This window comes from Dipodomys merriami, unplaced genomic scaffold (assembly GCF_024711535.1).
Source record: "Dipodomys merriami isolate MVZ:Mamm:240054 unplaced genomic scaffold, mDipMer1.0.p SCAF_27, whole genome shotgun sequence".
In the NCBI taxonomy this organism is placed as follows: domain Eukaryota; kingdom Metazoa; phylum Chordata; class Mammalia; order Rodentia; family Heteromyidae; genus Dipodomys; species Dipodomys merriami.
The window spans coordinates 15,422,749-15,483,696 of record NW_027204159.1 but is presented as its reverse complement, the minus strand read 5'-3'; the positions used below and the strand labels follow the sequence as shown (position 1 = coordinate 15,483,696).

General features: G+C 37.9%; 1 protein-coding gene and 1 pseudogene across 6 annotated transcripts; one reads left to right on the top strand and one right to left on the bottom strand.

The window, feature by feature from the left end:
• Positions 1–1,300: 1,300 nt before the first annotated feature.
• Fbxo38 (F-box protein 38) lies at positions 1,301–51,719 on the bottom strand. Of its 6 annotated transcripts, none has more exons than XM_070036342.1 (22): positions 51,637–51,719; positions 44,293–44,477; positions 42,694–42,827; positions 41,047–41,210; positions 40,668–40,833; positions 37,057–37,194; positions 35,751–35,888; positions 32,961–33,054; positions 30,780–30,910; positions 26,871–27,041; positions 25,106–25,248; positions 24,090–24,303; positions 21,697–21,816; positions 20,238–20,417; positions 18,106–18,840; positions 12,016–12,116; positions 11,464–11,566; positions 8,401–8,567; positions 7,051–7,196; positions 6,376–6,479; positions 5,994–6,107; positions 1,301–2,136 (listed from the first exon to the last, which is right to left on the bottom strand). In XM_070036342.1, the coding sequence occupies exons 2-22, from the start codon at positions 44,418–44,420 to the stop codon at positions 1,958–1,960; spliced, it is 3,570 nt and encodes a 1,189-aa protein (XP_069892443.1). In that variant the 5' UTR covers positions 44,421–44,477; positions 51,637–51,719; the 3' UTR covers positions 1,301–1,957. The 6 variants fall into 6 exon arrangements, with proteins under 6 accessions (XP_069892443.1, XP_069892446.1, XP_069892447.1 ...); XM_070036345.1 differs by having other exon boundaries at positions 18,232–18,840; XM_070036346.1 differs by having other exon boundaries at positions 18,331–18,840.
• Positions 51,720–53,717: 1,998 nt separating this feature from the next.
• On the top strand, positions 53,718–58,103 carry LOC138837288 (protein archease pseudogene; annotated as a pseudogene).
• Positions 58,104–60,948: the final 2,845 nt, after the last annotated feature.

Here is a 60,948-nt window from a genome sequence, read left to right as displayed (position 1 = left end):
TTTTTCTTTAACTGCCTGGGTAAAAAAAAAATTCGAGTAGTATTTTGTGCTGTGAAATGATGTGGAATTCAAATTTCTGTCCATAATAAAGTTATACTGTAACAGAACTGTCTGCTCATCTATATTGCTGAAGGCTTTTACAATGTAAGGAGTTATGTCCCAGGTAATTGTGGCTTTTTGAACCTAGAACATTTACTCCCTATATAGTTAACTATAGTTTGCTGCCCTCTGCTGCTGGGCAGTCACTATCAGTCATTCCTATATAGTTATCAAATGCCTTCACTAGTGGGCACCTTCTGAGCTGTTTTCAGTTGCCCAGTCTTGGCATCTTTACAACGATTTTTAGCTCACACTGTTATATTTTTTAGGGTTTGGCTTAGTTTGGTTTAGAGGGTACACCAAAAAGAATAGGGGCCTCTTGTGGCTCATCTGAGTATTATTTAGATGACTTCATTGTTACAGTTACAGTGAAACAAGGTACAAATGGGTTTTTACTGAAGGCTGGGGATTTGTTTGGAAACAGACTAAGTAATTCTGTAATTTCAATACAAGGCAGAAATAACAATAATTTTAATACAAATAGAGGAATATTCTCCTCACTAAAAGAAAGGTTGGGTAATGACAATACAATAAATAGATGAAAAGAATTATTTTAAAGCCTTGAGAAGCCTTTGCAGATACTGAATCATGTACAATTGTTACATGTTAGAAAACCTTGCTGGCACCCTCATTAATGAGAAAAATTTCAGTAACTACAGAGGAAGTGCAATGGAATTAAGGCACCTGCATTCTTGTTCTACCCAGAATATACTAGGTCCTAAGGAAGGTGAGTAGTATTTCTTGGAACATCAGTGAATCCCCAGAAACTGAAGAGGTTCGGCAAATTGTGGAGGCCCTTTATACCGTACACATACCATAATTCCTTCTGTCCTTATGTTAACAAGTTTTACAAAGACCTCCAGCTTATAAGATTTGCTAAGGTCATGTAGCTAGACATTCAGTGGCGATCCTGAGAATGCTGGAGTTGCTCTACAACACTGGACTACGAGTTCCATCATTTCAGGACATGGCAGCTTCTCCTGAGAAAGAACAGCCACCTCCTGATGGCCAGATAGTTTGGTAAATTCCACCTATTCTAATGTTCTGCTACATAGAGTTCTATTAAATATCTAGCCACTAGAGAATTTTTAGAGATTTGAAATAACAGAATTTGTTTAGACAAATGCACATTCTGTGCAGTACTTTCTTTAAAACAAAGGATTCAAGTCCAAGGCAAGAGAAGTTTTTAATAAACTTTTATTTTTATATTTAAGATAAAGCATATACACAATTGAATATGGAAATAAATAACTAGAAATGCTTTGGAAACTCTTCCATTTCCCCTTCAGTTTTTTAAGGTCATGAATCCTTTTATTTAAAATATGGCCACTATAACACTAAGAAAACAAAGGAACCACATCTTTGTACAGAAACATATAGCCTTCTCTGACTATGGAATTTAGTTGATATTTTAGTAACAAAAAAGCACTCGAGACACAAATACTCTTCAACGGATTTACTCAAACAGCATTGCTCGAGAAGAAAAAGGCACAGATTGAAGGGGAGGGTGGTGATTATTAAGAATAGAGGAAACGGCTCAGTCAAAACTGACACTGAACTAAGTCGTGAAAGATAAACAAAATGAACTCTTTCAAATATTTGCCTTCATTAAAAGGAAATTTTAAATTAAATTGTATAAACATATGATATAAAGTTGGTACTTTGGAAAGTGTGTTTGTATATTTCCTGTATGTACAAATCTTTGAATAGAATTTCACTGTTTCTCATACAAATCCTACATAATATACCAAACTGAGCCAGGGCCTCCCTTACCAACTCCAAGCCCCAAGTCCCTGTGAAGTATTCTCCAACTGGATGGCTCCAGTTGCTTCCTGATGGAATTGCTAGGAAGGAGGAATCAAATGTAGTCATCTTCAACTGGCTCTCCATTGACATCACAATAGTGGATAAATATTGCCACCACACGCTGAAATACGCCCTTCTTCATCTGACGCATCTCTGAGATCTCCTCTCCTATTGTTTCCATACAAATGTCTGCAGACAGCTGTCCTTTCCTTCTAGGAGCATAGATAGTACCTTGGGAAGAGAAAGAAAATGAGAGAGATGCATATGGTAGTCAGAATCACTCAGCAAGTAAATCTGTTAAGATAGTCCATGAATATTCCAACATCTATAGCTGATATATGAATACCTGTAGCATACGTCCCTAATTGGTTTTATGAGAAGTCTAATGACTAAGACAGCAGACATGATTAGAGACCCACTAAAAAAAAAGAAAAAAAACTGTATTAAAAGCTATCTCTGAAATCCATGGAACATTCCTCAATATAACAAAGGAGGAGGCAACAATGCTTGATAAGGAATGTACTTATGGGGCTGGGAAGGTGGCTCAGTGGTAGAGCGCTTGCCTTGCATGCGTGAGGCCCTGGGTTCAATTCCTCAGCGCCACATAAGCAAAAAGAAAAAAGTCGGAAGTGGCACTGTGGCTCAGGTGGTAGAGCGCTAGCCTTGAGCCGAAGAGCTGAGGGACAGTGCCCAGGCCCAGAGTTCAGGCCCCACGACCGGACCTCCCCCCCCCAAAAAAGAAAAAAAAATGTACTTATTACCTTGCTCATGTAATTGTAACCCCTCTGTACAGTATTTTCACAATTAAAAAAAAAAACAAAAATAAATAAAGGCTGTGTATGACAAACCTAAAGCTAGCATTATACTTAATTGTGAAAAGCTAAAGCCATGTCCTCTGAACTCAGGAATGAGACATAATGTCCACCCTCTCCACTTCTGTTCAATTTAGTATTAGAATGCCTAGCTATAGCAATAAGACAAGATGAAAACATAAAGGGAATACAAATAGGGAAAGATGAACTCTCCTTCACTGCAGATGACATGATCTTGTATTTAAAGAATCCTATGGACTACCACTCCCAAATTACTTTGGCTGATTCAAAACTTCGGCAAAGTAGCAGGGTATAAAATTAACCCTCAAAAAAATCAATGGCTTTTCTGTATGCCAACAATGAGAAGAGCATGGCTGAAAACAGGAAAGCAACTCCTTCTGTAATAGCCCCACAAAAAATAAAATACCTAGGAATTAACTTAAGAAGTGAAGGACCTCTATGATGAAAACTTCAAAAACCTGAAAAAGGAAATTAAAGCAGAATTTAGGAAGTGGAAAACCTCCCATGATCCAGGATCGGGAGGATTAACATTGTGAAAATGGCAATACTTTCAAAGATTATCTACAATTTCAATGCAATACGTATCAATATTCCAACCTCATTCTTCAAGGAAAAAGAAGAAGCAACCCCAAAACTCATATGGAACAAGAAAAGACTCCGAATAGCAAAAACGATCCTTAACAGAAAGAATAGTGCTGGAGGAATATCAATACCAAATTTCAAACTCTAGTACAAAGCCATAGTAATCTAAACATCTTGGTACTGGAACAAGAACAGACCTGAGGACCAATGGAATAGAACTGAAGACCCAGAAATGAACCCAGACCTATAGCCACCTAATCTTTGATAAGGGAGCTAAAAAAAATAGAAGAAAGACAGCCTCTTCAGTAAATGGTGCTGGCAAAACTGGTTAATCACCTGTAGGAAACTAAAGCTAGATCCTTATATATCACCCTGCACCAGAATCAACTCTAAATGGATAAAAGACCTCGAAGTAAAAGCAGACACCCTGAAAACATTACAGGAGGGAATAGGAGAAACTCCAGGGCTCCTTGGCACGGCTGAAAGTTTCTGAATAAAAGAGCAGAAACACAACAAATCAAAGAAATGTTGGACAAATGGTATTGCATGAAACTGCAGAGCTTCTGCATAGTAAAGGACATAGCTAGCACAGAAAGCCCACAGACTGGGAGAAGATCTTCACCAGCCATACAATGGACATATCTAAAACATACTTAGAACTCAAAAATTAATCCCCCAACAATAAATCCTCAAAGAAATAACTGTCCGATAAATAAGTGGGCTAAAGACTTAAATGCTCAACTTCTCTAGCCATACAAGACATGCAAATAAAAACAACATTGAGATTCCACCTCACCCCAGTTAGAATGGCCATAATCAAGAAATCTAATAACAGATGCTGGAAGGGATGTGGCCCAAAGGGAATCCTACTGCATTGTTGGTGGGATTGTAAAGTTGCTCTCCCACTCTGGAAAGCAGTACTACACATAGAGACTCCACAGAGAGCTCCCCTATGAACCAGAAATCCCACTTTTGGGCATTTACCCAAACGACCACAAACAAGGCCATACTAAAGCTACCAGCACAAGTGTGTAGCTACCAGCACAAGTGTGTTTGTTGCAGCATTACTTAGCATAGATATGCAACCCAGATGCCCTGTGAGATACACACACACACACACACACACATGCAACCCAGATGCCCTGTGAGATACACACACACACACACACACACACACACACACACACACACACACACACACACACACACACACACACACACACACACACACACACACACACACACACACACACACACACACACACACACACACACACACACACACACACACACACACACACACACACACACACCTCCATCAGAAAGTATGACCCTGCCCCATTTGTTAGGAAAATGGAAAGACTTGGAAAAAATTACCATAAGTGAAGTAAGCCAGGCCCATGGTTTCCCTTATTTGCAACAACTAGTATATGTCTAGGAGAAGCAGGAGAGGTCAAAAGCTATGTACATATGACCAGATAAGATGATGTTAAGTGAAAGGAACCCCAAGATAGGGACACAGTGGTTTTATCTTTCTTGCTATTGTTTTTAACATTTATAATATACTATGTAATTTTTTTCTTAATTGTAAAGATACTGTACCGAGGGGTATGTTACATTTTTTGTTTCTTTGGTATGTTCTTCCTCACAGTATAACCCCCGTTTTCACTGTATTTGATTCCGGTGCCCTGAATCTTATATATACATTTTCCTAATTTGGGGAGAGGAAGGGAAATAACAAAATAGTGAAATAAGGATACAGGTTGACCCATTGTAACAATGAGATATACAAGACCTATGTTGAAAATGAACTTTACAACTTCAGTGGGAGTGGGAATGAGGGTGAAGGATGGGGATGTGGAAGTGGGGGGAAAGGGGGGATTGGGGAGGGAAGGATGTCAGGGGAAAAACAAAGGTGGAGGTAACAATGCTCGGTAGGAAATGTACTCATTACCTTATTCATGTAACTGCAACCCCTCTGGTACAGTATTTTTATAATAAAAACCATATTAACATATTTTTTTAAAGCTTCCTCCAACTAGGTATGGTAGGACATGACTGTAATCCCAGTTATAAGGGAGACAGGGACATTATGGTCTGAGACTACACTGGGAAAAAAAAAAGCATGAGACCCTGTCTGAGAACAAAGAAAAAAATGACATGGAGGCATGGCATAAGTGGTACAGTGTAACTGCCTTACAAGTACAAGGCCCACAAAAAGCTTCCCCCAAATTCCTGTACCTATACCATGACAAGCTCCCACATGCTACAGAAGTGGTTCATAAGTTGCAGAAATGCAACAATTCCGAAATATTATTTTTAGTCAATTTTTCAATGAAGTAACAAGGTTAAAATAAGTAGACAGCTGGGAGTGTAGTTCCCTAAGGCCCTGGGTTCAATGTCCAGCACTAAAAAATAAATGAATTACTTTTCTACAGAAAATCTGATAGAAAATCTGTTTGAAGGAATTCTCCTCATTGTGTATCTCCAGTTAAGTCCACTGAGACTCTACTGTAAAGTTCATAGCTGCTTTTCTCAGGGTAGTGTATGTGTATGTGTAAGATATTTACATGAAAAATCATTTCAAAGCTGTAGTGCTCTCACACAGAATGTTACTAATGAAGTAGAATATACTCAAATTAGAGAATACAAGTCAAGTCAGATCAGAATTACTTTCTTCATCATCTTCAAAATCGTATCGGGCGAAACTATTGGGCTCTGCTGCTCGAAGTGACCTCAGCCAAGGGAAGTCAGAAATCATGGAATACGGAGCTCCATCCACAACACCTACAATAAGAAGACAGATGTAAAAGTGCTGCCATGTGGGAGTGCTAAATGCACCAAATTAGAGTATATTCTTAGTGGAATGTAAAATGCAAAACAGATTGAGCCAGGTTCCAATCCGTTTACTCTTAAATATAGTACTCATTTAGGTAAACAATACTTATCTGGTCCTTGCTTCTTAAAGGAATTCAAATCATTCATTGTAAGACCACCATTCTATCTTCCCTAAGACATGTTCTTACATCAGTTCTCATCAATGGCAAATACTTACCCTCTAATGTATAGATTTCTCTTCCCCAGGGGTATTTCGGGTACTTTTTTAAGTCTTCTTCAGTTCGAGTGGCTTCAGGGAAGAACTCATACTTAATAAGTTCTCTGGAAGCAATGAGAAAAATTAAATAAGAATTATAAAGCTAAAAATGTTAGGCATAAAGTAGAATGCAACTGTAACACAAGTACTTAAGGCCATGATTCTACCAAGCATCTTGGAAAAAACACTGACTCACTAATACCTCTCATTTTCTTAAAGTAGAGACTATAGGTCTAGCCAAGTTCAAGATGACATTCTTGAATTTCTCCAACATCACAACAGGGGAAGAAAGCAAGCCACCCGAGGCAAATTTCATAAACAGAGAGTACTTAATACAGCATTTATCTAACAAATATATTAAAAAAGGTCCAACTTTGGGACAATGTAAAATATTCTAGTTTTAAGATCTTCAATTTGACCTATTTTCCATGTCTTACAACTAAGGACACAGTCAAATCTGCATGTAACTGGTTCTTGTAGCTTTTCTAAGCTTGGAAATAAAAAGCCACATATATTAACGCATAATCATATATACATGACACATTAGCCTGAAAAACTCAGAATTATTTCAAATAATTCACATCTCTACTAGGAGGCATGCCTGAAGAAGCCTTTCAGGGCCATGGAATTACTTACTGATTGATGTTTGCTATGGTGTCCATCCAGCTGCGAATGCGCACCTTGTTCCGCACATTGGGAGGATTACTGAATTCATGGATGATACAGATGTGATAGGGGTAGGGACCACTAAACAGCTTCTGCTCTAATGTTAGTGTGTCCACCTGCAGAAGTAGTAATACTAGTAGTTGTAGTAATATTTGGACAGAGAAACAGTTTTGAAAATGAAGCTTGCAGTGCAAATTCTCTGGCCAGCTGACACAGTGATTTATTTCTGGTATTTAAATACTCCATTAAGCCAGAAAATCCTGAGTCAGGTAATGGATCTCCGGGAACTCAAAATGCACTTCTGAGGATATTCTTTACTGTTTTCACTACTGACTGTATAACCTAACTAAATGTGAAGAACCCTATTCAAATAGACCATTCACTATGCCTAAGGTCAGTTCCTTGTAGCCTGTGTCCATAATGCTCTCTTCTCTTGGAATGTCTTCTTTCTTTCCAGCTATAAAACTCCACCTTTCCATCCCAGAGTAATATAAGTGTAACTCTGCTAACTGCTTTATAGGAAGGTAAAATTCTTGAGGGAAGGCTAACCTTTTAGCATTCTTCAGCTTGAAATAATATATATATATATGTATATATATATATATATAATATAGATATATTATACTATATATTTTTATTATTATTATTATTTTGCTAGTTCTGGGGCTTGAACTCTGGGCCTGGGTACTGTCCCTGTGTGCTTTTTGCTCAAGGCTAGCACTCTACCAACCACTTGAGAACCAGCATCACTTCTGGCTTTTGGTGGCTAGTTGAAGAGTGAGTCTCACGGGGACTTTCCTGCCCAGGCTGGCTTTGAACCATTATCCTCAGGTGTCAGCCTCCTGAATAGCTAGGATGACAGGTGTGAGCACTGGCACTTGGCAACATGCAGCAAATTTTAAATATGAAGACACTCAAGAATTTATTGAACTGACTCTTGGTGCTTGGCCCAGAGGTTAACACCAAGGGTTGTTTAGTATTTCATTTAAACTCATATCACACACAAGGTTATTCTTAGGAATAACTGCAGTTATCCTATTATGTCGTAGAAGGTGATCTGGCATATCACAGGTACTAGCTGAAATATCAATTACCCTGAGTATATATTCTTTTATTTTAGTTCTGTGCACAAAAAAATGTGAGGAATATGCTATATCAGAAAGAAAACTACAATCAGTTTGAAACCTGAGATAGAGATATTACCCATAGGTAACTTTTAATAAGAAAAAAAAAACTTTCTAAATAAAACTCACTGAATATAACTTACTAAAAACTTACAACCATCTAGTAGAGAAGAATTAATAATAGTAAGCATGTCACCTGCTGCATTGGGCGTAGGTATATGATACGGTTCCTCTCAGGAGGCATTCTTAGTATCTGGTCTAGAACCTGATCCATATTCAGTTTCTTGCACTGGGCATAATCAAATCGGTTTACAATTGGTGCATTTTCCACCTTTAAATGTTTCAGTACCCTGCACCTGGTAGCTGCAAAATAAGAACAATAACAAACTATACAATTTATACAAGTAAGAGAGTAACTCATAACCCATTTGGAAGCATTGCTGGAAGCCAGACATTTACTAACACAAGACATGGCAGTGGAAAACATCTCCAACAAAGGTCAAGTACTAGCACAGAGGATTTGAAGATGTGATTCTCTTAATTTCAAAATAATCTGGTAATCCTATGCTTGAGGGGTTATTGAACTGTCTTCTTTTTCTATAACTTTACTGTCAATGAAACCAAGTTTCAGAAAAATAACCTGCTCAAATGGTTAACTGTTTAGGAATCATTTATTGAATAGAGTAATTATTAAATATTAAATACCACAATGGTTAATAGCTAAATAACCTGATATATTTTCATGTATATAGTATATGTGAATTATTTTATAATACACATGAATTATACTATCAGAGTTGATTTTAATCTCTATCATAGATATAAAAACAGAATCCTGAAAAGAAAGAAGTAGAAATACTTCAATCTGAAGCTCTATAGTACAATATGGTAGCCATTAGCCACCTGAAGCTATTTAAACTTAAACAAACTAACATACAGTAAAATCACTAACTCCAGAGGCACTAGTCTTAGTTTGATTATTCAGAAGTCAAACATGGCTACTGATTACCATATTGAATAGCCTAGAAGCAGAACATTTCCATCACTGCAGAGAGTTCTACTGAAAAAACTGGCCTGAAGTATCACGAAGTAGTACCCTTGCTTAACATATCAAATAGGAGGTCATGGAAACAAGCAACTGTGTCTTTGTGCCTAATTATGTACAATTAAAATTAATGCATCTTAATGCATTACTTGCGATTAAGTTGTACATCTTAGTGTATTACTATGTCAATTTAAGAAATTTTTAATCTTTTAATTTTGTGTGCGTGCGTGCGTGCGTGCGTGCGTGTGTGTGTGTGTGTGTGTGTGTGTGTGTGTGTGAGATGGCTGGGCTTGAATCCAAAACCATATGCATGGTAGGAAGTACTCTACTACTGAACAGTTCCAGTGCTCCTCCCTTTTTCATATCACAACTTTCAACCTGCTCCAACTCAAGAAGCAAGGACTAAAGAAAAGCAATAATAGAGCCATAAAGCTGATTTGCTTCATTTTTTAAAAACATTTTTATGGCATCTTCTGTTAAAATGCTTGATAGAAATCTCATCATGTTCCAAAGCATTCTACCTTGTTTAAACACTGAACCAGTGTCCTCCATTTGATGTTTATTTTCTGCTATGTAGCATGGAAGAGGAATCAGAAGCAGGAAGGTTAAGAATTAGGGAAAGGACTAGATGGTAATAGGACTGAATCATTCTCAACTGTAAACCTAATCTGTTTTAAGTTAGCTCTAATCTCATTTAGTAATTTCATCTGCCACTAATTTAGTTAGCTGGTGTCTAGACACTAAGTTATTTATCTAAGGTCCTCTGTCTCATGAGAAGCTGAACTGAACAATATGGTTTAAAGGGCAGAAGGCTGAACCTGAGGTCATGTGATCCTTCACTGTTGGAACAGGTAAGGGGACATCAAAGGTGAAACTCAATGAGGTTCATCAAGAGAAACTTTTTCCTTCCCTTCAAAGAAAAAGGAAAGAGATGCCAAGGAACAATGTCTGAGGTTCTTTTAGATGCTCAAGAGCTTCAACTTGGGGTGCTAGGAAACTATCTACAAAGAGCAACTTTGCTCTAAGATCTCCGAGATTTTGGAAAACCTAAAATGTTCTTTTCTAGGAAGAAACTGCTATAGGAGACCGTGACTTACCAGATATTTTAAGAACAAAGACCTAAGTGGTTGGAATGGAGAAAAGTATTAACTCTAAAATGAACAGAGCTTCCAGAGTTTTAGAATTCAGGGAAGATGTATTAACCTGTTTCTAGTTTGACTGAAGTGTTTAGTTAAGTGTCTTTTAATGGGGTTTGTTTTGTTTACTATCAGAATCACAGGAGCCATAAAATGAAACAAAGCTCCTTAATAAGTTTTGATATACTGACAGGATACAAGTATCAGGCCCTTACTAAAGGTCAAATCCTGTACTCTGTGTATGTGTGTATGTATACACACAAAGACAGGGTTGTCAATCAGTACATTCAACTTTCACAAATGCTTTATAGATTAAGCAAAATTCTGCATATTTTACAAAGCAAAGCAAAAATTAAATGTAGAATATATAACTTGCCCAAGTAAAAGGAATGAATCTAATCTTGATAATTTTACAAAAAGCTCACACAAAACAGCATGCTCTATTTGAGACAGACATATACATGTTAGGGCATGAAAATTATCATAGAAAGACATACATTAAATGCATGACTGTACATAGTGGAATGGAAGGCAAGAAGACAGAAGTGGAACCGAAAAGTAGGCTTAGACTAATTATAATGTGTTATAAAGACATGACTGATCACCTCAATGAAATATACTCTCACTCCAAAACATTAATGTATAAAACATGTTCAAATCATATAGTGCAAATGGCTGAACCAGAAGCAGAGGAGAGAGGTATCTGGTTGTAGATAAACCTCATGCTGTTAAGTTACTATTCTACCAGATCAGGGAGCAATTAACTTTTGGAGAAGAGGCTCTTTACAAAATAACCAAATTTTAGCTCATGGGCCCCCGCCGTTATTATTTGAGAACTATGGAACAAAGACAAAACTAAAAAAAAATGTTCCAAATGGTAAAGAACAAAGGTAGGGGTGACACTGACCAAAAGGCATTATACTCATAACCTGACTTATGGAACTCTAACCCTTTGTAAAATACTTAATAACAACAATAATTTAAAAAATGTTCTGTAGTGTTGAGTGTTTGTAGGTTGGGTGTGCATATATGCATATGTAGCATTATACTCTTGTACAACACAGACTCAAATATGTACCATGGATGAACATCATCTTGGGACAGTCTTTCAACACAAGATCTGTGATTCCACAATTGGTCATAGTAACTCCAACAAGATTTTTTGATTTTAATACAAGAACCTACAAAGAGAAAAATTTAGAAGTTAACCATGAGTATTTTTTTTGGTTCTTTATGCAGCTTAATTGCTTTCACTGAAAAGCAACTTCCCAACTTTTCCTTTAGGATGAAGAAACTATACAAATATAAACACATGCTGGGTGTCAGTGGCTCATGTCTATAATCCTAGCTACTCAGGAGGCTGAGATCTGTGGATCTCAGTTCAAAGTCAGCCTGGGCAGGAAAGTACATAAGGCTCTTATCTCCCACAAACCACTAGAAAACCAGAAGTGGCACTGTGATTCAAGCAGTAGAGCTCTGGCCTTGAACTGAAGAGTGCAGGGACAGCGCCCAGGCCCAGAATTCAAGCCCCACGACTGACAAAAAAATAAATAAATAAATAAATAAACACCCCAGTTTCTTTGCATGCCTCCAGAACTGGACAAGATAAAAAACAAGGGTTTTTCTTTACCTGAACATGGTCATCTTCAATCACAGGATCACTGGTACTGGTGGACTTATCAGCTGTCCGCTTCCGTTTCATGGCATGACGTGGTTTTGTTTTGGCAACTTCTAGGGAAGGCAAAAATATTTTCAAAGTTTAGTTTTGAATTTTTTCTTTCAGTAGAGTATATTCAATCACATACTCAAACTCTATCAAGGCAATTCCCAATCTTAACTTGCTTCCCAATAGAAAAGAGTTACATCAGTACTTCAAACAGCTGCATCAAACCTCAGGGCTCTTTTCATACTTGAGTATTTCCAACAAACTAATCAATCAGTATTCTCTCTGACTTATCCTATCCTAAATACACTGATGAGTTGAACTTATGACCTGCCTGCTAAAAATTATTAAATGATTGTTGCCTCATAAATGTTTCAGTGCCTGGCATTATTTGGGATATGTTTTTGCTCTACCAGTTCTCAATTTTACTCCACACAAACCCTAGTCTTTACTATTGTTAATACACCAATAATCAGCCCAGTAACTTTTGCCAAGATCTCTTTCCTTACTTCACCTTTTGAAATATGAACCATCCCTACAGGGTCCAGTTCATCTGCCATGTGATTCTAAAAACTCATCCTGGACCTCCAAACCTTATATATCATTCTGTAGTTTCCTGCATACTTTTTTTTGTCTATACATTTAAACTAAGAGTTCTTTGAAAGCAACAACAGCCTTATTCTAATTTTGTTTCAATGTCAGCTAATAGCAATGAGCTAAAAGGTATTTACTGAATGATTTGACATTCAACACTTGCAAAATGAATGAATGCATCACAGGTACATAAGCAGAATAAAAAAAAATTCACTGAGCGCTTACTGTGTGTCCGGCACTGTTCTAAGGGCTTTTACTCATTCATTTAATCCTCTTAACAGCTCTCTCAGACAGATTTATTATTCTCTTCTTTTAGTATGTTAGAAAATAGAGACATGGAAAAGTAAAATAACTTGCCAAGAGGCTCAGTGAGAAGAACCAGGAGCCAAAACTAATGGCAATCTGCCATTAATCACTTGTCTAGAAAACCTACAATCACTTTCTGAAAGCCCCTAATTTACTGAAAAGTATTGTACTGAAATGTTGTAAGAGCAAACATACTGATTTTATTTAAAAACAAGGAATAAACTCTTATCTACATAATATGCTCTTAGTAAAGATATTAAAAGTTACTGTCCTCATCTTTGATACCTAATCATGTAATAGCAGCGTGTACATTCACACATAATGGTATATACACACACAAGCACACACACGATTGACTTTTGTAAGTTTTACCTTATACACACTATCTCCAATATTACTGCTAAAAAACCAACATTCAAGATCTCAAAGATAGAAAAATGAGGTGCAAAGCTACCAATTACAAAATGCAGAAAAAAAAATCTAAAGAGCTAGAGATCTATATGGGTTTTTAAAATAGAACACTTTTCTCCACCATTTGGAATCTATGTGAAAGCCTACTATGCAAAATAATCAAAGGATTAAGAAGGAGTTTTACTCATCAAACTTCCCCCAAGGACCCAGGAACCAAGTAAAATCCTGAGGTTTTGAAAATATGGGAGCTACAGACCCAAGTAATTGTCCCGCAATTGCCAAAATCAAATACACTTGACACCTCCTGTTTTCCTTCACATTACTACAAAAATAAAAACTCAAAATGTTTGTTTCTACTATCCAAGACAGTGTTCTAATAAGTGCTCCCTACTATTGTCTTTATGATATGATTTATCTTGCTGAATTTCTCTTCTCTTCCCTTTATTGATTAAAAAATATGGGATTTGAAGTTATGTTTCCTATTCATAAGGTTCAAGGTTATCATCCTTGCTCTCCACAGTGCCCAAACTGGCTTTTTATACTTTTTTAATAAAAAGTAATACTTTATTAGATGACTGTGAAAAACAAATGTGCACAATAATAATGGTGATGATGATGATGATGATGATGATGATGACGATGATGTTTGTTGTGTATTTTTACCTATTTTTATGCCTTCTCTGTTTGGGAAAAATTAGGGAAAGTTTCTAGTGAGTTCATACATCTTCTAGAATCAATATACTGCACTTCAATATACTGCACAATATACTACACTGGTTTGTACATTTACAAACTTCCCAACTATTAATTAAGCTCCATGTATAAAGGGTGCTAGAAGGTAGGAATATAATGGTGAACAAGCACTGTACTTCCTCTGGTATAGTTTACTGGAAAGGTAGTACATACAGAATTATAGCAGTGTGGTTCACACAGTATCAAAGATGCTATAAAAACAAGAAAAGCAGATCAGTCTAGCCTTTGGGGTGTCAGGATTTATGAGAACTCTAGTAGCCATAAGTACTATTCTTTGACAATCAATTAAGTATTTCTGTGATGATACTTTATGAATTATTTTATGAGAATAAAAAAAATTTCTAGTACTTGTTTCTACAATAGGAAATCACACACAAAAATAACATTAACTTTTAACATGGTTCTACCACTCAAGGCCATGTATTCAAAACTAAAATAATTCAAAGGCTATTTCTGAACTGATTTAAAAACTACAGAATAACCAGCCACCATAGCTATTGAGGAGGCTGAGATCTGAGGATTGCAGTTTGAAGCTAGACCAGGCAGACAAACTCTGTGAAACTCTTATTTACTAATAACTACCAGAAAACTGGGAAATGGCTCAAAATGGTATAGTGCCAACCTTGAGTGAAAAAGCTTAGGGACAGAGTTCAAGTCCCATGACTGACAAGAAAAACAAACAAACAGACTCTATAATAATAGATTATTAGTTAGATCTCTTTCATTGAAACGGTAAGAGTAGAATGGTTTTAATAGTTGACACAAAGAAGTTTGAATAATTTTTTTTTTTAGCATTTGTTTTTTTGTTTTTGGATCCGGTTGTGGGGCCTGAACTCTGGGTCTGGGAACTGTCTCTCAGCTCTTCAGCTCAAGGCTAGCGCTCTACCATTTGAGCCACAGCGCCACTTCTGGCTTTTTTCTTTTTTTGCTTATGTGGTGCTGAGGAATTGAACCCAGGGCCTCATGAATGCAAGGCAAGCACTCTACCACTGAGCCACCTTCCCAGGACTGAATAAAAATTTTAAGTCACTTAAATAATGTGTTCATCCCAAGAGACCTAGATTATATCAGTAGTAAATAATTATATCAGTAGTAGAAAATTGATATTGAAAGTAAACAACTTTTGTTCAGCAGGAAATAATTACCTACTAAAAGATAACGTAATCAATAGAAGTCTTCTAAAATTGAAAAATACAAAGTTAAAGAAGGCAGTAAAAGTAACAGTATAAAAGTACTACATAAATCAGATTTTTTTTCTTATTCCAGGGAATTATTTAATATAAGGAAAAAAATCTGGTAATAGAAGTGTTCAGAAAGGATCAACAGAAAATAAGCAAAAACTAAAAACAGCAAAATCACAACAGATAATATGAAAGGAGTTGAAGCAAAACCAAAAATACCACCACCATACCTTTACTACCACCATTATCATTATCACCATCACCACCACCACTAACAATAATAGTCTGTAAAAATTTACCAGTCGACATATGCCAAATAAAATGGGAGATATGATGTAGTTTCTAAATAGGATTAAAGACTATAAATGAAAATAATCTCTTTAGTTATCAATGGAATACAATTCTGAATTCTGAACTAAAGAAGTAAACAGATGAATAAAAGAAATGTGAACATTTATTAGTCAATTGCAAAGGTCTTTGATGTCATAACTCTTTTCTTAAAAGTTTTATCTCTACCGGTGCCAGTGGCTCACGCCTGTAATCCTAGTTACTCAGGAGGCTGAGATCTGAGGATTGGTTCAACGCCAGCCTGGGCAGGAAACTCTGTGAGACTATCTCCAATAAACCACTAGAAAACCAGAAGTGGTGCTATGGCTCAAGAGATAGAGCGCTCACCTTGAGCTGAAGAGTGCACAGACAGCGCCCAAGCCCAGAGTTCAAGCCCCAAGACCGACCAAAACAAAAAAGGTCTTATCTCTAATTAACAAGTAAAAAGATAAGGTGATGTTAGGGAAATGAACCCTAAGATATGTATTCAAATGTTTTTTTTTCTTTCATGCGATTGTTTCTAACACGTTTATAGGATTATTTCTTTGTTGCTTTGTATGTCCCTCCCCCACAGTATAGCCCCTGCTTTCACTGTATTTCATGTCGGTGTAGTTTGTGGAGGGGAAGGGGAAAAACAAATCGTTTAAATGGGGATACAGGTGGGTCCATTGCAGCAATAAGATGTGCAGGTTGTTGTGTCTAAGACGAACTTTACAACTTTGGTGCGGGGGGAGAGGGGGGGAGGATTGGGTGGCGGGGGTGGGAGGGGGGGAGGATGGGAGGGGTAAGAAAGGAGGAGGCTACAATGCTTGATAAGAAGTGTACTCATTGTCTTGTCCATGTAATTGTAACCCTTCTGTACAGTATTTTCAAAATTTAAAAAAAAAAAAAAAGTAAAAAGTGGGAAGTGGAGATGTGATTCAAGTGTTAAGAGTGCCAGCCTTGAGCAAAAAAAGCTAAGGGAGAAAGTGAAGCCCTGAGTTCTTACCCAGTATGGACATACATGTAAATACCCTCCCTCTTCCCCATGAAAATGAAAATAAAACATGTAGCTCTGATTTTACAAATACAAATCAAAAATAAAAACAAAGGTGAAAAGTCTCAGAATTACTTTTTAAAGGGTAGAGCTTTAGTTTGGGATAATGAAAAGGTTTGGACAGATGTTGGTGACAGATCACAGGCCCATACTTATGCCAGTGAATAGAACACTTAAAAATGGTAGTACAATGATATGAAATCTTCAAGCAAAGCTCACATATTCCTATGAGTTTCTATAATTTTAATACAATCAAGATCTCATACTTATGAAAGCTTACTGTGTGCAGTTTAGACATATAATTTATTGACTAGAATGTAAAAAAGCACTGACTCGCTGGGTGCCAGTGACTCACACCTACAATCCTAGCTACTAAGGAGGATGAGCTCAAAGGATTATGTTCAAGGCTGCCTGAATAGGGAAGTCTGTGAGTCTCTGATCTCCAATCTATAACCAAGAAGCCAAGTAGAACTGTGGCTAAGTGGCAGAGCATTGGCCTTTGAGCACAAACGTTCAAGGGACAGTTCCCAAAAAAGAAAAAAAGAAAAAAAGCACTAATTCTGCCTGTTTGGGGCTGTCTTAGGATTTTTAAAGGGGTCCTTGGGAGAATATTAAAATCTATTATTCACTGACAGATATTAGTAGTAACTTAAGAGACGGAAATTATTTAAAAACAAAGTCAAAATATAAACAGAGTGGTAATTAAGAAATTCTAATGACTTGGTTTACTCAATACAGATACTCAGGACATATGTATACATCCATATATATGTATGTTTGGAGTATAGATACATGTGTATTTGTGTGTGCAATATATATATATATATATATATATATATATATACACATACATATATATCTGTGTGTACATAAGTACATCTTCATCTAAATAACTTAGCAAAACTAATTACTTACCTGCTTATCTCCTAGTAAATCTAAATGGAAATTAGATTTCAGAAAAAAATACCACTAAATACTCCAGAGGCAGGTATTAAAGAAAAACCTGGAAGCTACACTTGAGAGTTCACTGTCCCAAGTACAGACCCTCAGGTTCTTACTTGCTTGCTAAGGTTTAACTTTTCCTATGACATCCCTAAATATGGGAGGCTTAGACATTAGATTCTGTTTCTTGGCCTAGCAAATATAAGATCCTGAATTCAATCCTCAGGATCATCAGTTAACACAAAAGAAAATTCTATTTAGGGTAAACATACACAGTTGTATTTTTACTTAAAAATGGAACATTCTTAGAGTTTGCTGTGTTGAATGTTTCACAAAGCATTTTATATCCCCACTCTGAACACTCTTGAAAATTAGTTCAAAATCTGTATGGACCAAAGAACCCCCACATTTACAAAAATCGTTTTTTTAAAGAAACTCATGGCACAAGCTCTCAAGTCTTTCTCCAGCCCTGCCCTGCAATGGCTAATTCTGGGAGCATTGTCATACCTGACTCAGATACCAGCGGTACATGGGACAGTCTGCTCCTGGCCCTGGTTAGGGGCCTCCGAGGGTAGTCTTCATTAGACTGCACGTCACAACTCTCAGGCTGGGAGCTCCCCCTCCTGTCCTCACCTGTAGCCCCAGAGCCACTCCCATTAGTCCTCTCATCATGTGCTGGGCCTGAAGACCCCCCTTGTGGCAGAGTCCTAAAGGAAAAGGCGGATCTCGTACCATCCGGGCCATTCACAACACAGGCTCGGCTGGTTGAAGGACGTTCCTCATCAGAACATCTGCTAGTTCTCCTTTGGGATTCCTGGGGCCTGTGACAGCAGCATCTGGGGCAGACAGAACTCTCTGCATCTCCCTCCTCCATGGCCTCAGAGTCCTCTGACCCACCGGGGGAGCAGACACACTGCCTGGACACATCCACTTCTGTAGGGCTAGGCTCGGAAGAGCCGCTGTTGGTCACCGTCCTTACAAAGTCGGGGCTCTGAGAAGCAGTGCTGTGTGAGCTGGAGTTTCCCACTGTGCTGGCGGTGGTGCTGCTGCAGCTGGGATAAACATCCTTGTTTTTTTTCTTTTCGGGAATATCCCTAGCTGCTTTCATATCGGCTTTGATCTGCTCACTGGTGACCTGACAGCCTTTCTCACAGCTGCTTTCCTCGAGGGGAAACTGCTTCGACTGGCCCATCTGATGGGAGTTGTACCTCTTTCGAAGTGGAGTCTTGCCTTTTCCACTTACTGCTTACAGAAAAAGAAGAACGGCCCGAGGAAAAGAAGAGATTTCAGTACAAATTCTGGACAAAAGGCAAGAGTAAATCTGGAACAGGAAACAATGTACACTAATTTTCCTAAAGTAAAACTTATCACATTTCTATGTTGCTACAAAAATTCCCTATGGCTCCTTAGTGCCTACCTGGATTATACTCACAGCTCAGCTGACAAAGCTCACCATGATCTAATTCCAACCTATCCTTCCCATTTTATCCTCTTCTACCTCCATTCTATGCTCCATCCCAATGGTTCTTTCAGTATACCTCTGCTTCATTACCTCAGTCTTTGTTCTCACAAATATCTTAGCCTGGGACCTCTGTGTCATCTCTTTTGCACGCTCATAAAGCCACTGTCGTATAAGCCCCACAGGACCAGTACAATCTGACTCTTGGATTAGAGTGAAGGTTCCATACAGAAAGACAGACCATGACTTGATTCGTCCTCGTGACCCCCACAGTGCCTAACACAGTAAGGCTCAATGAATATTAAAAAGAATGAACTTGTAAGCTTTCATCCAGTTGCTACATTTACAAACTGAACTTTCTAGGAAACTACATTTGAATGCCAAAAACACTTTGCAACCAAGTTAGTTTTCTGAATTTCTTAAAAGAAACAGCCTAAAAATCGGATAATCAGTTAATGGTTAGTAATATTATTCCAAATTCAAAATAACTGAGCTTTCCATTAACAAAAGTATATATATATTTCAGATAGTGTTAAATGTATACTGAACATTCAAACATTTTAAGGAATAAGGAGGGAAAATGAATGCACAAATTAGAAAAATATCCATCCTTTGTTACAAGCAAATGGTTCTGAGAATTGAGATGGAAGGCAAGTCAAGGAAGAAGTATATAAACCTAAGAGAATGATAGTTTCATAGTGAGGCAAATAGCTGAGGTTGTTGCCTAGATTTAAAGGGAGGCAAAGGGGTTCTACAAATATACTTTACAACTACCCTCAGGTACAAAACCATCACCAATGTCCACTAAGGATAACTGGACAGTAACAGCTGGAAACAGTTGCTTCTTCATTGCTCTGGATGACTCGGAATCACCCCTATGGGAGGCACCAGCCTCCTGCTGACCCCTGGTGCCTTATGCCACACATCCCTCCAGCCTCCACTGAAGTACTTGTAATTCTTACTCCTCCTCTTCCCTGCACACTCATTCACAGCTCTTTGTGCTACATTTGCCCACTATAGCACCACCCAGAGTCCCCTCTTTCTTGGACTACTGCCTTTCTTGCTTCCTATTGCATTTTGTAAGAACATGTACCACAAGCTGCAGTAGGTACACAGATCAAGTATGTCAGTTCTGATGGTGACTCTTACTAACAGTCTCAAGTAAGACATCATCTCTCACCTGACAGTTCCCTGGACTGTGCTGACTCTCCAGGTTTTTCTTCCCGCTCTGAGTAACGCCGAGTACCATTCTTAGGAATCCAAACTTCCTGGAGTTCTAAGCTGTCTTCCTCATCGTCACTCTCTGAATCATGAACAGTAATTGGAGTTGGTTTTACCACACGCTGAATACCACTGGGTCCTAAAATAAAAAAGACAGAACCAATGGTTTATCCACTGGAACCTTGCACAGAAAGTGTAATTTCCAGGTACTTGGGGTTACAGATGCTTTTTGTTTTGTAGTCCACTTGTTAATGGAATATATACTTGGATGAAATACTAAAAAGAAATTTTAACTATAAATCATTATGTCAACACAAAGTATGACAAGACTATCAATCAACTTTACACATGCTAATTAAAATACAAGATCACAAAGCCCAGTCTCCCAAGGATCCTCATTATTTCAAAAAGTTGAATAAATCACCTTGAAAACAAAATAAAGCATAATAATTTAAAAATCAAGCTATGTATTTTTTCCAACTTAGAAATACATGAGCCAAGGCAAAGCAAATGAAGACTACTTCCTCATAAGCATACAGGACTAGTGAGCCATTTTCTACAACTCTAACTTATTATTCATCTTACATTTTTGTTATTTGAGAATGTATATTTATACAAAATCATGCTTTCTCTGCTTAACAGTATAGCTTTTAAACCTTTAGCTCTTCTGATACAATTCTCTGACAAGTGACTAATATTAGCTCCATCAATAAAATTCAAGTTCCAAGGAACCTTGACTGTCTTTTTCCTGTTACACTGTATAATGCTTGGCAGAGTTGGCACTCAGTAAGATTTTTGATGAATAAGTGACTACATCTGTAAAACACTTAAAACAAGGGTAAAGATATTTTCAACTCAAACACAAGGCAGCACTCCAACAAGTTAGGTGCAAGAAAACTTGACTTCTTATCTCAATTAATCTGTTCCTTGATCACTAGTTCAATGATGTTGAGAGAATCATTCATGCTTTTGAAAAGTATTAGTTTTACCATATGTAAAGCAAAGGCTGCAACAGGTCATGGTGTAAGGGTCACTGACTCTATAGCCTGCCAAAAAGTATATTTTGGTCTGATTTCTAAACCAAGTCAACTGCTTCTCTTTCCCTCTGAAATGGAGGAAGGGTACAAGTAGAATATTTAGTGAGATCAGTTTATTTTCCCATCAACAATCTGAGTGTTTCCTTTTTCAACACACAAACAGAATGAGAGAGTGAGAAACAAGGTAGGGGAGGGAGAGAAGGGAAGAAAGAGAAACAGTCATAATATACAGGTACATGCAACAAGAATGAGGATCTATTATAAGCCTCCATGATAAGCAGCAAAAAAACATATCAGGAGTCACAAGATTAGAAAATCTCTGTTCTTCACTACAATCAAGCCTGTTTTCAGAATGATGAATGTGGGAAGTCACATGAATACCTGCTTGTTCCTCATCAACATCCACGGGCATAATGGCCTGGCTGTGGGCCGGGGTGTCACTTCCACTCTCGCCTATCACCTCTCCATCTTCTTGAACCATGTCTTCCATCTCATTCAATGCTTAAAAATAAATGGAGTCAATGTAAAAACCAAGGGAAGTAAAGCTGTTTAGTTCTCAAGGCTGCCATGATGGCTCAGAAAACTGTGGCAGCCTTGAGAACTGAACAGCTGATTACTAGGTCTAGTCTGAAAGAAGACTTATCTCTGTTTCAATGGCAATATTAACAACAACTTTGATTACAGTATAGGAGAAAAATCACAGACAAGACAGACTATTTGGTGGAAAAAGTAAATAACTATAAGATAAAAGCAGAGAAAAAAAGACACATTTAAGAAAAGTATCAGTTCGTCCTGGAAGATGTTATCAAGGATGGCTGTATGATTTGTCTCTCTCTAAGGTACATACTAAAAGATGGTGAAGGCCAGCTATTAGAAAATCAAGTTGCTTTTTAGATGAACTCTGAATCATGTGGTATCTGTCAGATGAGTCAGGCAATATTAGGCGTGGAAGCCTGAATTGCACAAATTTCTTCCTATTTTCTAGAAGCGAGGTTGTCAACTACTGGCTATTCTGTAGCACATTTTTAACTTTTTAGTATAGTTTAAATGCTTGATGTACCTCGATCTTCACAACTGCTCCTGGCTATCAAAATGAATATGTAATTTTTGTTCTCACATTATTTCAAAAAGTCCTGAGACAAACTTCAGACTGATAAACTGAGTAAATTCACTAACACATGGCTGTAGATGTTGCTTACAAAATTAAATCCAAACACTTGAAGTAAAACACTCAATCTAGTACCTTATTATTCAAGAACCTCTGACTGATGTTAAGAGTCAGGACATCAATATGAACACTTTACATTGAATCTGTGATTTCACAATGAAAGGCATTCTCCAAGCTAATGAGCACATGGTTATCTAGTGGAATTTATAATCTGCCAGGCCAAGTTAGTTTGTAGGTTTACAGTTTTGTATATGCTTCTTATGGACAGTCTGTGTTCTCTGAAGTACAGATTTTAAGGCTTTACTAATCTGTACATGTATGATGAGATAAGTCAGAGACAATACTTGATTTTATAACCTCTTCTCTCATCTACAGTTACTTCTAGTTTTGAACTTTTTAATGTATCTTTTTGTGAGGATGATTCTAAGTTTGGAATGCCTAAGAGTTCTCATGTGGAAATAAAAGTGTTGAGCTGTGTATAGTATATCTTACTTCAAAAAGGTAGAAAGCTCAAGGCTGTAAGTCAAGATATGGAATTCCATTGTATATTATTGATACTAATACTATGATTCTGAATGAAAATGCGTAAAGGAAGGATAAATGCGGGGAAGAGGTGATAAAAAGCAAAGGAAATTGAAGAGGCATGTCAAATGAGGCAAGAAAAATACCTGCAAAAGGAAGAAATGGAGAAAATATCAAATACTGTTGAGATGTCCAAGAAAATGCGAAGTAGATGACCAACAGATTTGATTTAAAAACAGAAAAACTCCACAATAATCACTGGTGACTCTTTACAAGGTATACACACACACACACAAACACACACACACACAAAACTTATAGAGAATACGAAGGTGAAAAGATAATGTCTAGAGGTGATTCACCTCCAGATAGAACCATATGGTCAATATGCAGTCATTATAAACAAGGTTACATAGCATCAGGGCATTATTTTGTGTTAATTATTAGGTTTAAGGAAGTGGGCAAAAGAATTTAAAGGTAGCTGGAAGGGATTTCTTTTCAAGTTCTTAGAAACTCTGTAAGGAAAGAATAACACTGTACCCTCACTAATCACTCATCAACAAAAGGGTAGACAGAGTCGATCAAAGCATGGGTTGGAACCCAACAGGTGTTATTTTGTAGGTCTTCATTAGCCTATATAGTTAATTTTACTGAGCTGTTGTAAAACATGCCCATGTCCATGTCCATGGGGATCATTTTCTTAGTTCTTGGAACATTTAACTAAAAATGCTGTCCATTCATGCTTTTAAATTTAACTATCCATTGGTCAAGATTTTTAGAGGATACTTTGCCTAATCCTGGCAGTTAAATCTCAGTTAAGCTAGGCCTTTAGGGCTATCAATGTATGCTAATTCCCAAGGCATGTCAGTTCTTCCAATCCTGTGAAATTAGTAGACAAGAATAGATTTGCAAACAAGCAAACAGGATAATGTCATGCTTGTGGTCATTAGCCTTGTCAAACAACTTCCTTCCGTGTGGAAGGAAGGTAAATGGAATGAGGGAAAGAGAAGAGAATAGAGACTAGAATCAGCGAATTGAAAGTAGCAATTGGTTCTCTCTGGAGCTCACAAAAGATCTGGGTTACCATCGGCTGCAAACTGCTGCTCTCCAGCCTGTAGGTCTTGCCGAAAGTCATTTTCTTCATCCGAGTCATCAGGATGATGATGATTGTTGTCATGGATGTTGGCATTGTTGTTCTGGGCATTATTGTCATTATCATTGTTGGAGTTTTGGTTGCTAACCAGGGCTGAGGAAACTCCAATTCCTGTGCCTGCACTCAGACCAACTCGAGCACAGCCCTAGGGCAAAAGCAAGCCATATTTATTAATTAGGGTGGCAGAGAACATCTCATTAGCATCTCTTCGTTTCATCTTTATGTCAGAACTAGTAATTATATAGCATGAAATGCTTTCAAATAAGCATGAAAGATCTTTTTTTAATGCTCACAACAATTAAAGCAAGACAAAATAAAGCTAGACTGATTTACAGAAAACATAGGAAGATACTTGTCCAGGAACTCAAATGCTGTTTTCTTCCCCCATTATACTGAACTTCAATTGCTACAACAATGGGAATGGAACCATTAATAAGCAATAGAAAGGAACATAGTAACTGATTGTGTTTTTATTGATTCTATGAAGCAATTTTAAAGTAAAGTTTTATACAACTGGGCAATTTCAGATTTTCCATCTTTAGAGGAGATAGCAACAAACTAAAACATTTCTACAATAAATAAATTTTTATCCTTATTTCTACTTAGTGAGTTCCTAATTAGAACCACTGATAACCCTAAAGGCCTAACTTTAAATTTCGAGCCTCATCCTTATTTTACCTTCACTTTACAGAACTAATGGAATATTTTCTTTTTTCTGGAGGCCCCTTAATAACTACAATGCAAGAAAAGGTCAAATTGTAAAAAACAAAAAAACAAAAACACAACACTAAAAACAACTTTTTGCTTTTACTGAGGCTGAGTAGAAAAATCTAACTACAACACAATCAGGGCATAACATTAAAAGAAAAAAAATACACACAGATGTTGTTTGGTTTTCTTCCTTGACTATTAAAAGCATATAAAAAAAAGCCTCTTTTATATATTACCTTGGGTGGTTCACGAAACATCTGGTCCAGTGAAATAAACTCTAGGCTGGGTAACAGTTCAATAAACTGGCCAAAGGAGTCCAGTTTCAAAGCATGGCACCGCACAAGGTTGATATCAACTAAACGAGTCCATCTTGAATGGTCTGTTGAGAAACAATATGACGAAAACAGAAACTACCGTAAAACTTTTGCCATTACTGATGAGTTTTATTATAGGTCACAAGTGATTTTCATATTCTTTTAAAGTAAGTTTTCTCTGATTTCCTGATCTCTAAGACTTGCTGACTCCATATTATGATGTTTCTGTACCTTATTCCACTGGAAGAATTAGAAAGCCTGGGAAACAGGAGCTTGAAACCAAGTCAGCTCTTTTAAATTTAATATACTTAGTAACCTATATGTCTTTTGACAAGTGGACCCTAGGTAAAGAAATTATGGCACACTCATTTAATAGAACAGTATGCAGCTACAACAACAAAGAGCTGAGCATGCTTCCTGATAGGGAGAGCCCTCTCCAAAATGTGCTCAGCACAAAAAAAAAAAAAAAAAAAAAAGGCAAAGATAGGGCAGTGGACACATAGGAAGATCCTTTTGCATATATAATTTTAAAAGCCAAATATGTATAGGATGTACTATTCACAAAATAATTTGTCCAGAAGAATATACAAGAAACTGTCAATGTTGGTTACCTTGAGAAGAGGAGACTTTTCATTTTGGACCTTTCTGTATTGTTTGAAATTTATCAAGAGCATGTATTACTTTTATTTTTAAGTGTTAACAGGAGTCTGAGTGATGGGATTATAGGCCACTTTTGTTTTCTTCTTTATACTCTTCTGTATTTAAGAAAAACAAACCAAAAACCCAATAAATGTTATTTTTTAAAGTGATCTACACCTCTTACATCCAAAAGTTTATATTTTCCAATAATTTCTTGGTTTAGCTGGGCCACTGACAGAATTTAGCTTCTGGTAACTGAGATACAGTGGTTCTAAGGAATGATATCAACAGAGGCCCCATGTTTCTAAAATAATTCTGCAGGTGGCCTTTTGAAAACACATATGTAATTGTGAAGTGATCTGACAGCAAAAGGGGGTTGTTCTGCAGCTGTCAGTGAGGGGCTTTGTTTGGTTAAGATAGATGTCACACAAGAACTTCTAGCTCTAGATATATTTAAGGGTCTGTGATTTGAGGTATTTAAGGACCTTTAAAACAAAAAAAAATCATATTACTCCTTTCAAAAGAAAAATGAACTACAATCATAAGAAAAAACAAGCCAAAAAGTCACACTTCTGCAAATAGATTATCAGTTGGGAAGAGGTGGTCAGAAATAGAGTAGAATTTCCAGTCTACAGAAAAGTCATCTCAGGTTAATATTTAATGTGTCACCTAACTGAAGTTTTCAGTCCTTTCAGTGGATGTGCCATTTTGAAAGTAACTCCAAGAAAACAACTATAATACCTTAGGCCCTGCTAATAATTCCTAACCATAATCTTATGTGCTTCACCCAAACAAGTCCAAATAAGATCAACACACTGGAGTCTATAACCTGGACTGTACAAATTTCCAGGCAGAGAACTTCAGGAGTTCTATGAAACATTAGGTATACTTCCAGCCTGGTTATCAATGGTTCTCATTACTGTACAAACAATCCATATAAAATATCTATATTTTACATTATTGATGAAATCAAATCATACATAGAAAACAAAGACACATTTTATTTCATTATCAATAAAATGCAGTAGTATTTCTAAGCCTATAGTACCTGAGATCCAATTGTATGGGTTATGTAGATGGGGGCAATTATAAATTGCAAGATACTTGATACAGGAGAAGACTTCATTTACTGCTTTCATCCCTATATCAGTGATGATACCAGGATTTTCTACCACATCAGCCAAACCATACTTCACCAAATCTGCATTAGCCATTCTGCCTAGAAACAAAATTTCAAAGAAAGTCAACTTCTTAAGCATCTTGAAGCATCACTCATTTTGAACTCAGCATCTAGTATGACAGGATCATTGTTTCACATACTCATCATCAAGTTCAGTTTCATATATGGTAGCACTTGTACAAAACAAGAAATAACATTGTAAAACATGGGGAAAAGCTGAGTGCCAGTGGCTTTAACTACACAGGAGTCTGCTATCAGAATCAAAGGCTAGGCCTTAAGACTCCACCTTCAATTAATCAGCAAAATGCTAGACTAGAGTCATGGCTCAAGTGGTAGAATGCCAGCTGTGAGCAAGAATTCTGAGCAACAGCACAAGGAGCTGAGTTCAAGCCCTGGTACTGGCAGAAAAAACAAACAAATAAACAACAACAAAAAAATCCAAGGGATAGGTAGTAGGAAAATTTCGTAAAACTATTCAGAAAAGGAAATGAAAGAACAAAAAAGTCTTAAAAGTATAATGAAAAAGTATACTCTATTGGTTCAGGCATTGAAAAATAGCTTAAAAATGCAACTCCCCCATTGTATAAGGATCTTTTCTGAAGTCTAATGTGGCGATGTGGAGACTGGCAAAAACTGTGGGAATTCAGATTCAGTTTTGAACCTCACAGTAAACATCTACCTAGCCCCTAAAGAGTACTTCTAACTCTAGTACCTACTATAGAGACTGGTATAAAAGAGACTAGTGAAAGTTCTTCCATCCAATCCATACCACTGAGAGCCATCCTCCTCCACTGATTCCCATTATTCCTTCTCCCATCTGTGCCCCTCACTCTAAGACAGTCCATCAGACTATGAGAGTTCCTTAATTAATGGTGTTCACAGTTCTTACACAATTACCTGACAAACAGTGCAAAGAAAACGCTACAGCTCTAGGTGAAGGTGACCTGAATGAACATTATAGCCCTTTATACTTTCAGCTTGGAACATGCTGAAACCAATCTACTCCAAACTCTTCAAATTTAATTTTCCACATAGTTCTCACACACTCTTATTAGTGTTCAATTTTGGTATTTGCTGGTACTTCTCAGAGATCTCCTAATGTTAATCCTTTATTATTTAGCTTATCAGTGCTCCTGGAAAGAACCTGCCCTCCTGAACTGATGTGAAACTTGCCTTTTCTTTTTTTAAATTATTAATTGAACCAGTTTTCTGGACTGTCTGTATAAACAATGTGGCCTAACATGGCAAATGCAATCTTTGTCCTCAGTTCTTTGAGATTACTGTCCTGTCCCTGTCTTAGGTTTCCTACTTAACACAACTCTTCAAAACGCTGTGGTAAAACCTTCGATTCATTTTTGTTTTCTCTCTTCATCTCACAGAACAGCTGAAGGTAAAAGTTACAACTTACTAAATTTCCCAAGTATCAGATTGTGATACATATTCTGTTGTTTTAATTATTTCCTCTGAGCTACTCAAAAGTAGAAAAATATCTTACATGTTTAAATACTGACTTAATTTGCTGCAGACTCATGAATAACGTTAGGCAGGCTTCAATTCCACCTCTCCAATGCTCTGGATCTAAACAGTACTTCACACTTCTTCTAATGTATTATACTATTTTATATCCTTATACCTTCAATATGAAGCAATGAAATAATAAATCCATGTTAACTTTGGGTCACTGATTTGTTTTTTAGAAACATCATCAGTGCTTTAGCCTAGATCCATAACTAATCTACCCTGGCCCTATTTCTTTATTCCTAACATATAGCATTTACTTTCTCAAACCATTTATCATTAACATTTCCAACCTTTTTGTGTTTGTAGGTATGTTGTGTATATGTGCATGCACTACTGGAGTTTGAACTCAGGGACTACCACTTACGAGGTAGGCATTCTACCACTTGACCTCCTCTGATTCCCTAGCCCTTTGTATGGAGTCTTTTTTTTTTCTTTTAGGTGGGAACTGGAGCTTGAACTCAGGGTCTGTATTTCCCATTTTGCTTTGTAGCTCACAGATGGTGCCCTACCACTTGATCAACACCTCCCACTTCTAGCTTTTTGCCTGGTTCTTGTCTCCAGGACTGCCTTTGAACCTCCATTCACAAATCTCGTCCTTCTGAGCAGCTACAATTATAAGCCACTGGTGCTAGCCATAATGGTTACTTTTTGAGATAAGGTCTTATTTTATGACTACGTTGATCTGGATGGTGATCTTTCTATTTGTACATCCCCATGTAAGTAATTTACAAGCCAATGTTTGAAACAGCCTGTTAAACATGTTTGCCTAAGCTGTCATCAAATCACAATGCCTTGATCTGTCTCCCAAGTATCTAAGAATACAAGCTTAAGTCACCACTGCCCAGTTCATTTTCCTAATCTTGTCCTTAAAATTTTAATGTTAGGAAAAAAGATACTGTTTCTATTGATCTATCTTGACAGTCCCTTTCTAATAAAAATGGTTTCAGTAGAGGCCACTCCTCACCTCTTGGAGGGGTACTTCAAAGGCTCAATGAGATCGGATAAGTAAAGTCAAAGAGCACAAGTGAGCAGTGATCACTCGTCCCTTTGAGGTGCTGTCAGATGTACCTGGCACCCATCCTAAAACAGAGAATCCTAGGTGGTCTTTGGAGAAACAGAGGAGAGGAAGAGTGAACAAAAACAGAATGGTGTATAAAAGGACTAAGTGACTGCTAAAGATAAAATAAGAAAAAGAAAACCACATTTATCATATAGAGAGATTAGACATAAGATGAAAGCAAGGAAAGTTGTATTTTTGCCTGGTGCCGGTAGCTCACACCTGTAATCCTAGCTACTCAGGAGGCTGAGATCTGAGGATCGTGGTTCAAAGCCAGCCCAGGCAGAAAGTCCGTGAACTCTTATCTCCCATAAACCACCAGAAAACCAGAAGTGGCGCTGTAGCTCAAGTGGTAGAGCGCTCACCTTGAGCTGAAGAGCTAAGGGACAGCAGTTAGGCCCAGAGATCAAGCCCCATTACTGACAAAAAAAAAAAAAAAAAAAAAAAAAAAAAAGTTGTATTGTTTTACTTGACTGTACTGATAAATTAAGCCTTGTTTTTCTAAAATGCAAATCTGAGCCAAAGAAAAAAATACCAATTGGTGTGAAAGTGTAGTTCAAGGACCACTGCAAGAAACTAATTCTTGGACAAATAAAAACATGTTGGTGGTAGAAAACGTTTTTGTATGTCTTACTACTGTGATGTGGAAAATGGTCTGAAAAATGACATACATTTAAGCCTATAGGAATGTGTTCCCAATTGTAAATCCTTATCAGAAAGTGCTGTAAACAAGCCACAGAAGTTACCATTAAAGAAATGCTATTATGTGCTCCCACTATCTGGAAAAGCCAGAACCCCAGCAAGCTTATTATGGAAGTGAAGAGTATAGGCAGAAAATGGGAACACATAAGCCTCAGAAAATAGGAGCTCATAAGCCGCAGAAAGTGTGGCAGATTGAATTCAAGAAATGAAACCAAGCATAAAATTCTGTGGGGGAAAAAAAAAAGAAGCAGAATGGGAAAGAAACCTGAGCAGTGGAGTGGAGGAAGATCTTATTAGTATACTGACAGTCACTACATTTCCAATCATATGCCAACATCAGAGGTATTATGGGGGGAAAAAAATCATGTATTTTTGAAAGTTTCTTTCAAAGAAGCGAGAGCACCTGATTTCAACTTCTTATATTTGAGAAAACACAGCACATTACTGTGAAGTTACTTTTCTACAGTAGTTGTAGGCAATAAAAGAGGAAGTCTTACTCTGCAGTAAAAATTCATCTACATAACCCAGATGAAGAGTTTCAAACTGAGGAAACTCTAATTCTGCCATCTTTAGGGCAGAAAAAACACCATCTTTGGTTAGTGAAGGCTGGATCCGAACTTCATGTAACCTAGGAAAGAAAATAGCAGAATGAAAAGAAAGCCATCAGTATCAGATTCTTCCTGTTAGGTTTGGAAGGTTTAAAATTTAATTTTCATTAAGTATTACATATTAATATGTGAACAGCGTTTATCTCCTATCATTAAAAAAAAGAGGTATTTCCTTTAAAGGAGCAGTTTGAGTGTAGGATCATCTTCGACAGTATACTGAAGCTACAGTCATCCCAGCTATGTGGTGGCTTCACTGTATCTTTTTTTTTTTTAATGTTTAAATAGTGATCCCTCATCTATCTCAGTAGCTACAATAGGTGAAAATTTGTGAAGTAGCAGTAAGTGAACCATGACATAGTGAAGGATGACTGTCTAATGCTGCTATTTCAGATTTTCACCTATCCCAGAATCTCTGGAACATAGCTCCTGCAATAACCCCTGTTTTCACTGTATTTGATCCGGTGCCTTGCATCTTGTATGTACATTTTTATAATTTGGGGAGAGGAAGGGAAATAAAATGCTGTAATAAAGGATACAGGTTGACCCATTGTAATAATGAGATATACAAGACACTATGTTGAAAACAAAATTTACAACTTCGGGGCTGGTGGGACGCGGTGGAGGAGTTGGGGGAGGTGGGAGGGAAGGAATGGTTGGGTAAAAACAAAGGAGGAGGTAACAATGCTCAATAGAAAATGTACTCACTACCTTACTCACGTAACTGTAACCCCTCTGTACAGTATTTTTACAATAAAAAACACAAAATATAAGTGAGGGAATCACTGTATATATAAAATAACAATGAATTTCAGGGTGGCAATGGCTCATACCTGTAATCCTAGCTACTAAAGAGGCTGAGATCTGAGGATCACAGTTCAAAGCCAGCCCGGTCAGGAAAGTCCGTGACACTTTTTTATCTCCAATAAGCAACCAGAAAACCAGAAGTGACACTGTGGCTCAAGTGGCAGAGTACCAGCCTTGAGATAAAAAGCTGAGGGACAGTGCCCAGGCCCAGAATTCAAGCCCCACAACCAACAAAAAACAAAAACAAAAAAAAAACCAAAACAATGAATTATACAGTAAGAATTCTATATCTTTTCTAAGTGCTTTCCTCTTTTTCTGGCAGTGCTGGGGTTTAAACTCAGGGCCTTGAGCTTACCAATAAGCAGGATCTCTACCACTTGAGCCATGCTACAACCCTTCTTTGCTTTAGTCATCTGTCAGTTAAGAGTTTCACACTTTTTGTCTAGGGCTGGTATCAGACCCATGAGATCCTCCTACTTATACTACCTATATAGCTGGACTTATGTGGTAATTATGTATTACAACATTTGTGCTGTTTTTTGAGATGGGGATCTCATTAACTTATTGCCCAAGTTTGGCCTCCAACTTCCACCTTCCTGATCTTTGATCATTGAGTAGCTAAGGCTACAGGTATGGGCCATCGTATCTCACTTTGTAAGTGCTTTCTTCAGCCTGATAGTCAAGGTGAGAGTTTACCTTTTATATTGGTATGTCGTTAACATGTTTCTCAATGTTTCACTTCAATAAAGAATATTCTTCTATAGCAGGTAATAATATAGGTATTGCTAATTTTTGAAAGTATTTTACTTTAAAAATGAAAGTATAAATATTAAAAATGTGCTACAAAATAAGACATGATTAAAAACATTAAGATGTTAGAAGAGCAAATGTGGCAAATATAAAATGCAGATTTCTGAACAGCAAATTCCATCAGCAATTAATTCAGAAAACCATCAGAGATGAGAGGGGTTCCAACATTAGAGTTTCAACTCCAACTTCTGGGGGACTCAGCCATTTCAAGAGTCAAGTGCTTTCTCTGATATGAGACCACACCCTTAGAGGCTATCTTAGGTCTGGAATAAACCCAGTTCTAAAATTAAGATGACCACTAAATAACACCACATGCCATTTAAATAGCTCCTTTGTATTTTAAACTAAGTACTGTAAAACCTCACGTAGAAATACACAGATATTCCCCCAATTTTTTGTTAACACAAGAAAAAAAAATTTCTAAGACAAAAGGCACAGAGTAAAGAGGAAACATACCTACGAGCAGCAGTGATAATGAGGTAACCAAGATCTACTTCCAGAGCATTTTTGCAAGCTCCTAAAACAATGGTGTGCAAATTTCTAAAACCTCCTAAAGGAAAACAAAAGAAAACAAGCATTTCTTTTATCATAATACATTATGGTAAAGTCATTTACATAGACCTTAGAATTATCATTTAAAAGTAAATGTGTTTTACTTATGCATTCAAATTAATACATAAAACAAAAGATGATAATCATTCTGCAAATATATTTTAATGGCAACTGGAAATTCCAAAAGCATTAGACTAAGCAAGGATTTTCAGAAAGCTAGAAATTCATGAAGAAACTGTAAAGAAAGAATCTAGAGCACCCAATTAAAATTTGAGCCATCAGCCACCTGTAATCCTAGCTACTCAGGAAGCTGAGATCTAAGGATTTCTGTTTGAAGTCAGTCAGGGCAGAAAAGTCTATGAGATTCTTTTCTCTAATTAACCAACAAAAGCTGAAAGTGGGGCTGCAGTTCAAGTGGTAAAGCACCAACTTTAAGCAAGAAAGATCAGGGCCAGTGCCTAGGCCTTGAATGTAAGACCCATGACTTACACACTGACACAGACAAACTGAGCCTCCAATATACCATGGAACAAGATAAACATTATCTTACCTTCAACTTTTCTTTTGTTCTTGAAACTTGTATCTACATATTAAAATTGTTTTTAAGACAAAGAAATTTCACAAAGGATTGATTTGTCCATCCTGAATTTTATCAATAAAAGGTAAAATACATGGACTTTATGTCTGCTTTCTTACCAAACATCTCATTATGAGGTTCATCCACCCTGGTTGAAGGTGTTTCTAATTTTATTTATTTGTATTGCTTCATAGTTTCTTTTTTTGTTGTTGTTGTTGGTCGTGGGGCAAACTGGGCCTGAGCGCTGTCCCTTAGCTCTTCAGCTCAAGGCTAGCCCTCTACCACTTGAGCTACAGCACCACTTCCAGTTTTCTGGTGGTTTATTGGAGATAAGAGTTTTGCCCCAGGCTGGCTTTGAACCACGATCCTCAGATCTCAGCCTCCTGATTAGCTAGGATTACAGGTGTGAGCCACTAGCGCCCAGCCTTTTATAGTTTTTTATTGTGTGAACATGCCACATTTTAACTGCCCATTCTATTGCTGATTGGTATTTGCTTATTCCCATTTTATGTCTATTAGAAACAGTAATTCTAGAAAAAAATCTTGATTATGTCTTCCGAAGAAAATACATATGCATTTCTATTGTGTTTAAAGCCAGAAATGTCATTGTTATGTGTGTGGTCAATGTTAGTAGGTACTCTCACCAGCAATGTAAGAAAGGCCTGGCTGTTTCACATTTTAACAAACACTAATTTCATGTATATTATAGTTACTTTAGAGCTGTGAACAGCATTGTGATTTAATTTTTATCTCTAACATTCAGTAAAATTTATCCTTTTTTAATGCTTAATAGCCATATGGATAGTCTCTTTATGTGAAGGCTTTTCAGGACTTTTCTAATGAGTTGTCTGCTTTTTTCTTATTAATTTCAAGAACTCCTTACATATTATCAATACAAGTCTGCTAACAGATTTGTATTGAGAAGAGCTCTTCTTACTCTGTAGATTGGATTTTCACTCTTTTTATTATGCCTTTTGATATATATATATGTATAAATGTATTTATATATATACATATTTAAATGGTATTAGGTTTTTATGCTGTGTGCCTTACACTGTCTTCTTTAACAAATCATTACTTCCACAAGTAAAATATTTTTTAGAAGTTTTTATTTTCACATTCAGATATATGATCCACTTGGAATTAATTATTGTATCAGGAATGCTGAATTAGACCTTCAATTTTTCAACTATCAATTATCTAGGTGACTCTTTTTTCATTGCAATGAGATGACTACCATGAAGCACATTCTACTGTATATCATTTCTTAACTCTAAGTAAGAGATTGAGAGAAGAAACTTTTTTTCCCTTTTTTTTTCCTTTGTGCCAGTACTGAGATTTGAATCCAGGGCCTGGGCACCATCCTTGAACCTTTTGCTCAGGGCTAGTACTCTACCACTTAAGCCATAGCTACACTCCCTGCTTTCAGGGATTAATTGGAAATAAGTATCTCACACAGACCTTCTTGCAAGTCTGGCTTCAAAAGGCAATCCTCAGATCTCAGCTGGATTATAGGCATGAGACACCAGCACCCAGTTTCAATTTTTTTCTTTTAAAAGCCATTATATGATGGATGAACATAATATCAAGACACAGGATGTATGTTTTATATACTATACAATAAATACAGGCAGCAACATTAATAATGCATGAGTTCTTTTGAAGGCCTAGGCTATCCAAGCCTAAAATATCTCCATAGGGAGTAGAAATCGCTGATAACATGTCTAGGAAAGATTTTGAATATAATAAGATATTATTCATCAACCTAGTGATAATAAGAATCCAGGGGAAAAAAAGTAAAACTTGACTGTTTTTTTTTTTTGAGAAAATTAAACATTCATTAAAGAAGTAACTACTAGCCCATATGCTCATGGACACCTATCCATCAAATAAATATAGTCAGGACAAAGTGTAATTACTGACAAGCATTTTCCTAAAAGACTTGTAACTGAAGTCAAACAAAAAAGCTTAATGAATTTTTTTAACTGATTATTTTTGGCAGCACTGTGGTTAGAACTCAGAGCTTCACATTCACTAGTCAGGTATGCAACAATTTGAGCTAGCCTTCAGCCATAAAAGTTATTTTTAAAATGCTTAGTAAGTGAAGAAAATGATACCTGATCTCCAACTGTCTTCAACTACATGTTGGATAAGACCTCCAAGGAAAGGAACTCTAACCATTTCTAAATGTTCCAAGTTTCGGGCAGAGGCTAAGCCTGTTACTAGCGGGACGTATTTCAAGGAATTAGTAGGTCCTAGAAAACAACAACAAAAAAAGCTTTAATGGAACAATGCAAACTCCTAAAGACAAATTTTCAAATCAGCAACTGAAATGAATACATTATAAACTGTCTTAAGAGGATAAGGGAACTGTTGGCTTTCCATGGTCTGTAATTCTTACAAAGGAAAGGTTTAGTTAGCTATTAACCGTAGACTTAATTATCATAATAATTTTTTCAGTAACACTGACAACTATGGATTATTTCTTACAAACACACTGCTGAAGTCTCAATAGCTTTGAACTAAAAGTACCTTATGGGAAAACTGAAGATGAAATTTGATCCTTTACTCAAGTAAACAGATCAATCATAACATCTCTTTGTGAGATGTTTGTTATTAGATACTACGGAAGTTCATAAAACATATGGTTCTGTCATTAAAAGGCCCAAAATTAACATGAAGATACAACATGATCATTGCAAAAGGATAAAAAACCAGAATCAATCCAGTTTCAAAATATATTACATAAGAAAAAAAACAAAAAACCCAAAGTAAGCTGGAAAAACTGGCTTTCTGAAAATGTGTATATCTGGATGTATTTATGTATGTATGTCTGTATGTGTAGGGGAAGTAGTACACACCTTATGGTAAGAAAATAATAATATAGAGGACACAAAAGTAAAAGCTGTATAGTTATGTAGGTAAAAATGAACAAGATGTTACCCAAAAAGATGGTAGATCTTAGAAAGGAATCAATAAAATAAGGATATCAATAGGGACCCTGATTATGAACTTTGAAGCATAGCAGTTACCACCTAATACTCTAGGGAAGTAGCAACAATAAAGGCTTGTTCAGGAAAATAATATCATAAAAACAAGGTTTATGAGAGATTATGTCAGACAACTATATGTAAACAATTAGGAGACTAGAGACAAAAGCAGACTGAAATCTATTAAAACAATCCTATGGAATATAAAAAGTACTTATAAGATCTACATATTTGTAAAATCTGACTTTGTTTCTTTATTGTTGTTTCATTTTTTGATCAGGTTAAATACAAATACTTTCTACTATTTACAAAACACACTCAAAAGATAAGTTATAAAACATAAATAGTAATCATATAACTTGAATTACAAATGTAGCTTTGGAATGTTTTAGACTACTATGTGTTTAATTCTGCCATAGCTATGTATCATTACCTGCACAATTCCTCATGACAAAAGTTCTTAAGCTGATGCAAAGGAAGTCTTTAAATGGCTGTGGTTTAGTGAGTCTTACCCACTTCATATAAAGGTGCCTTAGCATTGGGATGCAAGGGATTTCAGGAACATTCACACCTAAAGTACATATATACAAAAGAGAATAAACAAGAAGATCACAAAAATACTCTGTACTTGGTAAGTTCAAGAATCTAGTGTTCAACATTTGTATACTTCAAGGAGATTTTTGTCAGAATAAGTTGTATGAAATTCATCAAGTATGGTGTACTTAAAAAATGTTGGTAAAAATAACTTATGTGAATTAAAATAAGGTTACATTATCTTTTTAGAAAAGGAATATGGCAAATGTGATTCAAATCATACTTCTACACTTACACATATAAGTCTCTTTCAAAACACTACAACTCTTCCAGAATATATTTGCCCAAAAGATGAAAAATGATAACAGGTTTCTGAAAGAAGCATTTTGAAAATGGAGACAAAGTATACAAATTTATGATTATCATAACTGTTGTCCCTCCAGTAGGAAAACTAAATTTGTCAACCACAAAGTAAACTAGCTAGCTAGATTTCAATATAGTAGTTTGTAGAAGATAAAGAAGACAGAGCTTGAAAAGTCATTTCTACAATTATAGGTAGGAAAATCTTTCTAGCTTAGCTCTAAAAGACAATCAGACAAGCATTAATTTTAAAAGCTCAAACTGATGATAACTTTTGTTTAGATCAATGAGGGACTTAACAATAGACTCATACTAAGAGATGATCATAGCTGGAAAAAGGAGGAAGGTATTCTAGAATGGAGTGCCGGGAACTCAGGAAATATGGAAGAAACAAAAAGACTGATAACTTGTAAGAAACTTACTCCAACAGACTGAACACTGTAAACAACAGAAAGCCAAGGGAACTCAAGAAGCCAGAGTAATACTACTGAAGAATCAGTAGCTGGAAAAACTAGTTTAATGAAACTGTTAAGATTAACAGTTTGGGGGGCTGGGAAGGTGGCTCAGTGGTAGAGCGCTTGCCTTGTATGCCTGAGGCCCTGGGTTCAATTCCTCAGCACCACATAAGAAAAAAGAAAAAAGATTAACAGTTTGGGGGCTGGGAAGGTGACTCAGTGGTAGAGTGCTTGCCTTGCATGCCAGAGGCCCTGGGTTCAATTCCTCAGCACCACATAAGAAAAAAGGAAAAAGCCGGAAGAGGCGCTGTGGTTCAAGGGGGGTAGGGCGCTAGTCTTGAGCTGAAGAGCTGAGGGACAGCGCCCAAGCTCAGAATTTAGGCTCCATGACCAGACCCCCCCCCAAAAAAAAAAAAAACAAAACTGCTCATCATTTCAGTACAAGTTGTCATGTTGAAAACAAACTTTACAACTTTGGTGGGGGGGAGGATTGGGTGGGGGGGCGGGGGGAGGCTGGGAAGGGTAAACAAAGGAGAAGGCTACAATGCTTGATAAGAAATGTACTCATTATCTTGCCCATGTAATTGTAACCCCTCTGTACAGTATTTTCACAATAAAAAAAAAATAAAAAAAAGATTAACAGTTTGCTAACAAGAGCAAATAGGGAAAGCAAAATCAGAGTATTTTTTTAAATTATCTTTAAGTGGTTGTACAAAGAAGTTGTATTCAGAGTATTTAATGGTTGATTCTTTAAAAGCCAAACCTTATAGCATGTTCCCCTGCTACAAAAATAACTCCTTACCCCTCATCCTCTCAAAACAAAATGGGGAACTTTAGCTTTAACTATGCAAACATACCATATGGCAACAGATGGAAAGTAAAATTAAAGACCAAAGGAAACAAACAGAAAGCAGATGGAGGTGCACAATGTAGTATTCCTAAATTAAGTTTAGCATCAACAAGGAAGGTGTTAGTATGGATTAAACTGATTAAAAGACACAACTGAGAAAGGATAAGAATGATTCAAAGACAGTTCTCCTATGTTTAATCCATAGTCTGCCTCTAACTTATTCTACAAAAGACACTCTTACCCATCTACCATTCATTTTCATTAATTTATTGTACATCTTTGTATCACTACAATACAGTTAGAATTAAACTGTTGAATCAATCACTTAATGAATCTCAATAAAACCAGGTATATTGGTAATTAACTGTTAACACAGAAAATACAAAGGTATAAAAGTTTTTAACTTTAGGAGCATTCTATGCCCAGGAAAATTTTATGCTTGGAGAAGATACAGGAAAACTAAAGCAACTTAGGAGTTTTTGTTTGAAATGCTTTAGATGAAGCTGTGTAATAAAGTGTCTATTTAAATAAATTGGTTCAGCATGGTGGCATATGCCTGTGATATCAACCCTTGGAAAATAAAGGCAGGATGATCACTAATTACAGGCCAGCTTGAATGACATAGCAAGAAAATGCCTCAAAAACAGCCTAAACAAGTAAATACTAACATAAAATATTCAGTTCCTTTGTTTTCACTAGCCATAATAGGTACTACAAGGAAAAATAGGACATTTTCCTATTTTAAAATTAATATAAGTTCACAATAAAAAATAAATTAAAAAAATTTTTAAAAAATAAAAGAAATCTGAAAAAAATCCTATATAAAATCCTTAAAAAAAAAAAACTAATATAAGTAGACTCTTCCACTACAGGACAGAACTAGGAATAAACAGGTATATATGAGAAGAATAAAGCACAGAAGGGCAAGATTCTAGCTCAGTGGAGAAAAAAAAAAAATAGAAAAAAAAAAGCCCACATAATTTTCTCAACTACTCAAACTATCTCTAAAATGGGAACAGACTACTTTAAAGCGGCATTTGTCCCTGACAGATCTAGTTAATGGGAAATTGAAATTTTTATATAGGTTTCTTTTTCATTGTTGTTGTTATTGCTAGTACTGGGGCTTAAACTCAGTGCCCTGTACTCTCATGTAGCTGTTACTCACAGCTGATGCTCTAGCTCTACCGCCTAAGCCACATCAATGCAGCACTCTACCACTTGAACCAAAAAGCCATTTCTAAAATTCTCATTCATTTTTTTTTATTGTGAAAATACCGTAGAGAGGGGTTACATTTACATGGGCAAGGTAATAAGTGCATTTCTTGTCAAGCATTGTTGCCTCCTCCTTCCTTCCCATCTCTCCCCTCCTCCTCCCCCACTCCCCTTCCCCGCGCCAAAGTTTTAAAATTCATTTTTGACATAACATCTTGTACATCTCATTATTGCAATGGGTCCACCTGTATCACCATTTAAACAATTTGTTTTTTCCCTTCCCCTCCACAAATTATACCAACATCAAATACAGTGAAAATGGGTTATATTGTGGGAGAGGGACATAGGTCCCATGGTTTCCCTTATTTGCAACTAGTATATGTCTGAGACAAGCAGAAATGGTCAGATAAGTTGATGTTAAGCGAAATGAACCCCAAGAAAAGGATTCAAATGTTTTTTCTTTCTGGCTATTGTTTCTAACATATTTATAAGATATTTCTTTTTGCTTTGTATGTCCTTCCCCCATGGTATAACCCCTGTTTTCACTGTATTTGATGTTCTCATTGATTTAATGAATATTCAGTTATATAGCATTTTGAAGCAATGCAAGTGACCTAGGAAATAAGTACTCACCAACTAAATGTAATGTTTGAATTTTCGCTCCTATAGGAATTTTCAGTTTATTTTCGGGAGGAATTGGAAATGCTCCATTACGATTACGAAATTTCCCCAGAATATGGACATGTGGCATATATGTCCAAATGGATTCTACCAACTCCAAATGCGATGTTTCCACACCCTAGAAAATAGCATCAAAACAAGCAAAAGAAAGGTTTTTCACTGAGCAAATGATTCTAATGCTTCTTTCTGTATCATAAGATACTAAGTATGCAATGAAACAGAAGATAAAAGTGTACTATGGCTAAAATCTTCATGTAAGCCAGCAAGTATGTCATTCTTCTAATCCATTATTTCACCAATCGTATCAAAATATCTAGTCAGGTGTACTCACCACCAAGTTTGGGCATGCTTGTAAAGCTTCTAGAACTCCTGGAATGCTGAAAGCCTCATGGCCCCTTACTCTTCGCCTCTCAAGATACCGAGGGTGAAGGCCATACAGCTGCTCAACATCTGGCATCTTCTTCAAAAGTGTTAGAAAACTGGAATCTGTGAAGCCTGAGACGTTCAGAAGCATTTAGAGCCAGGGTCATCTTTCTAATTTGCTTATAACTTATAGTCCTATTTCAATTATTTATGCATTTACATATTTATTTATTTGGTGCTGGTCCTGGGTTTGCATTCAGTGTATGACATAGGAACTCAGCTATCCTGTCTCATTAATTCCACCTCCAGAATTCTCGCTGGCCTAACCTCTGCTAAAGCCAATCTCATATATAAGATAACCTCTCTTTTACAATGCCCTAAATGTTTTCTTATCTGCTACAAACTATCACTCCCTGGAATTACATGACCCTTTTTCCTAAAGGATGAATTTTTCAGGTAACTGAAGACAAACTATAGTTTGCTGCCACCAAACTAAATTCTAGCCGACTAAAGGGATACATAACTACTGTGGCCAACTGATAACAGTTATCAGTGACTCATGAGAGGACACAGCATCCAAAATGCTGACATTATAGCATAACACAGAGGCACTCTGTTCTGTGGTGCAGAACAAAACAAGATAATTACCTCCTCAGCCCTTCATCTCTGTTAAAGGATTTTTTTTTTTGGGGGGGGGGGCGGAGCGCGGGTTGGTCATGGAGCTTGAACTCTGGGCTCTTCAGCTCAAGGCCAGCACTCTACCACTTGAGCCACAGCGCCACTTCTGGTTTTCCAGTGGTTAATTGGAGATAAGAGTCTCACGGATTTTCTTGCCTGGGCGCCTGGCTGTTAAAGGATATTTTTGATGCTCTTCATGCTCACCACATGTTGAAAGTTTCATTGTATGGATATCATAGTACAGCACATGAATTCATGGATTGTTGAAGTCTTTTTTTTTTTTAATTTTTGGCCTTTTAATTTTTTCCTTTCAGGTGTGCTTTGCTTAGCTAATGTCCTCAACTTACTTTACCAATTGATTCTATCTGAAGTACCCTAGTTGTGCTTGGGCTGCTAAGTGTTATAGGTGAAAAACTCAGATTTGAAAATCTCTTAAGTCTTAGGATAGGATACGTTTTTAAAATGAAAGTTACACAAGTACAACTTTGGCCAATTAAGCCACATTAGAAAACAGAAACAAATATTTAACTTTATTTGTAAAGCTGCAGTTAAGCTAGAGAAGAAAACCATGATGAAGAATGTCACTGACCACCAGAAAACCTGCATCATAAAATAAAAGAACACATCTGCTAATCTGACATACATATATAATCAATCAAGGGCTCAGTAAGTGTTCTCCAATCATATACATGTACAACAGGCTAATATAGCTCCTTAAGGAGTAGGAAATGAAAATACAAGACCAATCAAATGGTAAAGCATTAGGCAAAAACACATTTCACCAACCTAAAACAAAATAGTTTCAATTACTGTATCCTCAAAACACAAAGTGACTCAGCTTGCCTTTAAAACAACAACAACAAAAAAATCACATTCCATGCCCACTCTCACTACTTTCCAGCAGCTATAATGTACCTTACGGGCTGCATCTACTTACCACTTGGCATGTATTCCCACCACCTCCCGGCACACAGGTCCACAACCCTTACAACTCTGAGATACAGAGTCACTGCTTCCTTTAGCTTCCGGGAAAGACATTCCATACACATGATATCCTGCAGAGGGAGGTACCTTTGTAAGAAAAAGAAACTTAAATTTATCAAGTAGGTAATTACTTCCTTTCACTAAATATGTTTGCTTCTGCCATTTTCTTAGCCTATTTCAAATGAAATAAGATCTTTGGGATACTGTCAGGACTTTAAGATTTTATTGTAACAAGGAAGTCAGCAAATTCTCAAGTATCCAAATAAAATATTGCCTTCTCCATAGAGTATTTGATTAAAAAAGTAAAATAAAACCAAACAAAAATCAGGTATCAGTGGCTTACACTTAAGAGGCAGAGATCAGGAGAAGCACAAAGTTTGTAAGACTCCATTTCAACCAATAGCTGGGGCACACTGATGCACACCTGTCTCCCAACTTCAAGAAAGGCTGAGATTGGGAGGATTAAGGCTCAAAGGTTAGTATGGACAAAAAAAGTTCAGAAGACCCCACTGCAACAAAATAACCTTGATATAGTGATATGTGCCTATCATTCTAGCTATGGCAGAAAGCATACATAGGAGGATCAGAATCCAGACAAGGCTGGACACAAAAGCAAGATCTTATCTCAAAATTATCAGAGCAAAAAGCCGGAAGCATGGCTCAAGTGGCAGAGAGCCTACCTAACAAGCACAAAGCCTGGAGCACAAATCTCAGTACCACAAAATAATATTATGCAAATCAATGTAGTAATATGAAGAGACAGAGCATAACCATAACCATTAACATCAAGCATTTATACAACATAACTAAGATGATGAGTGCTTTAAAATCACCAGCTTTTAACTTTGAAATAATACCTTTATATCTTAGTCCACAGCTGGTAAATGGTCGACCTAACTGGGTCCAGAGAAAAACTATGATAGAATCACATTTTTTTTTCTGAAGGGTATGAATATCAGACAATGACCGAAAGACAGCAATGGAAAGTGAAATGACATATTTTCATTTTTGGTTTCTTTAATGGTTGTTTTAACACAGTTTGGTAAAAACAGAATTTTAAAAATTTGTTTGAAGAAATCCTCCACAGTGTTTAAATCATAAAGCAACTTAAATATCCATACAGCGGATAGTTTAAACGGTAGTTTGTTTCAGAAATATTTTTGTTTTAACCATTTATACATATCAACAAAATGTCTCTCTGTGAGTTATAGTTAAAAAAAAATCAGAAACACTACAAAAAGTGTCACATGGTAGTTTTATGATGGAATAGCAGTCAGCAAATCAATAAATATTTCAAGAAGCCCAGAAGTGTTTATCCAGAGAAGGGCTGTCCAAAAGAACTTCTCTTACAGTAGCCCAAAGCTGTCCCATCCAATAGCTACCAAACACATGTGCTACTAAAACTTGAAATGCAGCTAGTACCACGGAGGAACTGGATTTTCATTTCACTTAAATTTCAAAGTTGCATGTAGTTTAGTGGCTACCACATCAAACAACACAGCACTAGGTTGCTCTTACAACTCAGGCAAGTGAAAGTCAAACAAAATCCTACCTAAAAATATGGCAAAGTACTTCATGTGAAAGTTGATTCATGTAGTCCTTGGTTTCATCTGATATTGTTTCCTCTGTGATATCACTATTCATCAGACATATTTTAACACTTTTCTTTCGTGGCCCCATTGCTGTGTTGTCTTCAGTATCAAAAAGCAAATCTCTCCTTGTTTGAGATCAAAGCACCTGAAAGGCAAACAGAGAATAGAATATACACTAAAGAAGAACAGACTCAAACACAAAATCATTTCTGTAACAACACAGGTAAAATGCTTATTTGAAATACTGATAAGGCTTAAAATATTGATAGTAGCTTATCAGAATGGTAAATTGCATGTTAAAATTAAGAAAAGCATTCATTTATTCTGTTTGAGAAACATACAGTTAAAATTATATGTAAAGTAAGATAATTAAACTATGTAACCAAAACCTCTTTCAACTCCAGGAGCTTGTATTCAATGTAAGGATAAGTGCAATGTAAATGAATGAAGACATGCCTGAACATGAATGAACCTCCCTTCAGCTGTCAATTTATGCCACCTTTCCAACTGCAATTCTCTCAACTAAATGTGAGAAAGTAAGACTATACTAAATGAAGCACAATGTGCGAATGTGATAAAAACTATTAACCCCCTACTCCTCAAAAACACAAAATAAAACAAAACATCAAGCTGGGTGCTGGTGGCTCATGCCTAAAAACCTAGCTACTCAGAAGGCTTAGATCTGAGGATCAAGGTTGGAAGCCAACATGGCAGAAAAGACCACAAGTCTCTTACTACAATTAACTACCAAAAGGCTGGAAGTGCAGCTGTGGCTCAAGTGTAGCCTTAAGCACAGACACTAAGAGACAACACTCAAGCCCTGAGTTCAAGCTCCAGATCTGGCACAACAATTAATTAAATGAAATATACTCCAGGCCAGATGCTGGTCCCTCATGCCTATAAGCCTAGCTTCTCAAGATGCTAAGATACCTAAGGATCAAGGTTGGAAGGCAGCCAAAGTAGGAAAGTCCAGTAAGACTCGTGTCTCCAACTAACTAGTAAAATGCTCAATCACGTAAGCTCCACTTCCAGCTTTTTGGTGGTTAATTGGAGAAGAAAAAAAAAAAGTCTCAGGACTCTCCTGCCTGGACTAGCTTTGAACTACAATCCTCAGACCTCAGCCTCCCAAGTAACTAGGATTATAGGCTTGGGCCACGAGTACCTGGCCCTAATATGCTATTAACTCTGGCTTGAATATACTTTCTCCATCTCTTTCTTGCTTAGAAAACCACTCATTGGCCTTTAAAAAGTGTGTCTTCTATGAAATCAAGTACTCCATCTGAGTTCTTTGTAGAACTTACCCTATGCCTGTATAACAGTTAGTGCATGGTCTTATGGACATACTTTAGCCAGGAAACGGGACTCTATCTTGCCTCCAGGTGGTAACAAGTCCTAGCACATAATAAATCCTCAAATGTCTGACTGATGCATAGCCATCAGTCTATTATTTCATGTACATCCACTAGCTTCAAGGATGCTACTGCTAAAAACAATTTCACACGGCTGTGAACAGTGATTATAGCAATCAATGATCTCAACAAGCATAGAATCCAGGTGATAATGCTAATAGAGTTTGTTCCTATAAGGACATGCATACCAGTGATCTTCTACATATGCAAAAGCACCTAAAACACTATTAACCAAAAGAGTCCAATCCATGTAATGACTGAATACATACAAACGCTATATACATTATACAGAGGTTGTTAGGTCTCCAGTAAGCTGCCCCCTCCCCAAATCTACTTAACCTGCACTCTGCAAAAACAATAAATATCAAAAAGCCTAAATTACCAGGACTAACAAAATTTTTGGTAGTAGTACGATTATATTTCCTGTAGTATGCCTTTAAGATTTGATCTTTTAGTTAGCTCTTTAACAGGTGAAATAAGGAGTCTTTTGCTCTAAATCTCAGGCAGGAAAAGGATTTATGGAGATAAAAATTGGGATAAAGGAAGCTCTATGTGGAGTCTTTTGAGGAACCTCCATACTACTTTCCAAAGTGGTTGAACAAGTTTACACTCCCACCAACAATGAAGTAGGGTTCCCTTCCAGCCACATCCCCTCCAGGATCTGTTGTTATCAGAGTTCTTGATTATGGCCATTCTAACTGGGGTGAGGCGGTATCTCAATGTTGTTTTGTATTTCTTTTATGGCTAAGGAGATTGAGCATTTCTTCATGGTTCCTCATAAGACTCCACATAGAGCTCCCCTATGACCCAGCAATCCCACTTTGGGGCATTTACCCAAATAATCACAAACAAGACCATACTAAAGCTACCAGCACAACTATGTTTATTGCAGCATTATTTACCATAGCTAATACATGGAACCAACCTAGATGCCCCTCAGTAGATGAATGGATCAAGAAAATATGGTATATATACACAATGAAATTCTATGCCTCCATCAGAAAGAATGACATTGTCCCATTTGTTAGGAAATGGAAAGACTTTGAAAAATTATATTAAGTGAAGTAAGCCATGCCCAAAGAAACATAGGTCCCATGATTTCCCTTATTTGCAATAACTAGTATATGTCTGAGACAAGCAGAAATGGTCAGATAAGTTGATGTTAGGTGAAATGAACCCCAAGATAAGGACTCAAATGGTTTTTCTTTCTTGCTATTGTTTCTTACATATTTATAAGATGATTTCTTTGTTGCTTTGTATGTCCCTCTCCCACAGTATAACCCCTGTTTTCACTGTATTTGATGTTGGTATAATTTGGGGAGGGGAAGGAAAAAAACATTGTTTAAATAGGGATACAGGTGGACCCATTGGAACAATGAGTACAAGATGTTATGTTGAAAAATGAACTTTATAACTTTGGTGGGGGGGGGAGGCAGATGGGAAGGGATGGGAAGGGGAAACAAAGGAGGAAGCAACAATGCTTGATAAGAAATGTATTCATTACCTTGCTCATGTAATTATAACCCTTTGTATGGTATTTTCACAATTAAAAAAAATGGGATAAAGGACTGACCTATAACCTCCCCAGTCCAAACAGATGTCTATTCCTGGAAATGAGAAGGAAATAAAAAGCTTCCTAAGTAAAGGACTTGTTTAACTTCCCTCACCACACCTCCACCTCTTGACAAAGAACAAAATTCTTTCACCTAAACTTGGCTACAGGCCAGACTTGGTGGATTATACCTGCAATCCCAAGTACTTGGGAGGTATAGATCAGGTGGACTGGAGTTTGAGGCAAGCCTAGGCAAAGTCAGTGAGCGTACATCTCAACAAATAAGCTGAGCACCTAGTGTACGCAACTCTAGTATGTAGAAGGCATGGGTAGGAGGATTGTGAGACCAGCCAGAAGCAAAAAAATGAAATCCTATCTGAAAAAGGATCCAAAGAAATAAGGGACAGGGGCATGTCTCAAGTAGTAGACAAGTGCATGGCCTTGGATTCAAACCCTACTACCAAATAAATAAATAAGAAGAATAAAATGGCAACCATCATCTAAGTCAAAAACCCAGCGAGCCTATCACAGGCATTGTGAAATATGGGCCTCCTTTCCCCATATGCAAAGAAAACACTCCTCCCCTTGGGATTTCCAACACAGGGGGGAAAAAGGCCATACTGTTTTGTTTTCCCCCTTTCCTTTTCAGTCCCCTTTAGTCAAAATAATACCATACTACTGAACATTCTGCCGTTTCTAGAGAACTCAACAAAGCAGTAGCAGGTTCAAAGACAGTAAAGGAAGGAAAATTTGATCTAGCAGGAGTCATGGAGGGTGATGAACAGGTAAGTATAAGATCTCTGTCTTCTAGGAAGGCTGCATTTTTGCAGCACCGTTTGTTATTTCTAGGGTTCTGGAGTCTTAGACTCAGAAACACAAAGAACTAAAGGGACCTTTAGAGATTGCATAGTCACCCTGTTTATTTTGTGGGGTGTTAAAAGCGCATCTGAAAGTGTGACAGAAAGTGTTATATCATCTCCCTAGTTTCACAAGAACAGAATTACAAATGCAATTTCAGAGGGCTCAAGACACCTAGCCATCCCTATTCAGTAAGTCTCTTGCCAAAGGTCACTTAGAAAGGTCAAGGCCCAGTATGGGATTCAGACTTCCGACCTATACTGTACAACCTATTATCAAGTTAGCTTTCTGACACTGTAGCTTGCTGTCCTGCATTCTAGAGCTATGTCCCAATGCCTGAAATGGATTTCAGGATTCTGTGATAGAACTGCCTCTGACACATACCTTACTTCATACATTAAGGTTCGTGGTTCCTCTCATTTAGTGTCCGACACAATAGGCCATAGCCATCCAGGCAGCCTACTGTAATTCCTTGGCCACCTCTTTAAAGATGATAGCTAAAGAAAGCTTTACATTTGTCCCAGAATCCCAGGCAGATTAAGTCTGAGTTGTTTGTGAATATACTCTAAACCAAAGACCCTCAGAAATATTTCTCTAAAGAGTGTTCTTTTCTCCTTTTGTTCTTTCAGTCCAAATATCTTTCCTATTCCAAATGAAATATTACTACAAATTTATTTGGGTCACACTCCAAATCATGCCTACCTTTTTTTTTTTTTGGTTGGTCGTGGGGCTTGAACTCTGGGCTTGAGCACTGTCTCTGCGCTCTTCAGCTCAAGGCGAGCGCTCTACCACTTGAGCCACAGCACCACTTCTGGTTTTCTGATGGTTTATTGGAAATAGTCTCACGAACTTTTTGCCTGGGAAATAACATTAACTCGCTTGCAAAATCAAATTCTTCTTAGTCTTCTATTTCCACTTTGTATTTCTAACACTTTGTATTTTTAACACTTATAGTTCACAATTCTAAAAATCGTTGATACCTAAACAATCTTTACTCCTTAACTTCCTAAAACCTTTCACAATTAAAAGTCTTCCTATATATGTTTTACCTTGTCAACATCCTCTATTCCTGACTTACTCTACTAGCTATTCCATTCCTCAGAACACACTAGGTGATCTAGAACATGTTTGTCTTTTACTAGCATGTCATAGGGCAGAGACAAACCGTTTTGTCTTGCAACTGGCCAAAAATTCACCATCTCTTCATAAATATATGTGTGTATATATAATATTATATATAAATATATTATATAATTTTACAATTTGTATTTTTTTGTTTGTTCATTTTTCTTGCCCAAGCCTGGGCTTGAACTCAGGGCCTCACACTCTAGCTTGCTGTTTATGACTGGCATTCTACTTTTGCTCTACTCTACTACTAGCTCAGCTTTTTGATAGTTAATTGGAGATAATAGTCTTGGGGGCTCTTCTGCCTGGGCTGGCTTCAAACTTTGATTCTCCAGGTGTCAGCCTTCTGGATAGCTAGGATTCCAGGTGTGAGCCACTGGCCTGGCTTTTTTACCCACAATTTTGAACCAAGTTCTCAGTCTGTTACCAATTAATAACAATTCTCTGGAAAAAAAACTTCTTATGGATACTCAAATCTAATCATCCATTCATTTATTCAATTTTCATTTACTACCTACTGAATACCCAGTTGTGGTGACATCGCCTAATGAAACTCATAGTCTTAGACTGTTTCGAAACTTTCCTACCATAGTCACTTCAGTTCCCTACAACTTAAATTACTTTTCATTATCCTTAAGAACCTCCCCCACAAAAAAAATATAGACACATTAAAAAAACAAAAATCCCAAACATCTTATCACACTTAAAACTTTCCAGTGTCTTCAATTCTATGGTCAAGGGTTTCCCTGACCTTCAATTTTTCTAATCCCTTTTATTGGCTTCAACATGTCAAAGTAATCTTGCATGTCACTTAATATGAATAAAATAATGTATTTACTGCCTATGACTCTTGCCTAAAGAGATAACATATGTACCACATTGCCCTAAAAGAAAAACAAGGACAAACAGAATTATACTGCTAAAAACACCATAGGCATCCAGCTCAACTATTTCTTTCCAACAAAGTGAGGCCCAGAAAAAGTGAGCCTGCCTCAAAGGAGTCAAAATATATACTACTGCTGAAGCAAGGGTTCTAGCCTTCAACTCCAGTTCAAGTCCAACTTTATTTCACTATGTACCACCTAATCTAACTGAAACCAGTAATTTCTTTTTCCTTTTTTTTCCCCTATACTATATGACTGTACCTCAGACTCACGGCCATTTAAACATGTACACACATGTGTACATGCATACATACATACACACAGCCATATTCTTCACCCAAAGCAAACACTAAAATTGCACCTTCACAAATTCTGAAGGGAGGGACGGAGGTTTACAGGTCATCGAAACCAGTAATTCTCAGAATGCAAGCTTACAAAGCACAAGCAAACATTTGTTTTTCAATCTACCACGATAAAGCATATGTCTTCCACACCACCATCTTTTTTTCTCCTCCATAAACATCCTAGCCTTACGCTGCCATTACTTCATCCTTCGGTGGTGATGGAGTGAGAAAGAACGTTAAGAACTAGGTACGCTTCCACTTTGACAGGTGAGAAGTCGCTCCAGTTCAAAGAGAGGAAGAGAATTGTGCAAGATCCACTATCAAGTGAACAAAAAAAAAAACTACAAGACAACAACTAAAGTCCCCTTTCTTTCTTTCTTTTTTTTCACTCTGGAGTGATCTACACCACTAGGTAATACGTGTAGGCCAAGTTTCCTGGCCGGAACTTCTCACTGGCGCAGGAACCTCGAGCTTGGCCCTTTGGAGACCCCGGTATCTGGAACGAACACGACCGATCTCTCTCACCAGCCAGCTCTCGGCTACGCAGGGGAGGGGAGCGGGGGAGGTGGCAGGGAGGGCATGCCCGGCACGTCTTGCCTCTAAGGACTCCAGGAAGAGGGGGTTCACCATCATGTCAGAGCTGGCTAGGATGTAAGAAGGACTCAGTGTCGGCTTTTTGGGGTTTTTGTGTCCACGGGAGCGCACGGTGGCACGGGGTGGTGAACCCGGGGCGGAGAGCCAGGGGACCAGGGTCAGACCAAGACTTCGGGGCCTCGCAGAGGACCTGGCTTTGGGACGGCCCTCCCCGCCCCCCCCCCCGCGGCGCCGCCACCACCAGCCTTTCCTCCGCGCAACGGCAGACACGACGACTGGACATCCAGGTCGCGGACTTCGCGAGGGGTAGGGGTCCCCAGTGCAGGCCCCAACAGCCCGCTGGGTCGAGGCCCGGGCGCCCCAACTACGGACCCGACCCCTCCGCGCCCGGCGGCTCTAGGCCCCAGGGTTCCCGAGGCCGAGGGCCCAGGCGGCTGGAAGCCCCGGAAGGCTGCGCGGCGCCGCCGCTGCCCGCTCCCGCACCCTCAGCCTGGCCGCCCGCCTCCGGGTCCGAGGCCCCCCCGGGCGCCTGCCTCACCTACGCCGGCCCAGCGCCTGTTATTGTGGTTGAGCGGGAGGGAAGAAACTCCACAGGCACTTCCCGCGGCCCCCCCCACCTCCGGGGACTTCCGCTTCCGGCGCCGCACGGGCATTCCGGGATGGCGTCATCTCGCCGCCATCTTGGGTGTGGATAGGTCCGCGCGAGGCCGCCATCTGGAGAGTGGCGCCATGGTTCACCCTGGCCCGGAAGTTCTGCCCCGGAAGGCGGTGGGGAAGCCGACGTGTTGGAACCCCCCGGAGCTGGTCTGTCATGTGCAAATGAACAGTCTTCACTAGAGTTCTTTTTGCTCTTCTCTGCCGGGAATGGACACAGAGGGCCTGCGCCATGGAAGACCTCCCTGCGTACCCAGTGTGCCTTGCGCGTGGTTCCCAGCGCTCCTAGTCCGCTGGGCCTTGCGTCAAACCTTCACGTGGCCGACACACAAACAGACCCCCCCCCCCATAAGAAATGACCTTTAGGATGACCCTGATTGAGATGCATGGCACAGGACTTGCACAGTGTCACACAGCTCTACTGAAATACAGACCTTCTAAATTCTAAATGCCACGCCGTGTACTTAACGGGCACCTAATGAACATGGGCTGAGTAAAGTAGATTCAAATGCCCAGAGGGACAGTAATGTATATGAGACTCATGGAAGACACAAACCAACAAGACTCTTGGATGACTAGACTATGTCGTTGGAGAATTGCTGTGTGGAATGAAGGGGTGGTGTTCCTCTTCTTTTTGTGTGCCAAACTTACTGTGTCTTCTTTCCTGTCACTACAAGGTTTGTGCCCTAGGTTTAAGCTTGCCTTGCACGAGGCACAGTTTTTAGCTATTAAATTTCATCGATCCTGATTTGAGAGTGTGAGGAGAAAAGAAGAAAACCTCATCATATCCATGTGCTGATCTTTTTTCTTTTTGCAGTACTGGGATTTTGAACTCAGGAGCTCAGCACCTCAGGCAGATGCTCTATCATGTGACCCAGCACTTTTTCCTTTATTTTTCACACAGGGTATCATGTTTTTGCCCAGAGCCAGGATCTATGATCCTCCTACATAGTAGGAGGATCCTACTACTATGTAGGAGGATCATTACAAGTGTACCACCATGCACAGCATATTGATTGAGATGGGGTTTAACTTTTTACCTGGGCTGAGCTTGAATCACTGATATCCCAACCTTTGCCTTCCAAGTATCTGGGATTACAGATCTGAGCCACCCTGCCCTGCTTATGTATTCTTTCTCTGAATCCTAGCCTTTATATTACTATGGAAATACTACCTTCTGAAAATGAAGATAAAATTCTATTCTTACGGTGTTTATTTCTGTTAGTATCATTTTGGATGCAATACTTATTATGTCAGTATTCATTTTGGACTTCTATTTCCTAGATGGCTCTGAAAATAAGAATGGGATATCACAAGGTTTAGTACAGTGCTTGGTATATACAAAAACCATTCAATAAAATTGGAACAAAAAGAATTTGTTTCAGCATAGTTAAGTTGAATTTTTTAAAAGTTCAGATGAATAAGTTGTTTCACGAGGATTCTCTGTTTAGTAAGAAGCATCATGAGAAGGCTAAAAGTACTTTTGACTAAGATTTCCTAATCTCAAATTTAGAAAAGGTAAACAAATGCCAGCAAGTCATTGTAAAAAGTGCCTAGTAGAGTAATAGTACACCAAATTTCCAGTTTGTCTACATCCTTTCTTGTGAGGTAATGTTTGTAATCCATTCAGAGCAATACCTAGCATGACCCAAACACTCCACAAAAATTAGCTGTTGTTATTTATTGAAGGTCTATTTTCCTTCCTACTGCTCAGCTATTTCTGGATTGTTGAAGACTAAAGGCTGAATTTTTAGCATGTGATGTTTCTGAACTTTACTTTCAAAATACCCTTTCTGAACTTTACTGTCAAAATACAACAAAAGGATGTCATATTAGGCATATACATCTATAACATCAGTTTCAAAACAGATATAAGAAATGTACTCATTATCTTGCCCATGTAATTGTAACCCCTCTGTACAGTATTTTCACAATAAAAAATAAATAAAAATAAAAAAAACAGATATGGAGCAGATTAGGAAAAACAGAAACAAAAATACCTACATAAGAAACTTTTGCCTCCATACTCATGTGTGGGGAGATATGCTCAAAGAAGCATTTGAGCACTGTGCCCTGGCCATGTTTGGCTACTTGACAGACAGTGGGACTGTTGAGCCCTTACAAACAGTTGAGGTGGAAACTCACAGAGATGGCTTAATGTCTCTGTTTGGATGAATGGGTGCGGATGAATTCTTCATACCATGGGAAGTAAAAGTACTTAATACTGATCAAAGAAATTTTAGAGTATGGTCAATTAGGTGGGGAGAAGAATTTTCACTGTCCGAGCACCCTCAGGAAACAGAAGTCAAAGCAACGACATATTCAGTGATGCAGGTCCATAATGTAGAGAAAGCAGAAGTTTTTGTGAAAGCAAGAAAACAGTCTATGAAGAACTAATGTTTTTCTTCTTTTTGAGAAAATACAATTCTTTAATTTTTATGGTATCTTTTTGCTAAATTGAAGCTTACAGAAAAGAAAGTTAACTTAAAGTCTGACTTTCAGAAATGGAAAATGAGAGAACAACCTCAGTCCGTAGTCATTTCTTTGATTCTTGAGGAGCTATTTTTTTTTTGGGGGGGGGGAGAATCTGGCCATGGGGTATGAACATTAGGGCCTGGGCACTGTCCCTCAGTTCTTCAGCTCAAGGCTAGCGCTCTACCACTTGAGCCACAGCACCACTTCTGGCTTTTTTTCTTTTTCACTTATGTGGTGCTGAGGAATCGAACCCAGGGCCTCATGCAGGCAAGGCAAGCGCTCTACCACTGAGCCACCTTCCCAGCCCTTGAGGAGCTATTAAGGTGCTTCCTTTGTTAATTCCCTGCTGTAGCAGTAGGGGCCTCACACCTTTGCAATGGAATGAAGCATCCCAGCCTGGTCCTAGAAAGAATCAGTAAGAAGTAGTTGAGAGAAATGCCAGTTTAGAAAAATAATAATAATTTGAGCTGGACATGGTGGTATATACCTGTGATCCCAGCATTCAGAGGCTGAAGAAGAAGGATAGAAGAGTGTGGGACTGACTTGAGTTAAATAGTGAGAGCCTATTTCACAAGAAAATTTAAAAATGGCCAGGTCTGTGAACCAAATGGTAAAGTGCTTGCAAAAGCATGAGATCCTGAGTTCAACCCCTAGTACCAATGATAATAACAATATTGATGTGAGGAGGTCCTTTGTTGTGTGTGCAGCACTGGTGATTGAACTTAGGGTCTCATGTTCTCACATGCCTTTATTGCTTAAGAATGGCCCTCTACCACTTGAGCCACAACTCTACTTCTGGCTTTTTGCTGATTCATTGAGTCCTTGAACTATGAACCTTAGATCTCAGCCTCCTAAGTAGCTAGGATTACAAACATGAGTCATTGGTTCCAAGCTGAGAAAATAAGATTTTTGCACCTAGTGTTGTCTTTTCTTCCAAAATGGTTAAGATGTTTTCTATTTGTATGAAAAAGGAAGTTGTGGGGGGGGGGTTTAGGGGGGTGTCAGTCATGGGGCTCGAACTCAGGGCCTGGGACTGTTCCTGATCTTTTCCCAATGGAAGGTTAGCAGCTCCCCTTCTAGTTTTCTGATGGTTAATTGGAGATAAGAGTCTCATAGACTGTCCTGCCTAGGTTGGCTTCAAACTGTTATCCTCAGATCTCAGCCTCCTGAGTAGTTAGGATTATAGGTGCAAGCCACCAGAACCTAGCTCATGTTTCCTATAAGAAAAAATTGATCCTCCTTTCTAACAATATTGTCACCTTTAATAAGACAGAAAGTGGGGTGGGATTGACAACAAACTTCAAAATTATCCAAATTTTTTGAAGTATTTGAATTTTTTTTCAGTGTTAGAGATTGAAAGTAGATGAGTTGTGTGTGTGTGTGTGTGTGTGTGTGTGTGTGTGTGTGTGTGTGTGTGTGTGTGTGTGTGTGTGTGGAATTGCTTTGTTTGGTTAAAGCATTCTTCTGTGCTGATTGAGAGATTCTGTTGTGATTGCAAAATTGGGATTCACTCATACTTCATAAAATTACCATTGGGTGGTGCCAGAAATCATTATAGTATGCTGATTTTGAATTGAAAATTAAGAGCTGTGTGCTCACTTAAGTACTCTGAGCACTGGGCTGTTTTTCTTTAAGTATTTAAAAGTAGGATTAATGAAGGCAAGCCAAGAACCTGGTGTTTGAAAATCAGCTCTTTGGGTGAGTGTGTATACACCAGCCCCTAAATGTTTGCATAGTTTTACTTGTTAACATTATAACTAAATATTTGATTGATGATGGCAAGTCAACACTTGTAGGGTGTCAAGCCTCCCTACAGTTTTGTATGGAGAAGGCTGATGTATTCAATAATATTCGTAGATAATCAAAGATAGAAAAGAAAAAAAATGGATGAATCCAAGAGATGGACAGGAAGATTTCTGGCGGAATTTCTGGAGACCTTTGATCCAAGTCATTGCTGAACTCAGAGATACATTAGAGCTTTTCAGCAGAGGAGCCATATACTCCCTGTCTTTCCACCTTCCTATACCCTTTTTATTTTCTTCAGTCACTTTGAGTTGGGTATTCTGTGAAATTGGAGAGAGTGACAAGTACAATAGTAGGCAGGTGGTATTACATTCTAAACTCAATATACTCCAAGGGATTTGCCCACTAGAGGGTGTAGTTCACTCATTGAATAAGGAGCAAGCAATAAATGCTGGCATCATTCACTGTCAAAGAGACCTGTTGGGGTAGTACAGTTTCAACTACAGAGTTCATGTCCCTGAAAAGATATTTGTCTTAGAAGAATTAGGACAGTAAATGACCCAGGCATGGGGAAGGGGACATTTAAGATAGCATTGAAGGGAACATTAAATGGAGATACCATATAAAGTTCAATGATTCTGGAAGAGTGAGGGAAAATGATGAAAGGGTGAGCTATAGATCAAGATACATTGTACTTATAAACTGATTTGTTGAATGGTAACCCTTTGGATAGCTATCTGAATATAATAAAAATATTATTTAAAAAATAAAAAATACCTCCAGTCCTTTCTTTTTCTTTCTCTTCCCACCCTCCCTCCCTTTCTTTCTCTCCTTCCCTCCCTCCCTTCTTTCCTTCCTTCCTTTCTTCCTTCCTTCCTTCCTTCCTCCCTTCCTTCCTTCCATCCTTCCTCCTTTCTTCTTTTCTCTCTGTGGTGTGTGTGTGTGTGTGTGTGTGTGTATGTGTGTGTGTGTGTGTGTGTGTGTGTGTGTGTGTGTGTGTATGTGTGTGTTGTAGAGGCTTTGAACTCAGGTATTATTATTTGCCAGTCATTCTACTGCTGAGTCATACCTTACCTCCCCCACTTTTATATAAGGTATTGCCTTTCATCTGGTTGGGCCTGGAAACACTGTCCTCTCTTTGGTAGTCTTAAAAAGGAAAAAGGTAAGGGCAGAAATGGCAAATAGGTGTTCTCTTTCTTGCTAAATATAACAAAGTATGCTTGGATTTGTATGTTGAGATTTTGAGGCCACATTCTGCTCAGTGAAGTATATTGATTCCTGACTCTAATGGGGACATGGGAAGCAGCAGAAGCAATGAATATAATAGGAACACTAGTGACCCATTGAACAGAACATCATCAGTTCTTTCTGACAAAGGCACTGCAGGGCCTTTGTCACTAATGACAAAGTATAGTCTGTCAGTAGTACCACTCTAGATATTGGGACAAGTAAAACTCAAGTCCTCTACCTACTTTAAATATAATGAATGCCATTGCTTCACTTGAAAATTATTAGGCTGAGTGAGGTAAGCTGAGCTGGAAACTAGAACAGAGGCTGAACTTGGGATTTGACAACATGGTCAGGCTGCTTTGAAGGATCATTAAGGAAATCCACTGTTTGCTTTGAAGGATCATTAAGGAAATCCACTGTTTGCTGGTAACACCAGTTCCTGGCATCAAAGCTGACTCAGATGAAAGCATTGCTTGTTTTCATGGAGTCATTGCTAGTACCCCATGTACTCCTTTTGAGAAAAGGCTTTTAAGTTTGAAATATTGCTTCCAGAATATACAATGGCAACACCTAAAGTATGTTTCAGGCCAAAAATTATCTTCCTAATGTAGAGAAGTTGGAAGAGTATGTTTTTAGATATTTTGAGAGCTTGTTTGGAGGTTCTAGCAGGGGAGCGCAGCTACTGGTATACCCTTGACCGAAGACGGCTCCTCCTCTATCGGGGATGGTCGTCCTCTTCGACCGAGCGCGCAGCTTCGGGAGGGACGCACAAGGAGGGACGCACAAGGAGCGGTGAGGGAGGAAGGGGACACCCACCTAGCCAGCCAGATCAGCCGAATCAACCCTGGCGATCAATGGGGTGACAGATGTCGCAGCCAGATCGCCCTCACATCCTGTTTTTAGATATTTTGAAAGATAAATTGTCTCCAGCAATGCAGATCTGCACAGTTCAATTATGAATCTAGGCTTTGTAAAGTGCTCCTAATCCAGGTGATCCATTAGCAAACAATGTAGCAGAGCAGTGGTGACTGATGAAGCACTAGCCATAGAAACACTGCATGGTAATTTAGCTAGATTCTTAAATTCTTCAAGGCTGAGGGTGGGAGAGGGTAGGGGAATAAACCATTCAGCTTTTCAAGAGGAGGAGATGGACATTGAGAATGGGGATGTGGATGGAGCATGTTCAGCAGAGAAGACAATGCTTACCATGACAGGAGATCTGATAAGAGGTGATTGACACTCCCTTGGTTTTTTTTTTTTTTTTCTTGGGTCCCATAGTGGGGCCTGAACTCTGGGCCTGGGCGCTGTCCCTCAGCTCTTCAGCTCAAGGCTAGCGCTCTACCACTTGAGCCACAGCGCCACTTCCGGCTTTTTTTCTTTTTGCTAATGTGGTGCTGAGGAATCGAACCCAGGGCCTCAGGCATGCAAGGCATGAGCCACCTTCCCAGCTCCTCCCTTGGTTTTTAGAGAGGGAAGAATGAATCTCTGCTGTGGGGGAAGAGGTCTCTGCCAAGTACCAGTATTCTTTGGGGTGCCCACAATCTGACCTAGAATTCCAGTGTCATGTTTCTTTGGCCCAGGGTGTCATCTTTGTTAGTTTTCAGGTTGCTGCTCTCTACTTTGTATCACTGCATATCAGACACCTTAAAATTGTGTTTGGAGTAAGGCAGCATATAAGCCAATGAATGAATAATAAATTAATAAAATATTGCCTATCCCTTGCTTTCAGTGAGCCCCAGTCTATTTTCATATTGTTTTGGCCTCTGTAATGCCCGAGGAGAGAAAAGTGACAAAAAAAAGAAAAAGGCTTGAGCAACAGGAATACTAGATTGCTGCTTGCAAGTGTTGTATTTGTTGTGTCCTGCATCCAGACACCACTAGGAACACGTGACTTTAATTGAAGTTGGATTTGCTGTTCATTATAACTGGAATGGTACACATTGGGAGCCATAGGACGTGTCAGTTGGAGGGCACTGGAAAGATCCTGTGGTAGAATTTGGAATTATTCGGCACATTTCAAGGAAAGTTTAAAGAAGAGAGATGTTACTTTGGGTTGGATCCCTGCACAAAGTAGAAATGATCCGGTAATTGGGTATCTTTTAAAAATCTTATTTAAGGAAGTGGCGCTGTAGCTCAAGTGGTAGAGTGCTCACCTTGAGCTGAAGAGCTGAGGGACAGCGCCTAGGCCCAGAGTTCAAGCCCCACAACTGCAAAAAATAAAAATAAAAAATAAAAATCTTATTTAGAAGGAAGCTAACATTGTTGAAGAAATAGCAGTCACTTATTTGTCTTAGATAAAAGGGATGTTTGGTATTCTGTGGCTAGGGTAATGTTTATTCATAGTCTATCTTCAGACATGATTATGGAGCACTTTGTTTTTGTTATGATTTATCATCATCTCTAAGTAGCTTTGTCAGATGTAAATGTTCTATAAAATTATTTCAAAGGGACATTAAAGCCCTTATGTAAGTAGGAGACTCATGTGTCAAGCTGGTAGATGTCATGGGTTATTGTTTTCTTTCTCATAGTTTATTTTTTTCTTTCTCACAGCTTATTATGTTGCTTAATAATCATTTGTTTTCTGACTTCCTCTCTAGATTGTAAACTCAATAAGTGCACAAACCTGTTTGATTATCACGGAAGTCTAATAGTCTAGCCAAGTTTCTAAAACCCATAAGAACTTAAATAATATTTACTGAATAAATGACTGAATTGTCAAATTCACTTTTTAAGCTAAAGTTGCTCATAGCCAAGGATTACTTTCTATTCAGCTTTGCATTTCTAGACTCAAGCTAAGTTCTTATACAGCTCATTATGTATGTCTCAAGGCAAAGAGAAGCTTTATATGAGATAACATTTATTGATTTAAAAATAAGGTAATATAATGAATTCTTTTTGAGGGAAAGATGATGCATAATTCAAATGACTTCACTCATGATGAAGAACAAACAGGCCATATTCAAGATTCAATCGTCTGGCATTTTCCATGGTATTGCATTTTAAGAGTGAGATTCAAAGCTCTAGGAGAAATTAACAAATATTTAGAAACCATTTATAGAAATAGAACCTTTCTTCTTCTTAGCCTAGATGTATTACAATAGCAATTTCAAGAGAAGGAAGGCCTTTATTTGTGAATTCCTGACTTACAAATAGCCAACAGCTACCAAGATTTATCTTTCAACTCATTATTTTCTTGCACTGTGGAGTATTGGCTGTTATTTTGTAGTCATGGTAACTGTGTGTAAGAGTGTGTAGCAGACATGTAAAACCATATGCTATGGAGTTGATGGAGGAGAAAGCAATTTCTTGCTGAGGCATCCTGGCAAAAAATTCACTATTCGGAGTCAGAATTACTGTATCTTTAAAATGACTGTAATTTTGAATACCCACTGAAGAGAAAGTTCTTTGAGTCTGATTGTGAAAATGGTCTATTAGCTGTAACCAGGAAGGATATAAACACAATTAATGATCAAGAACAAGACAAACATGGTAGTATAGAAAACTAACGAAAAGTACTTATGTTCAATAGAAGAATAATAAGAATAGCAACCAAATTACCACACTTTATACTAAATTATAGTCAGTGGATTTGTGTTTGCATATCTCATAAAAGGTCCATTTGAAAACTAGCCACACTAGTGGCTAGCTGATTGGGCTTCAGATTAGGGGCTTTGTGCTTGTTGTCAAGTCTCCTAGGACTTGAGATGTGTCTTCAGCACATAAGAACTATTTGAAATGATATACTACT

Excerpts from the sequence above, each read along its gene's own strand:
- Fbxo38 (XM_070036342.1), bottom strand. The coding sequence starts at position 44,420 with ATGGGGCCACGAAAGAAAAGTGTTAAAATATGTCTGATGAATAGTGAT. Across the intron at positions 41,211-42,693 it reads GTGGGAATACATGCCAAGTG|GCTTCACAGATTCCAGTTTT; the intron begins GTAAGTAGATGC and ends TGAACGTCTCAG. Across the intron at positions 2,137-5,993 it reads TTTTGAAGATGATGAAGAAA|GTACTATCTATGCTCCTAGA; the intron begins GTAATTCTGATC and ends TCTCTTCCCAAG.